The 50,722-nt window shown below is 35.7% G+C and overlaps 1 protein-coding gene across 1 annotated transcript; it reads right to left on the bottom strand.

The window, feature by feature from the left end:
• Positions 1-7,209: 7,209 nt before the first annotated feature.
• TMOD2 (tropomodulin 2) lies at positions 7,210-47,002 on the bottom strand (the record flags this gene model as incomplete). Its single annotated transcript, XM_051973788.1, has 9 exons — positions 7,210-14,849; positions 21,232-21,376; positions 27,381-27,524; positions 28,307-28,414; positions 34,035-34,165; positions 37,765-37,851; positions 41,149-41,271; positions 43,931-44,087; positions 46,874-47,002. Coding segments are annotated over 9 exons (1,059 nt in total), but the record flags the coding sequence as incomplete, so codon positions are not given.
• Positions 47,003-50,722: the final 3,720 nt, after the last annotated feature.

Genomic DNA, 50,722 nt, shown 5'->3' with positions numbered 1-50,722 from the left:
TTGTAAGTCAATAGTAGTGTCACACAGATCTTCAGGGAAGTCTTACACTATTTTCTATGAGTTCTATTTTCTTTGATTTTTAAATAACCCTTTTTTTTCTTTGAACTTTATAAAATGTGCTTACAAAGGGGTTTGGTGATAGTATATGCTATGTGGTATCATATAGTTAAATTCCCTGGTGTTCTAAGTAGAAGCAATAGGAGCCAGAGATCTGAGAAACCTTTCAAAGTGTGCCCAAGTCCTATGTGTCACATGAAAGCCCTTGACACAAAGGCTATACTCACTAACTTTTTGTTTGTATTCAGCTAATGGATCACAATTCTATTACATTCCAGGGACTATGTAAATCTCACTTTTTGTGGCCTGGGAGCCTATATCAGAAGGAGCCAGTGACATTTCACCTCCCTTTTGAGCTATTTGGAGAACACAATCTAATTTGAATAAGCTGGTCCACCTAGCCCAGGGAAATTAGGGTGCAGAGTAGTATGCTTCTAAAACCCAGTATGAAGTATTGATTTGTGGAGGAGAAGCACTGTCCAGATCCTGGAGGATAAAGAAAATAAAAACAATGTCACTGTGAGCCTACATAGAGACAGAGAGTGGCTTGTAATATGCACCATGTTACTCTAGTCCCTATAAAGCTAGGGTAAGGCTAGGGCTAAAGAGACTGTGTTTGTTTGTTTTTTTTAAACATAAGGTCTCAATAAAAGTAAGAGTAATACTGAAAATTAATAACTGTCCAGGAGATGGTCACCAATACATATAGATCTTATTTTTGTTTAATTATTTTATTTTGTTACAAAGAAAAAGGATATCCAGAAATGACTGTGATATAAAAATAAAAGTCAGCAATAGAACTTATTTTTACAAAAGAATCAAGGAGTTATGTCTTTGAACTATAAATATAATTCATGTTGTGTATATTTGAGTGTGTGTGTGTTTCCATATGGAGCATTGTTAGAGAGATGGTGCCCTGGAAAGGTAGAATCCATCATCTACAGGAGGCAAAAAGAATTTCAACAGATCACAAGCTCTTTAACAGCAAAATAACCACCACCTGGGGACTAAAGAAAGCTTCCAGAACAAGAGGGGAGGACTTTAGAAAGGAAAGTTGAGATTTCCAAGGAGACCTACAAGAACTGGCGTTTTACAAAACAAAATGCAGATCAACTACTGTTGATGGTTACAGAGGATAGATAACTTCAGGAAAGAAAACTGTAGAGGGGACCAAGAAGGAATAGGAGCAAAAACTACCTGCTGAGAAATGACAAGTGAGTGCTTTAAGTAGCAAGCATTACCTTGCAGATAGAGGGGAATACCAGTTTAGGGGAGCAAATCCTGATCTTCCCCCTTGGGGATGGGAACTTATGTTGTAAGTTGTAAAGTTCTTTAGAGAGAATGTTACTCAGTGATGAGAATTATTACTTTTTATAGGCTCAATTGAATTCTATCAGTTTCTATTAATTTATAAATGAAACTATTCATGTTCTAGCCTGAGTGATTGTAATTGGACTAAACTTGGAGGAGGGCCACTTACTAAAGTTCCAAGATAATCTGATGTGGGCAATGAGCCAGACAGAGAAATGAGAGGCCCTCTAAGTGCACCTGGGTCTTCATATCAGGACACAAGAGTTTCAATTACATTGGTCTCTTTTTCTGGGGTTTGGGGAACTAGTACTACAGTTTTGATAATTACTGGTTTATAAAGGTGCTTGAATGTTTGCCAAAGTAAGTACCTTTTCATTAGCCTTTTACTACATTATCCCACCCCCAGAATATCTCTTGATATTCTTGCTTGTTTGTATAAATGTTAATATTTTAACCAGGTACATAAAGTAGCTCATTAGTATTTCAACTGACATTGCATCAAATTTATTAAATAATTTGGAATATCAGGACCTTTTTACTATATTTGCCATCTCCCTGTGTAAAGGTTTTGGTTTAATAGCTTACTTTTTATTTATATCCTAATAGATTTATAATTATTTTTATAAAGGTCTATAAGTTAATGCCAAGTATCTGTTATTATTATGATGCTTCAATGGTACCATGATCCCATTGATATAGAAAGAAGTGTGGTGACCCACAAAGACGGCAGAGTAGCAGGAAGAGATACACATGAACTCTGCTCTTACAAGCCACAAAGGTATGGAAAACCAGACTAAATCTTAATTTAGAAATCTAAGGGAAAAAAAAATCACAATTGTATGGGTCGGATCATATTCAGTGAACCAGGAAGTAAACAAGCAATCAAGCTTGAGATCCCTGGAAGTGATTTCTGTGAATAAACAGGGACCAACTATTGGGGGGAACTCTGGCCACACTGAGATCACATCGTTAACGGGAGCCGTCTGCTTCTCTGATTGGCTGTGTGTGACCTCACAGACCCTATTTCAGTTGTAGGACAAGGAAGCAGGTCCTGGTGTTTATTTGGGAGTCAGCAGGTCAGCTGGGGCAGGATGTGAACATGTGAATAAAAGACCTTGAGCTTGCAAATGGCTGTTCCCGAGTGCTCTACCATGTATCTAAACCATCATTCCTGTGAAATGGTGGCCAGAGATCTCTGAAGACCTCGGGGAGGTGAGCTTGGTAAAATTAGTTTAAGCACCGCAAAAGACAGAGACCAGAGAGCTCTGGGGGCCTGGGAATTAGGAGAGACTGGTAGTGAATGCAGAGTGGAACAAGGGTGTTCACAAATGTAGTGAATGCCTGGAGTTAATATTTCCCACACAGTGAGTCATTTCTTTAGCCCAAGTGAGCCTAGGGAGCAGAGAGGTCTGCAGACACTGGGGACAAAGTTTATTCAGGAACAGGGAATAATCACAGGGAACAGATGTCACAAAAGACTCAGTTCTTACTAACTCCAGACCTGGTGCTCTATCTACCTTGCCATCAGTTGCCTGTGGTGGGAAAATACACAGGTTTATCACCAAGAATAATTTACCCAGGGGCAGCTAGATGGCTCAGTGGATAGAGCTCCAGCCCTGAAGTCAGGAGGACCTGAATTCTAATCTGCCTCAGATACTTAATACTTCCTAGCTGTGTGACCCTGGGCAAATCACTTAACCCTAATTGCGTCAGCAAAGAAAAATGGAGTTTAGGTGGGGAAAAGGTATAAAGATTACCCTATCCCACCTAGCCCAGTTACATCTACAACAAACAACAACAAACAAATCTACATCTATAATCTACAAATGAATAAGACGTGGAAACCCCAAGGGCAACAGGAACTTTATTTGGATTGACTGAGAAATTGGTCCCCACCTGGATCACTGCCCTGTCATGGTGGAGAGGAAAGTCCTCAAAGAGATGGGAGTAGTCGTCTTGTCTCCTAGACAACCTGTAGGCAGGCCAAGAACAAGAACTAAGAACCAAATTGATTGGAAAAGGAGTACAATAAGGCTATATCTCATCACGTTATTTATAGAACTTACATGCAGAATACATTATGCAAAATGCCAGGCTGTATGAATCAAAAGTTGAATTAAGGTTGCTGAGAGAAATAGCAATAATTTCAGATATACAGATAAAATCACTCTGATAGCAGAAAGTGAAGAATTAAGAAGCCTCTTGATGAGGGCGAAAAGGGAAAATGTAAGATTTTGGCAATTTTGCCCATCACTTCCTAGCAAATAGAGGGAAAAGAAAGCTCAGTGTCAGAGTTTATATTCTTGGGCTCAAAGGTCAGTGCATGCAGTTTCTTCAGAATGAGAATATACTAAGAAGCAGAGATTCCCTCGCCAACATTAGTTAAAGTTATGATCTTTTCAGTGGCAATGTATAACTATGAGAGTTGTACTATAAGGAAATTTGAGCACTCCAGAATCAATATTCTTGAATTGTGGTGCTGGAGAAGACTTTTGAGAGTTCCTTGGACAGCAAGAAATTAGAAAAGGTAATTCAAGCTATTCACTGGAAGGTCAAAAACTGAAGCTGAAGCTTAAATACTTTGGCCACATAAAAAGATGGGACTCATTGAAAAAGCCTCTGATGGTGGGGAAAGATTGAAAGCAAAAAGAAAAAAAAATTAGTAGAGGATGAGATGTATCATGGAAACAGTGAACATGGACTTGGATAGATTTCTTTTTTTTTTTTTTTTTTTATAATAACTTTTTATTGACAGAACCCATACCAGGGTAATTTTTTTACAACATTATCCCTTGCACTCGCTTCTGTTCTAATTTTTCCCCTCCCTCTCTCTACCCCCTCCCCTAGATGGCAAGCAGTCCTATATATGTTAAGTATGTTGCAGTATATCCTAGATACAATATATGTTTGCAGAGCCGAACAGTTGTCTAGTTGCACAGGGAGAATTGGATTCAGAAGGTAAAAATAACTCGGGAAGAAAAACAAAAATGCAAACAGTTTACATTCATTTCCCAGTGTTCTTTCTTTGGGTGTAGCTGCTTCTGTCCATCATTTATCAATTGAAACTGAGTTAGGTCTCTTTGTCAAAGAAATCCACGTCCATCAGAATATGTCCTCATACAGTATCATTGCTGAAGTGTATAATGATCTCCTGGTTCTGCTCATTTCACTTAGCATCAGTTCATGTAGGTCTCTCCAAGATTCTCTGAATCATCCTGCTGGTCATTTCTTACCAAACAATAATATTCCATAACATTCATACACCACAATTTACCCAGCCATTCTCTAATTGATGGGCATCCATTCAATTTAACTTGGATAGATTTCAGGAGATAAAGGAGAATAGAAAGTCTGGCATGTTGTGGTTCATGGGGTCATGAAGAATTTGAAATGGTTGAACAATGAACAACGACAATGTGGTCATGCTCTTTGGGGCCTTTAGGAAACCACAAATCTAGTTGGCACTGGAGATTTGAATGAGTGGCAAATAGCCAGGAAAAAGCAGTTTTGACCAAACCTCTGAGAAAGATCTTTTTGGAGAGAGGAGAAATCTTAGCCTTGGCTTCCTTCCGCCATCTTGGAGAACCCTAGCAGCATCAAATAGTATGGGGGAATTGGTACTTCCCACCTTCCTGTCAGCATTCCAGCATCATCAGCCCTGGGCAGTCATGGCCTGTAGCAATGTCTGCATCAGGAGCCAAGAACAGAACAGATGCAATATAGAAATGCAGCTTTCAGGCTCTGAAAGGAGCCCAGCAGAAGTTTTGTAACATACTTAAAGGTAATTTCATGAATTCTCCACAGAAGGCAAAAACAGACTTCCAGAAGCCAAGAATTGTAAATTAATTGGTCATTTACTCCAAGAAGTCTCTAAGTCTGAAACCACTTTCCTTTAATTTTTTTTTTACTTTCCCTTATTTACATGTAAAAACAATTTTTAATATTCGTTTTGAAAACTCTGAGTTCCAGATTCTCTCCCTTCCTTCCTCTCTAACCCATCTCATTGAGAAGACAACAATTCAACACACGTTATATATGGGTAGTCAAGTATAATAGTAGTGCTGTGAAAGAAGATATAGACCAAAAAAACAGACCATAAGAAAAACAAAATTAAAAAAAGTAAACTTCACTCTGTGTGAAGACATCATCAATACTTTCTCTGGGAATAGATAGCATTTTTCATTGTAAGTCTTTCAGAGTGTCTTGGATTACTGTATTGCTGAGAAGTGAATAATATGTACTTGGATGGATGGTTCATTAGACTTGATTCAGAATTGAACAGGAAGAATAGACCTGGCTGAATTGCATTTGGAAAACTGTGATGTACTTTGAATGACTCCCAAGTTTTTCCCTAAAAGAAAAACATTTTTCTAAGTAATACTATTTGTGAAGCATGGGACAGCACAATGATCTCTGAAAAATCAAAATTTTGAGTCATCCACAAGATGATAAAAGATTGTATAATGAAAATAAATTTGTTGTAGCATATTACCAATGGAATGGTAATGTTAAAAGTAGATGGAAAGATATACAAAAGATATGTAACCAGAGAAAGAAATGAACTAGTTGATGTCAAGAGCAAGGAATAAAATGGATATTCAACCTAAATATAAAAGTTCATATCATAAAAAAAAAATCAGAGAAAAGTAGAAAGAATTGTATTTTATAACTATTGGTAAGTGAAGCATTTTCAACTAATCAGGCATAGAAATAATCATGAAACATAAAAACTTTTGTACAATGTAGGTAAGATAAGAAAGGAAAACGCTGATTAGGAAGACTTTGTATCACATTTCTCTGACAGAAATATCTGAGATATACAGAGTATTTATAGAAACATAAAAGACCTAGAATCATTCCCCAGTCAAAAGATATGAATAAAGTTTCCCCCAAAATTGCAAACAATTTCCTCAGAAGATAGTACACCCCTTTTTTTGGTGAATTTCAGGCAAAGGCTAGAAAATCACATATGTGGTATATCTTATTTAGGGAAGTGTGAATTGGGTAAAGTAGCTATAAAAACAAATAAAAATATCTTTCATTTATATAACACTTAACAATTTACAAAGTACTTTTGTGTTAATTGTATGGAAGTGTCATGGTATCCCTTAGGACTCTGAATCCAACAATGTTTGTTTAAGGAAGATGTGATATAATAGGGAAAAATAGGCAATGACTCTGGAGTCAGCCTGTAATGCTCTTCCTCAGCTTCCTTTAATTCCCAACTTAAATCTCATTTTTCCACAGGAAGCCTTCTCTCTGTTAATTATTTCCTAACCCTTCTCTCTGTTAATTATTTCCTATTTGTCCTGTATAAGGCTTGCTTTGTATAGATTTACATATTGTCTTTCCCTTTCCCCTGAGAACAGGGACTGTCTTTTTCCTTTTTTTGTTATCTCCAACTACAGATACAGATTAGGTACTTAATAAATGTTTATTGAATTGAACTCAGATGTCAAGTTGGTGTCTATTGTTTACCATCTGTTTAACTTTGGGCAAACCACTTAACCTCTCTAGGTTCAGCTGTAAAATGAGGGCAAAAAATGCCCTTTGAGGTTCCTTACAACTGAAAGCTATGATCCTATTGGGTTCTGTGAGATACTAAAGGCAGAGAATTCCATTTCCACCTCTCTTCCACTCCACATACTTATTATTCAAATAAGAAAACTGAGGTTCATGAAAGAAAATGATACAAAGTCATCCAACTAGTATGTAATAGAATTCTGATCTCTTGTTCCAGTGCTTTGTCCACAGAAAACATTCCTCCCTCAAGGAACTTATAAGGACAATTAATTAACATACCACTTCACATTTTGTTATATACAAATACAAAGATAAGCCTTTATTCTTATATGGGCATTTTATTTGGGAAAAAAGAAGAAATAACATGAAATGATATATACAAAGATTATTGAGACACACCTGGACTTTTGTTTCATTTTTAAAGGACATTAGTAACTCCAAATTTTGTTTTAGTGTTTATTTGGAACAAATAAATACAATATTAAACTTTTGATTGCAGAAAGATTTGGACCAATAAGTATTCATATTCTGTTTAGCATTGCCTCTGGTTAATGCCCTAATGAGTCATAAAAGTGTTTACCTGTTATAATCAATTAGACTTTTTTTTTTCCAAGATAATTTGGTGTATGGATCAGTTATTTCAGTAGTATAGGCACTTTCTCCATGCCTCTTGTGTGGTTCTCATCCATTGTCTTTTCATAAACCCTCCACAGTTCAAACCAATGATTTATTTCATATTTTTAACACTATACATTTGCTCTCTAACCTTTGTTTAGCTTCAGGACTAATGGAAAAATGGCCTTTAACTCATTAATGACCAAAATCACTTGTTTATGTAAGATGGGACAATAGTATAAATGAAAAGGAAAAAGAGATCCCATGGATTTTCCAAGAGCAAGCCAGCCCAACAAGAATACAATCACACATCATTACTTATGTAACTCCAGACAGTTCACCACAGTACCATTCCTTTGTTCTGGTCAAAAAAATAATAGATTCACATTGCCATATATCACAAAGCAACCAAACCGATTATACTATTACAGAGCAGCATGCATATATTGGTGGCTTAAGATGTGTCACGTATGTTTCTCTTGTTCTGATGAAGCATGAAATATGACCGAAGGCTTTATTAAAAATAATTTCAGGAATAGTGTTACAGATTTTAAAGAAATTCATGCTGAAGAAAACAGTTATTTAAAGTTGGAATAAATATGTATATTTAAAATTAAAGATTGTCACTAGCAATATTTGGTTTGAAAATAAAGATTCCTTCTAAGTATGTTTCACACACATACCATTTTCACTATATAGTTTATCTAGGCTTTCTTCCTTTTTCCCTGCCCATCATCCCATAACCCCTACCATAGTCAATGTGTGCTTAGGACTTGTAAAATAATTGATATGGAAGAGAGATTACAGGATATCTTTAATTGTAATGAAAATTTTTCTTCTTACATATTTTTAAATCTTTTCATACTGCCATACTATCTTCTAACATGGAGAAAAATTACTTTTTTTTTTCCCCATGCACATGATTTCCCTCTTGGCAATGTGCTTGTTAGAAATCCCTTCAAAGACTTGGTAAAAGTCACAGAAGAGGGTTAAAAGATCCCTTTTCATTGAAAGAATGTCTCTTGGCCGCTTTTAAAATTTTGTTTTCTTATCAAACTTTCAGAGTTTCTAGTAAGAGGGAAATGATGCTGTATTAGTGGAGAAGCAAAGCAAGTAATTAGAAATAATCAAATAAAAGCTGGAAATAATTTTAATTCTATTTTAGTTCATTTAACAGGTAAGGGAAACTGAGACCAGGCAAAAGGCTGGTATGTGGTAATACTAGGATTAGAATTTGTGCCACCTTAATTATTAACCCTCTCTATATAGCAACAAACATTTCTCCTAGGAAAGGAATAAAGGGACCTATGCAAATAAACATGTTAGTGAGAATGGTAGATTTCTTACAAAAATATAACACATCATCTTAACTAAATACCATACCACCTTGCATTTGTATAGCATTATTTTAAAAAGTATTTTCACATTATTTAGTGATAAAATAGCTACTTAAAAGGGGAATTGTGTGAATAAGTAGGGTAATTAGGAAATTAGGCATCTTTGAAATAACCACGCAAGCCAGGTAATGTAAGCATTATTTTCTTCATTTTATAAGTATGGAAAGAATATGTGCATTACTTTATATTTTGTTATCCATGCTACTGCTTCTCCCCTATTAATGTGAATAGTTAATTATATATGCTGATAACACTAAGTATGAAAGCTTCCTCCTTTTATTATTGACTGCACTGATGTGAACCCCAACTCAGAAGTAACTTAGTTTTCTGACTTGCAAATAACCACTTGCTTTCCCATCTTTTTCATAGAATGGTGATGGAATACAGCCCTTAGGAGAGGGCTTTGGGTCATAAAGGTTCCTGTAGTCTTCATGGTGGTAGAATACTATCACAACCAATGCTTGCCTGCTGGTGATAATGAAGTGGCTGCTATGATAGGGGAAAACCTAATCTGATATAAAATGGTTAAATTTTTCCCCTTTAGCACCAGAACTAGCACCTGTAAAGAGGCTGCTGGGTAAGGAGAACTCCCTTGGAGCTTGATAACAAAAGGAGGTTAACAGTACCACATTACAGACTGTTTTATGATTCTCCCTTCTCCTCAGGCCCTTTCCGTTCCTCTCCTTAATCCTGAGCCCCGGAACCAAATTCCTGTTATGGCAGTTTTCTTCCTTCATCTATTAGAATGGGGCTCAATCTAGGCAGATTGATTTTAATAGCATAATGGAAACAAAACCAGATCAAGAATAGAAAAAGGAAGAAATGGAGGAAGTGAATATCTCCTTACCCCATTTACCCCTAGAAACCAATTATACTTGGGAGGAGTAGACAAAGCTGACAGGAAGATCAGGTGCACAATCACATGTAGGTCTTCTCTATTCAAAGTGACACAAATAATTATTCAAAAACCTTACAAAATATGTTTTATTTTTATTTTATTTATAATAAAACATATTACTGTATATATGTCTTAAAAGACTTCTTGCTCTTGAAAAACAATGAGATCTACTTATAGGCTTAATGTTAAATGACTAAAGTTACCAATTTCAACTTCCCAAACAAAATCTTGACCTCAGATGAATTTATCCTCATCTATCTTGACTTTATTTAGCCTCAAAAATGGACAAATTCAGGGATGAGGAAGAGGCCTAGCAGGTTATAGAATAAGATAACAGATTTGAAAGAGCCTAACAAGATCTCAGAGATTATCTGATTCATTCCTTATTCACATCATAAATCTAATCTGCATTCCCAAAGACTGAACTTTCAGTCCCCCGTTGAGACCTACCATGATGGGGAATTCTTTGTGACAGCTGATTCTGATTTTGGACAGCTTTAATTGTTGGAAAATGTTGGAAAGTGTTTCCTTATGTTTGAATTGAAATCAGCCTCCTTTGTAAATTCCCACCCATAGCAAAGTCTGTGTTTAGGAGCCTAGTCTAATTCTTTTTCCACATGACAATGTTTCAGATATTTGAACCCAATTATTTTGCTATGCCCTCTTCCTCCCTCCACCTTCCAAGTCTTAAATATTCCCAGTTTCTTTAAATAAATCATACCAGTTCCCTCTACTCTCACTTATTCAGGTCAACCATCCTCAATAAGCAGTTCACAGTGTTTGGGCTCAAAATGAAATGATGCTGGGATTCAGTTTTCCCTTTTTCTCAATGCCAATGAGTGAAAATGAGAAAAAGGAGCTTTTTGCATATCTTTGAAGGAGAAATGCTCGAGATCAGGTTGCAAATCTAAAGTTTGCTGTTCTTAGTCCCCTTTTTACTGATGGTGCAATAATAGCTGTTTGTACAGCAGGCAGGAAATAGCTCAGTGGGGAGTGGAGTTGAACTGCTATTAAGTTTTGCCATTAGGCAATTAACCTTCAGTTCCTCCTCCTTCCCTTCAAATACCCCCAATCAGTTTTTTAAATATACAAACCGCAAAAATAAAGAGGTTCAAGGTTGAAGAAAAGGAAAGGAATGGGGGTGGGAGTAGTAGCTAACACCTTTTATCTCCTGCAAATGGATTCAAAACATGTTTTTAGAGACTTGCCAATTCACTAGCAGGAGGCCTGACTTTTGTTAAGAATATGGTTCCTACATTTCCTTATCAAGTTTTGCTAAACTTCCTTTGGAAATGACACACCATTGTTTTTCCACTTCTGGCATCTTATGAACTTTAGGTGTTTTTATTTTTGTTTTATTTGTTTAGGAGTAAGCAACTGGAATATCTAAAGCAGGAAGAAATATGGGGAATTAAAGGATTATAATGGTTGTTTTATGGTAGAAGAACAGCTATTTTGACCTTCCCTTTTCCAGGCCCTAGATAATTATAGAAAAGGGAAAGGAAACTGTAGGCTTTGGAATTGCAAAGAGACTTCAGAAATTCTATAGAATTTTGATTATGTTCTCCTGTTTTATTGTTATGTAAGCTAGATGGCATAGTTATTAAGTATTTCTTTGCTATGTTCAACTTTTTTGCTTACTGGTTACTTATATTTTTCATGATGGTTTTCTAGATAAAGATCATTTTAATTATATTCTGAGTTGATATTTTTGCTACAAAGTGTGATAAGGAGAAGGGAAGTCTGAGGATAATTGACAATATAAAATTCAACTAGTTTAAACACCCCACTTTCAGATCAGTAATTGGAGGATTTCCTGGAGGCCCAGAGTTTTATGAATTTTATGAATAATTTGTATGTTTAACCTTTTTAACTTTGCAGAGGAAAAAACTATATATGGCTTATCATAGGCTACCCCACCTCATGAACTAATTGAGAGATTGTTCTTAACAAGGGGCCTTTGGGCTTTTCCATCACTACTTCTCTCCCCACCCTCTGCTCCTCCACACACTGGAGAGCGCCAAGGACTTCAAGTCAAGGTCACAACCTGAGCCAGTGCTCTGGGTGGAGATAGGTGTGGTTGGGAAGAGTAGTCCACAGCTAAACTATCATCTATAGCAACACTGCTGGGTATTAAGAATATAGCTAAATTTCAACTAAAATAAATTCAAAAAAGATATATTAAAAGCCAGTTGCATTATGGTGGGAACAATACAGAGTGTAGGTAAGGCACAATCCCTGTTCTCAGTCTGGTCGTTCTAAAGTGTTTCAACAAGTCCCCATTTCACTTTTCTCCTATTCCTACAACCAAAAGACTTACAAAGAAATACACAAGTTCTTTTAAGACTAAATTGCGAGTTACTTGTGGGTGATGCTGTGCATTTCTGACAATACTTAGAACATAGGAATTCAGACAGTTTATCTGAATTTTTTAATAAGATCATCTTGCTAAAAATGCATTAGCTCATTGATTATAACTTGTTTCACTTCTGGCTAGGGAATAAGTGTCTTTCTCAATTCTTCATTGATGATTTTTGTTGTTATTTGTTTTGATTTTTGTATGAGAATAGAACAATGTGTCAACAGATATGTGATCAATAGAAATAGACAGGGATACAATGCTTTTAAGGTTTATTTACCTTCTCACATTTGAGCCTCATACAAACCTGTAAAGTAGGTGATAGTATTAACATCACTCTTACAGATAAGGAAACAGAGGCTCCGAGAAGAGTCTGGATTTGCCTAGGTTCATATACCTAGTAAGTCTCTTGGGGCTAAATTTATACTTAGATCTTTCTTACAGATAAGGAAACAGAGGCTCAGAGAAGAGTCTGGATTTGCCTAGATTCATTCAGCTAATAAGGTTCTTGGGGCTAGATTTATACTTAGATCTTTCCTACTCCAAGCTCAGCACTCTAGTCCATTAGGTCATACTTCTTTTATTTTTAAAGATGGTGGTAAACTTAGACATTTGTTTAATAATCTCTATGCTGTGATATTTGATGGCTGGTGAAAATAGAGACTGCTATTTCAAGTAAGGGGTTCTATATATGAACTGGTCCTATGGAATTTTCTACAATGGGTTTTCTCTGCTTACTGGCTTGAGAAACTTTATGATGTCTTACAAAGTTGGAAAGGAAACATCAGGATGATTCTAAAAAGACCCACTAATTTGGAGTACATAATAAAATCTCATTTCATTCCGCAGCTATCAGATTTTTTTTTAAATCTTAAAGAAATGAAATACAATTGCCTATAGTGTCTATAGATTTCAGCACATATGTCAACTATAACCGTCACTATATAAATATTCTAGAAAAAATAATTTAGGCTGTTTTGAAGATCCAAATGTAGGTAAGGATAACAACACAAGACATAGTGATTAGAAATACTTCATTTTTAAAACAAAGACTGTACTAAATGTTGATCTAGTATTCTACAAATTAAGAGCTGTAACACAACATATATTCATTTTCTCATTAACTTATTTTAATGCTGCTGAGAAAAATTGGGTCTACATAGCAGAGATAATTGGCCATAGAATTTAAATTCTGAATTTGGTCTCTGTGTGTGCCAGCTGGTATACTCCAGGCTTAGTTGGGAAATAAGGAAAAATTAGGAAGGAAGGAATGAAGGAAAAGGAAAAGGAAGTTAAGGAGAAAAATAGGAGAAATGGGAGACAAGAAAAGATAAGAAGAAAAAAAAAGAAATATGCATAGAGAGGAGTTGCAGAATATCTCATATACCACTAGGTAGCACCAATGCCCAAGGCTGCCTACTGTTGTTGCTGTAGCATGCTTTTTTTCTTTCATTTAGTACTGAATGATTAGGTAAAAACTTGTGCAGATTCAATATCCAGTTAAGTCACTTGTATTCTCATAGGCTGTGTCTGCACTATGAGAAACATTTGATGACAAGTGAAAAATCCAGTCTGAACTGGTTTGCAAATGAGGAGACCTTCTGTAGGGGGGAGACAAAGCAGGTATACAGAACTGATCTGATTTTTTCACTTTTCATTCTGTTATTTTGGCACTATATAGACAAAGCCACAGAGGTTTAAAATTAGTTCAAACAATGCATTTCAAAAGTGCAGTTAAAAGAAAATCTTGATGAGCAGTAGTATGGTAAATTTAAAAGGAATTCAGAACTCCAAAAATCTTTTACTTTTTGTTAAAATGTTAAAAACGATGTTTGAAAAATGCTAAAACAGCCTTTCAACATTGTTTGATAGTAAGAAACAATTTATGCTGGACAAGTAGTGAAAGGAGCTTTAATTAATTTCACTACCTGTTGATCTCTTAGCTGGTTAATATTATATTTTGGGCTGGTCAATACTTTGCAGTTGTTTTCCTAAGGCTGTTAGAAAAAGTGATGCTCTTCCATATGTGATGATAATACTACTGGCCCACCACAAGTAGGGTGTGTTCTTCCAATAATTTTCCAGTCCCACGGAATCCATCTATACTGTCACCCAATAGAGGGTTGGCAATACTGGCACATTTCTTTTGTTATGTCAGCAGAATGTCTCTGTGACAATTAGCCTAACTCAAAGCAGTGTATGTAAACAGAGCTAGGGCTTGATAAAAACAATTATACCTAAAAACATTACCTGATGTGCTAAAATCCTCTTTGTGGTTAAAAGTGAGCTTCTGTGGGAAGTAAAACACAGGTTGTTTACACTGAATATATTGGGCAAGAAATCTCTACATGAAGGCAGTTAATGTCGCTCCTGATGGTTGCCACTCAACTAAAGTCTATATCAATCCACCATTCACTGTGCATGCCAGAATCACACATGATGAAAATAAAAATATGTGCACATTATTCATCAGAGGGAAATGATATCACACACAAACAAAATAAAGTTAACAGTATTAGTGGTGTGAATAAAGAGGGAGCAATTAACGGAAATGAATGACCTTTGTAAAAATGGTCTCGCTGGGGCAAGAGTTTAAGGTTGCAATCTTAACAGCTAGCTGCCTTAGGCAGAGCGGCACTTCTCCGATGGCTGGGTTATCGCCGGTCACCTTCTACTCGTTTCTTGCGAACTAGGCCAAAGAGAAATCAAAATAAATAAATAAATAATGAGATTAGGAAGACTAAATTTACTATTGGCAAAACATTTCAGACTTTAAATGCTCACACACAAAAAAGTAGTCCCATACATATCCTACATACATTTAGAACATAGTGATCAAAACTCTCAATCATCTGCATCTATGGATGGGAATAGTATCATCTGAACATTTTTTTTAAATGGTCTTGGGATACATTTTGGTATTTACGTTTGAATTCTGGTAATGCAGAATGTTTCATACTATATTTCCATTCAGGAGGGGCCAGAAGAAAGGACTAGCTTCTCTATACTCTCTCTCTTTTTTCATACACACACACATGTAAAGGGATGGCATATATATATATTTTTTTTATATTATTTTATATATTATATATATAATTTGTGTTAAAGTCTTTTTTTAACAAGTATTCCACCATCCAAAGAAATACCAGTTTTTTGTTTTTTTTTTGTTTGTTTGTTTGTTTCCTAACTTTTACTGGGCTACACTCATTATGTCAACTAAAGAATTGTAAACAAAGTGATTCAGCCCCAGGACCACAGATCAAGGCTAAAACACAATTTTGACACCCTAATACTATGTAACTGTCAACAGAATATCAGTAAAAGTAGCTTGTCTTGAGTTTCATGCTTATGACATCAGAATAAGTATCAAGTCAAATCAATAAATATCTATTAAGCATCTACTATATTTCAGGCACTGTGCTAAGTGCTAGAACAGGGTTCTTAACCAGGGATCTATGAACTAATTAAATATAATTGATTTTCTTTGTCATTCTATGTATTTTTGGTATTTAAAAACATTGTTTTGAGAAGAGGTCCATTTAAAGGCTTCATCAAGCTACCAAAGGGGTCCATCTCACACACACACACACACACACACACACACACACACACACACACACACACATACACGAAAGGCTTATGAATCTCTGATCTAGATGCAAATCTTACACAATTATCCTCATGAGTGCTTGTGGAAATTATAAAAGAGAAACTAGGATGATATTAACAACGCTCTCCCTTACTGTAATTACCTAGAGTAATTTTGGCACCAATTTTGACAGTTACATAATAAATTACTGTCATAGGGTCACTGAATATTTATTAATAATCTACTGAAAATTAAGCTTGATTAAAAAAACCATATTTGAATCAACAGAACAAAATATAGTTTTAAAGACTTTCTTATGATAAAGTATTTTATATGTATGTGTATTATCATACGAAGGTTTACTTAAGGGACATAATCACAGAGATAATTTAGTTTAATTATTCACTGATTATGTGTATTAAATAAAGTAAAAAAAAAAATCAGAGCATCTAATATGTCCGTTCTACCTATGATGTCAAATTCAAATAGAAATAGATTGGAGAGCAAAGTGACTTGGGAAATCAGGAATTAATATTATCTATGTTGTGTTATATTTTTATGTTGTTACTCATTGACCAATTATATTTTAATCTGGTTTGGTGGAACTTGGGAGTCAGATCAGGCCTGAGGTTGACCCCTCTCTTGTAGAGGGTTTTTTTTGTACCCAATTTACAAAAGGAACAAAGATTTCTTTGATGCTGAAGTCCAGCAGATGATCCTGCTTTCAGATAACATCAGTTGATTGCATTTAACTTTGGAACACTATGTGATTTTCACAGTGAAATCTGCAGCTGTTCAGAAGAGATGAGCCTAGTAATTCCCAAGGAAAAAGCAATCATGTAATACACTGTTTATACCATTGCAAGCAGATATATGGACAGTTCATTGAATTGGGAAATCAGGACATATATCTTGGATAGATCCTGAAGATTACTCATAACTTGGACTAGGATTGATTGAATAAGGGAAGGACTACATGGTGTTTGTAAAACTGAATAGTACTTTTGAAGACCCTAAGTTGCTGGGAGTTTACTGAAGGCATAAAAGGCTTTCTTTCTTTTCTATTGAAATCTATATTTGATGTATACTGTCCCTAGCAATTTCAGATTGTAGATAACCTGGCAAATTCAGACTGTTTGCTTTTTGAAGAGCCACTTGCCTCAGTAAGTTCATCATCTACTTTTCTGGGGAAAAATAGTAGAGCTCTTAAATAATTCTTCTTCTTCTTTTTTTTTTGCTGAGGCAATTGGGGTTAAGTGATTTGTCCAGAGTTATACAGCTAGAAAGTGTCTGAGACCACATTTGAACTCAGGTCTTCCTGACTTCAGGGCTGGTGCTCTATCCACTTAAATAATTCATAATAATAAAATTTTGGTGAGGCAGATCCATGCAGAGTAGATAACAAACCTATATGTTATCTGGTTTTTAAGATTTAGGATTGACAAGTTCTATGTAGGCTGGGCACATTATATTCAACAATCTTCAAAGTAGGGGTATACCTTTTGGTAAAAGAAAATTGCTACATCTTTGGTCTATTACTGATTAAACAAATTAATATGTCCCTTGCAGGGAGGAGACACTAGATTTGAAGTTAAGACCAGTCTGACCTGGGTTCCATTATGGAATGTCATTTCCACTCATAGCAATTTTTCTGACTCTATCATAGACTCAGGACTCTTGGAAGGACCTTTAAGAATCCAAGTACAGCCTCGCTCATTTTATTATAAAAACTGAGGTCTAGAGCTTAAATGACTTGCCCAGGTCCCCAGAATAAAGTAGACTAGCCATAATTTCAAGCTGGATCCTCTGGTTCCAGACTAACACTTTCTACTCTAGCAGGCTGCCTCCTTTAAGGGAGCCAGAGTCAGACCACATCAAGGGAGCCATTTCTTCTATTGCTTGTGATAAAGGGCAGGACACTAAAAATTAAATAAAAAAATTAAAGTCTTAAGTGCCATCCTTCCATGTCTTTTGAGAAACCATGCTATTCAGATTTGCCTCAACTTTTCTTTTTCTCTTTAAATTGTAGTTGGACAACTTGTGTTATCCTGGGGGTGTTTTCCAGCTACCATATTCTAGGGTATCTATAATGGGGACTCATTCAGATAGAAAACTTTTCATGCAAATTAAAACAACTCAGAGGTACCCTCTCAGACTGGCTAAGATGACAGGAAAAGATAATAATAAATGTTGGAGGGGATGTGAGAAAACTGGGACACGAATACATTATTGGTGGAGTTGTAAAATGATCCAACTATTCTGGAGAACCATCAAATTGTGCATACCCTTTAACCCAGCAGTGCCATTACTGGCTCTGTATCCCAAGGAAATCATAATGGAGGAAAAAGGACCCACATGTGCAAAAACGTTTGTAGCGACTTTTTTTGTGCTAGCAAAGAATTGGAAAAAGCAAAAAAATGGAAAGATATCTGGAATTTCATCAATGTGCGGACTCTCTCCAGTGGTGATGGCCCCATGCAGGACTTGCTCATGTCTCTATAAATCTTCTACAGGAGGTCACCTAACATGTTGGGCTGTTTTTTTAGATTCCTTGGCATTGCCTAAATACCAATGGAGAGAAAAGGAGGTGCAGTGGATGGAGTTCTGGGCCTAGACTCATAAAGACCTGAAGTCAAATCTAGCCTCAGCCATTTATTTACTAGCTATATGTGATTTCCTAAATTCTGTTTTGCCTTAGTTTCTGCAACTACAAAATACAGATAATAACAGCATCTACTTTTCAATACCTACCAAATCAAATGAAGATAATATTTGTAAAGCATTTCGCATAGTAACTAGCATATAATAGGCACTATATAAATGCTTATCTTTCCCTCCCCAACATGGAGGATGTCAGTTATCCATCAGTGACTCTTCCTACAGAATCCTAATTCTGTGATTGTGTGTAGGAATCTTGTATTACTTTCAAAGGAGTGCAAGATGCATTTAAGCCAATATTTTTACTCTAGCATAACAAATTCATCTTTAGAGTTAAATGGGGCTTCCTTGTATTCTTTATACTATTCAGATAATTGTGTGACTGTAGAGATGTGGTCTACTCTAGAATATTTTTACAAGAACCTGACTGCTCCCTTCTGGTGCCTTCATCAATGTTGCCATGGAGATTTCTGAAGAGATAGCAAAGCTACAGATAAGTTGATAATGATGGACAAGTGACTTGGAACAAGCAAGATTTTTATGGTTTCATTTTGTAACATCAATGGTCATGCATGTGTGCCATTATGAAAGTAGGCTGACTCAGAACTATGATCTTGGCCACATGAAACCTGATTGAACTGATTTTGTGGCTTTAAAAAATAGATATTAATCCAAGGAAAAATGAAGAAGTTACAGTTCTTAAAGAGCACACTTCAATGACTGCTAGAATCATTGTAGTGGCTGTTGGTGTGAAAGTCAAACATTTCACAGATCATTTCAAGTGCCCCAAAAAACAGGATCTTTTATACAGAACAAAGGAAAGTTCACTCTAAAATGAAGACCACCACCAAGAACTAACAAAATACTGCTAAAAAAAACAGTCAAATAAACCCTTAGAAAATAAGGACTTTCAGAGAAACCTGGCAATTGCAGGGATTATTACTGATTCATCTGTTGTGTTGTATAGGCTTCTTGAAGTTGGAAGAAGAAAAAAAATAGACTAGTCAGAAAAATCCAGTCCCTAACTTTTATAAACAAACAAAAAAAAATGCTCTTAGGCAAGACTGGAGAATAAAAATTGAGAAAGGACTGATGAAATTCAAAGCTATATTAAAACCGTTGTCAAAAAAAATTTGAGCCTGTAAGACAGATCTTACAGTCTTGGATGTTTTCCTCAAAATACAGAAAGAAAAAAAAAAAACTTGGCAGAGTTTTGAGTTCAGTGGACCCAGAAGTCTTGCCCCATTGAGAGAATGATGAACTCTGATAAATACATTTATATACCAAGAAGAAGAATTGTTCCGGATTTACTCAAGTCAGTTGCTAGTTCAGTAGCTAGACTGCTGGGTTTGTGTCAGGAAGATCTGAGTTTAAACCCAGCATTGGATGTTTGTTAACTGTGTAATCCTGAACAAGTTACTTACCCTCTGTCTGCCTCAGTATCCTTAACTGTAAAATGGGAATAATAAAAGTATCTACTTCACAGGGTTGTTATAAAGATAAAGTGAGATAATATTTGTAAAATTAATTAGCAAAGTGCCTGGTTCATAGTAGGTATTACTTCCCTTTTCCTTTCTTTATATTTTCATGTAAACACATCAGGGTATGTTTGCAAATTCCTGTTTTTACCTTTAAAAAATTTCAGTGAGAATGCAGGGAATTCTGGATCTTAAGGTTGATCTAAAATTGACTTTAACTTTGATGTTAGCAGCTTTTTGATTCTCTAAAATTTCATGGATCAGGAGCAAAAATTATAACCCAATGAACTCTCTTTTTCTTTACCATGATTTATACTATGCTTTCCTTTTTACTTCCTATGACATTACACACTGTTTTAAAAAAACTTTTTTGATTGCTAATCTATTCTAATTACATATCACAGACCATCAAGAGATAAGACCTAATTTTGAAGTTGCCTCTTTTTCAACAAAAAACTGATTAACCTTACCAATTTTATAAAAGATAAATTTCAGATAACCAATAAGATTAAAGGAAAAAAGAGAATAGAAATATTTCAGTGCTCATTAACATCAAAGTAGTACTATATATCTCCAGCATTAAATAGAGAACAGGCGATTGCTTGGAAGATCTTAGTAACATTTTAGATACTTCTAAGTTGAGCCTTGATAGTGACTTTATAGTTTTGTTTGATAATCTGTGAATTCCCCAGGTTAGACATACCTATATTCAAATGCAATAACAAATACGAATAGTAAAAGTCAAATTTTTTTTATAACTTCCTATTCCTCTCTTCTGACACAGATAGCAAAGGATTATGTAAAAATGTTAATGTTTATTTAAATTGATTCAATAAACATTTACTAAACATCTATGAGGTAAAATTAAATAAGATATTAAAAAATAAGTTAAGACAAAAAACAAAGACTTTTTGATAAAAGGAAATGAAATTCTCATTTTGATGGAATGGTTTAAGTTAGAAATTCTTAACTTTTAGACACTTTAGGGAAGCCTACAGACTCTTTCTCCAAATAATGTTTTGAAATGTATATAACACACTACAGGGAAAACAATAATATTGAAATAGTTCTCAAAATATTAGAAAAAAACCACAAGTTCATGAGAACACGAGTTAGATGAATCATAGGCATTGAGTACTGGGATAATTCTATTAGAAATGAATTTGAATTATTACTAGATGAATCTGAAGATAATAGAAATGGTTATCCATTAAATTACATGTAAATGTAATGTAAAGATGGAATTGGCCATCATGCTCTTATAGTTCTTAACAGCCTATCATCCAGTAAATGCAAACCATCTAAAAAGCAACACAATAACCATTGTTATAATTATGGTATTTTACCTAGATCGTTATTCTTTGTGATAGCAGCTGCTACCCTGGTTCTTGGACCTTGTTTTGTAAACTGGTAACCAAACTTGAGAATCACTGAGTTCTCCTCAAGCATCTGGGCAATTTCCATTTCCACAGCCGTTCCCAACTGCTGTCTCTAGTTTGTGAACCGACATGTACAAACATACATACATATATGAAGAAGACAAAACAAAAAAAGAAGGGGAAACATTTACTTTTGTAAGATATAATTCAAATCACTAATAAACTTAAGTATATTTTGGTTTTTAAAAGTTTATTCAAAACAAAAAATTAGTTAATTTGTAACTTAATCAATCAAACTGACAAAGATTCTGCTTTAGATAATATCATCTGGGTCATTCTCATCTGTAGCAAGTTTAAAAGTGAAGATCAGTTAATGTGCACTTGCCATCAGATCTCCTGATCTTTCCCGATTGAAGAAATTGAGCAAATTATGAAGAAGGAAAAAATGGGAAGAAAATTAAAACCAAGACTAATATTTGGTGCAGAGAGGTGAAGTGACTTACACAATGTCACATAACTAATTAGTATCTGAGGACAGATTTGAATTCAGATGTCACTGACTCTAGTCCAACATGCCAAACTGCCATTGATTCTCCTTCATAGCTACTGAGCTTTCCCTCAAATAATTTTGCACTTTTAGCTATTTGCTAATACAATGAAAACTTCTCAAAGGCAGGAATTAATTTTTATTTTGTCTTTATAGGATTTTTATGTGTCATACAAAGTAGTTACTTAATAAGTGCATTTGGTTTGGATAATACATAAACTGAAAGTCACAGTTATAATCTGATTATCTTCTGATTGCTTGTCATAATTGGTTGCAAGTCCAGATGAATTACCTAATTGGACATCACAGAAATCACTCAACTTTTAAAAAAGTTGTCAGCATTTTTGGACTGAATTAAGGGGAAACATTTTTAGTATCGAGGAGCAAGGTACTTAGTGATGGGTTTCAGGAAATTAAAAATAGGAATTTTTTAAAAACTAAGGGTAACAAGCTACCTTTAAAAAGCTATGAAACAAATAATGAAAGGCCTGCCTAGAGTCATGTGTGTGTATGTGTGTATTAAAAATATTGTAATTGTATTTTCTCCTCTAGCAACTAATGTTTAAATGTGTGAGTAGTTAAGTTTTCCCAATATTACTAGAAAGAGCTCTAGAAGCAGTTTTTGGAAACGCCACAAGATGGAGACAGTACTTTATGAAAAATGACTATTCACTGAAAATGAAAAGACCTTACAACTTTCTAAATCAATAGATTAATTCTGGTCTGAAGGGTCTCTTTCCACCACCCACAGTCCTCTAAACCCAACATTTCTGAGTATTCACCTTCGCTTTGTACTATTTTCTACCAACTTTTTTCAAAGCTTACTCATTTTCTTCACTTACAGAATTATAGTTTTTTGAGGAGCATAGTATTAAATAATTTGGGTCATGAACACTAGGATTGCACTGCTGCTATTCTAAGCAAATCCACTGCCAATGATCTGAATATTCCATTTGGACAATATGTCACTTATGTTTATACAGTACTATGCAGTTTAACAAACATTTTCACATCCATTGTATCATTTGATTTTTACCATAACCTTATGAGGTAGTCAGGGCAGGTATTATTCTTATTATAAGGAAACTAAATGTCACAGAGGGCGTGTGATCTGACTAAGATCAAACAACTAATAAGAGGCAAGGCTGAATCACACATCTAGATTTTCTGATTCCAACTTTAGGCTGGAGAATCATGCTGAGTCTCATTTACATAAAAATACTGTTACTTTCCTATTGAAAGTATTTTGTTCTGAAGTTTTTGCGGTTATTAAAACGAGATTTTATCATGGCACATAATCCTTTTACAAATCTCTAGGTTTCATATTCTTGGCTCTGCCATTTAATTGAACTTGGGAAATTAATTTAATCTGAGCTTCAATTTCCTCATCTATAAAATGGGGATGAGAATAATACTTGTATTATTTCATAGATTTCTTGGGAGTTAAGATTTTTTCTAAACAGAAAAATATAACTTAAAGGTAAATTTATTTTGTAGAAGGGTCCCACTTGCTATCCTTAAATGCAATTCATTTCATAGACTCATAGAATAGAACGATAGGCCTGGAATCAATAAGATATGAAATCAAATCCAGGCTGAGACACTCACGAGGTGGGTATTAGACTAGATAGGTCACTTATTCTCTGTCTCAATTTTCTCAGTTGTAAAATAAGGCTAATAACCTTCTTGGGCTATTGTGAAGATCAAATGAGATAATATTTGTGAAGTGCTTCATTAAATCAATCAATGAACCAATCAATCAATGTGTGTTTCTTTTTTTAAAAGATCATCTAGTCTAATACTCTTATTTTACAGGTGAAGAAATTGAGATCCTGCAAAGGCCAAAGACCTGTCATCTAAGTAGCAGCACTGGGATTCCAAGCCAGGTCCTCTGATTCCAAACCAGAGCTATTTCCATTTTATTACACTATCCGTTTGATTAATCTATTATGTGCTCCCTTGAATTTTCTATTTTTCATAAGTGATACGTGGTGGAATTATAATAAGTAGAGCCTTACTGATTCTAATTTATCTGGTGCATTATTTGTAAAGGGCTCTTGGCCACTGCCCAGTACTGTATTCTCAGTAGGTGTGTACTCTGGTACCTTTATCTACTATTTACCATGCTATATTAGTTTCAGTTCTTAATTATGCCTTTGGAACAAAGTTACAGTGCAGTCCAAGTTCTAATTCTGGATTTCTGTACCTATTCTGGACTTCTGTATCTTATTCTAGATTTCTGAGCTTCATTCTGGATTTCTGTACCCTATTCTGGATTTTTGCCCTCTGTTGACTTAGCCTAAGCTCTTCAGCTAAACCAATAATACCCTTTCCTTCTTGTCATAAGGAAAGAGAAGTACAACAGGGAAATCAACTGTAAGAATTTGGTAAATCCATTCCAGGGTTACTTAAAATGAACTATGAGCTTAGTGACTTGAGAGGGATTTGAAGTGGCAAGTATAGACTGTGTGTTCATCTTTTCAAAGATCAAAAATAATTGAAATTTTGAAAGGTCCAGATTATTAGGTAGATTTTAAGACAGGAGAACTTCAAAGTAGTGGAGTTTTTGGAGTATGGATTCTGGAATGGGGTTTTGAAATGACCTAAGGTACCTTAAATGCACGAATGTAAATATACTTTGAAATAAGCAGGTCTCAGATCTCTTAGCAATGTTTCTCTAGAGCTCTGAAAAACCTCTCCCTGAATTTTTCATTACTTCATAATTGCTCTTAGCTTGTTTCATTTAAATATCCAGCTAACCTATTTCTTCCTTATCTTCCTCTTTTAGTTCTCCTTTCTTCTACTGTTGTCCCAGGTAGCAGCAAAAACAAAATATGGCTATGTGTGGGCTAGTGTAGTAATTTATAGGAAATTACCCAAAGAAAATCCCTAGCTCATAGTCCTAAATTTGAGCAGACTGAGTCTGAGAAATTGGTTCCATGGGTATTCTAGGGAAGCAAATTGGAATTGGGCTAGAGGTGAGTGGGTCCAGTCTCAGTCCGAGAGATGTACAAGCACACAAAGGATGATTCTAATTTGCCTATTTTCTTTTCCACTTCTTCCTACACCTTGAATGAATTCTACACAGTTCAAGAGGAAGGCTGAAGAATAAAGATGTTTGAACTGAACTAGGCTCTCCTGAGCTGAGACAATACTGAGAATTGCTACAGAACCACACCATAGACATCCCTCCTCCCGTTCTTACCCTTCCCCCCCCCCCCCAGCTGGGGTAGAAGCTAGACCTAGCCCAAGGTATTCAGGACACTTCTGGATTAGACCTTGCTCCCAAGATGGCACCCCGGTCTCTCTAGCAGATTTTCCTCACTGTCATTCCCCACCTCTCACTAATCTTTATTCTCTCTTTGTTTACTGGACAAGTCCCCATCTCCCTCATCCTTATTTGCAGCGTCCATCCCTGTTCAGTATCCTCTGGTATGTCTCTTCCCTCCATCACTCCATAACAAGACCGTCTCTAGTTAGTCTTCTCTCACTCATTTCTCCACTTTATGCCTTCTGAGCTTTTCATCCAAGTGAAATTGCTCTCTTTGAAGTTACCCAAGTTCTCTTAGATGCCAACCTGATGGACTTTTCTTAGCCTTCATTCCTCTCCTGTCTGTAACCTTAGATATTCAATCAATCTCTTCCTTCTCCCGATTCTCCCCTTACTTTGTCTGACTGCTTTTTAGTCTCCTTTTTGGGAGGATATTCATTTATATGCTGCCCAGGAAGCATAGGTATCCATTAAAGCTCTGCTCTGAGCCTTTTTCTCTTCTTCTATATTAACTTGCTCGATAATTTCATCAGTTCTCCCTTCCTTCCTTGACACTGTCTTCTCTCTACATTTTGGGGACCTCACTCTTTGTTGGTTCCCCTCTTCCTTAACTGATCATTCCTTCTCAGTTTTAACTTTGCTGTAACTTCATCTAAAACATTCCCCCTAGCCAGAAGTGTCCCACAAGGTTCTGTTCTGGTCCCCCTCTTCTTCCTCTATACTACTTTATTTGCCATTTTATCTCTCTCCTGGATTCAATTACCATCTCTCTGATGGTGATTCTCAAATCTACCTTTCTTTCCCCCAATCTCTCTACTGACCTCCAGTCTCCCATCTCCAGCAACTTCTCAGCTATCTTGAATTAGATGTCCAGTAGACTCCTAGATGCAACATGTCCCAAACAGGACTCATTATTTTTCCTCTTCTACTCTCCTTCTCTCCTAACTTCCTTCTTACTGTTCATAGCAACATCATCCTGTCAAATTCTCAGACTTTCAAACCTAGGAATTATGTTCAACTTCTCACTATCTCTTACCCCTCTCCATAATGCAATCTACTGCCATGACTTATTGATTTTACCTTTGCAAAATCTCTCATGTATCCCTCCTTCTTTCCTCTGACACTGCTCTCACTCTAAGGCACACCCTTATCACCTTACACCTGGATAAATACTGGTGAGTCAGCTGCCTCAAGTCTCTTTCCACTCCAATCTATCTTCCATTCAGACACGAAAATATTCCTGAAGTGCTATCCCATCACTCCTCCTCCCTGAAATAAATTTTAATGATTCTCTATTGCCTCCAGAATCCAACAGAAAATCCTTTGTCATCGTTCAAAGCCTTTTATAACCTAGAACCCTCCAACCTTTTTAGTTGTCTTACACTTTACTTTCTGACCTATATTCTTCAATCTAGTGATACTGACCTTCTGCTTGTTCCTTAAAAAAGATACTTTACCTCTCATCTCTATTTTTTCTGGCTGTCCTCCATATTTGAAATGCTCTTCCTCCTCATCTTGAACTACTGGCTTCCTTCAGAGTTTCAACAAGAATCTCATCTGTAGAAAGCCCTACTCAATCCCTCTTTTTTTGTGTGCTGTACTTTTTTTCTTTCTTATAAAATTTAATCCCAATCCATCTTAATTCTAGGGCCTTTCTTCTGTTGATTATTTCCTACTTGGCATGTCTGAACATATATATTTGCTTGTGCTCTCCCCCATTAGATTGTAAATGGTAATTCTCTTTTGCCTCTTTTTGTAACACAAGAACTTAAATGTTCACTGACTGACTGTCTGAACTTAGAATAGGGATCTTAGGGTTTTTGTGACTCTGAATATCCTCTCCTCACAAAGTGGCAGCACTGATTATAGCCAGTCATATGAAGGAAAGGGAGAGATTAAACAGAGGAATTCATCAGGGAGTCAACTCATTAGGTCTGTTGGCTTGTACCTGCTCACCCTGGAACATCGTATATACACATTGGAGATATTAGCAATATTTTAGGAGAAAAAAGAAGCATTAAAAAAATAATATCTGAGTTCCTGGCTGTGAAAATTTTCTTTCTCTTTCTTGATTAGGGTAGGATTGTGGAAAGTTTAAAACAAAGTTGGACTGGGCTGCGTTGGGTCTGGGACCCTGCTTTTAGGAGAAAATAATAACAATGGTTGCCCATTATTCTAGTGCATCAACACTACTTGGCCTTGGCTTCTCAAAGGCTTCCCTAATGCTAGCCTAATGAGTATTTTCTCCCCACAGCATCATTCTCTGACAGCAGAAGCAGTTATAGGGTAGGAGCTTACCTGGTTGTCTATCTTGATTTCTGTCAGGGTCTCATTTTCTTTCAGGGCATCCACTAGGGCCAGAATCCCAGTTCCAGTGATAAAGTTGGACTCAATATTTAGACTTTTCAATGTTTTGTTTACTTTTAACATATCTGCAAAAGCCTGAACATGTAGAGAAGAAGACTCTGTGAGCATTTCTTAAGGTTTCTGTGCAAAGCACTTAGCATACTGAATACAGACATTTGGTAACCCCTTCATTGAGAAAAGTGTGGGGCTTCATAATCAATTCCCCAAATAGAGGAGTCTCCAGGGCCTCAAGAAATCTGGAAATGAGAGTTTCTTTACAGCAAGGAAGATAAATTCTAAATATTCCTTCGAGCTTGCCTACCTCTATGTTCCCTCCTCCTTTCAACTAACTTTCTTTCTTTCTTTCTTTCTTTCTTTCTTTCTTTCTTTCTTTCTTTCTTTCTTTCTTTCTTTCTTTCTTTCTTCTTTCTTTCTTTCTCTCTTTCTCTCTCTCTCTTCTCTCTCTCTCTCTCTCTCTCTTCTCTCTCTCTCTTTCTTTTTTTTCATTCTCTCTCTCTCTCTCTCTCTCTCTCTCTCTCTTTGCTGAGGCAATTGGGGTTAAGTGACTTGCCCAAGGTCACACAGCTAGGACGTGTTATGAGTCTGAGCCAAATATGAACTCAGGTCCTCCTGATTTCAGGGCTGGTGCTCTATCCACTGCCCCACCTAGCTGCCTCCTCCTTTCAATTTCTTTTATGTTTTGTTTTTTTTTTTTTTTGTCTATATTCTCTATTAGAAAATAGTCTCTCCTTGAGGACAGAGATTGTTTTCCTGCTTGTACCTGATCCCTAGTACTCAGCTCAGTACATGGCACATGATAAGCATTTGTTTCTAATGAGTTGAGTTTTTCAAGTTACATTTTGAAGAGTGTCACTTACAATTGCCACAGGGTCATTGCTGCGAGTGGCAGCCAGGCTGAACTTTTTCATATGGGTGTTGGTCTCCAGAGCCTTTGCAAACTCCTTCAGGGTTGGAATTGGAATATTCTATGATGAGAAGGTTTAAGATTATCAGACAGGCATCCTGAATCTCAGACTCCTGACTTACAAAAGATCCCATTATCTAAAGGGCTAATTTCCAATTGCCTATTTGCATTCTATTACTCTTCTCCGGAAAAGGACCAACTTGAGGACAGACTGTACCAACTCTTTGACCTAATGATTCTTCTTTTCTATCACATATCTCTTAAATATAGCCTATCATTTCCTTTCTCCTTAAATAGGCTGTTCCGACATCTACTACTTCCACTGCTTATAATCCAGTTAATTATAGAATGACTGATTTTAATGTTGGAATGGACCCTAATTGCCATCCAGTTCAAGCCATTTCTGAAAAATAATTTTCTTTAATATAGTACTTAATAAATGGGCATCTAGCCTTGACATCTGACCTTCTTCTATTATGGAGTAAACCATTCTGTTATTGAATAGCTCGAATTGTGAGTTTTTCCTTACATCAAGCTTAAATCTGCTTATTTATAACTTTCACAGATTATTCCTATTTCTGTTTTCTGATGTCAGAAAGAACAGGTCTCATCTCTTTCTCCATGTGACAGTCCTTTAAATACTTAATAGAATTTCCCTCTAAATCGTCTCTTCTTCAGGATATAGATATAGATAGACAGATATAGATATCCCAATTCCCTTAATCAATCAAGGAAGGAATTAGGACTAACTGAATCTCAAACTTAGGAAGAGGTAAGCCATAAAATTGGGAACTCATATAAATCCTAGTTGACTACTTGATACACTCCTGCTTATCATTATCTAGGCACTAAACTGTGGTGATTAAAAATAAGTGTAGAACTCTGGAGTCAGTCTTCCCAAGATCAGAGTATGGTAGGAGTATCACCTTCTCGTTCCTAGAAACTAGATGATTTATTTTTCTTTTTTAAACAATAGCTTTTTATTTTCAAAATATATACAAAGTTAGTTTTCAACATTCATCCTTGCAAAAATTTATGTTCCAAAATTTCCCCTTCTTTCCCTTCACCCTCTCCCCTAGACAGTAATACAATACATATTAAACATGTACAATTCTTCTATACATATTTCCATAATTATTATGCAGCACAAGAAAAATCAGATCAAAAAGGGAAAAAAATAAGAAAGAAAACAAAATGAAAGCAAACAACAAAAAATGAAAATATTATGCTGTGATCTATACTCAGTCCCCACAGTTCTCTCTCTGGGTGCAGATGGCTCTCTTCATCACAAGACCATTGGAACTGGTCTGAATCACCTCATTGTTGACGAGAGCCACATCCATCAGAATTGATCATCGTATAATCTTCTTGTTGCCATGTACAATGATCTCATTCTACTTACTTCACTCAGAATAGGTCATGTAAATCTTTCCAGACTGCTCTGAAATCATCCTGCTGATCATTTCTCATAGAACAATAATATTCCATAACATTCATATACCATAACTTACTTAGCCATTTCCCAATTGATGGGCATCCATTCAGTTTCCATTTTCTAGCCACTACAAAAAGGGTGGCCACAAACATTTTTGCACATGTGGGTCCCTTTCCCTCCTTTAAGATCTCTTTGGGATAGAAGCCCAATAGAAACACAGTTGGATCCAAGGGTATGCACACTTTGATATCTCTTTGGGCATAGTTCCAAATTGTTCTCCAGAATGGTTAGATTAGTTCCCAAATCTGCCAACAATATGTTAGTGTCCCAGTTTTTCCACATCCCCTCCAACATTAGATGATTTTCTTAATAAAGTCTTAGATGATATACTATTCTCTCAGAGGATCTATTTGTTACAAGTATTTTTTCTTTAATTTCTTCTTTCCTCACTTCCTAGTCATGCACATTTATTGCAAGGGAAAAGAATCTCTCTCCTTCAGACCCATTTTTTCTTTTTTTTCCTTTTCCTCATTCCATCTGTGAAGCACCAAATGATCTTAAACATAGTTACAAATGCAACATATATTATTAAATACCTATTATATCCATTGTGTATAAGGTACTATGATAGGTTCTGGAATTTAAACAAAAGTCTAAGTGTGGTCCTAATAATACATTTATATTAAAGAAAGAGGAAGCTATAATTTTTTTCCCATAACATTAAGCTTTATAAAGAACCAGTATCATCAATCTCTAAAATACTTGTAATTACCCAGAAATCCCTTTTAGAAAAGCCACAAGAATCTCACTCTTTGTCTTCCCATAATTAAGACTATTTCCCCTCAGGTAGTAGCTGTTAAGACAAATAAATCACTAAAGTTTACTGTTTTTCAGTTTTATCCAATGAGTTAACTTACTAATACTTCAACAATATTGTTCCCTGCTACTTTTCATTGCCAAAGTATAGTATTTTAGCTACATTATGTATTAAAATGTCTTTTATTATGTTAATAATCCATAATAACATTATTTCTATAGAGGAATGTATTCTACATTCCAAATAATCAAATAATGTACAAACTTCTGAAATATAATTCATTTATATGGAGGCCACCCAGTGATTATAACATATTAGGTGCTTAATATTTATTAATTGTCATACCATAAAAATTTGTATTGACAATTATATTTCCAGCTTCCATTTAATTAAAGTTTCATAGTGCAAGTCTGTCAGCTATGTTTTCAGCTTTCATTTGGCTAAAGCTTCACAATGCAAATTTATTTCTACTTGCCCTCAAGATGTCAAATCCCCACCGGTGTTATAGATGCAATTCTGAGCTCCATTGCCTAGAATGATTGAGCCTCCCAATATTGTCTCAATAGAAATATAGGTTGGTGGTTTTTTTCCCACTTATGGTCAAAAGGATATTTTAAAATCAGGAAAAAATTGAACAACCTCTTATAAAAGCAATGTATTTTACTGGGACATGATAATAAATGAAGATTGTAAAATCATAAATTTAGAGCTGAAAGGGTCTTTGAGCCCAATTATCTCATTTTTCAAATTGTGAAATTGAATCCCAATGAGGTTAAGTAATTAGTACAAGGTCACACAAAGCAGAAATGGGATTTGAATCTGAATTTTTGAAGAGGTTGGACAAGAGAGTCTTTGAGGTCCTTTCCAACTCTGCATCTAGAATCAAATATCATTCTTTGAGTTCAAATCCATCATTTTTTCACTGGACCACATTGTAGTTTGAAAAATATTTAATTATTAATATCATAATGTGCATCTATAGCCCTGCTAGGAGCTTTAGCTATTTACAATTTAATTTATCTCATAACTATTTCTTAGTCCTCAGCACAATGCTCTTATAACTAGCTACTATTTGGCCCCAAACAAGCTTTGGGTCAAATGTGGGAATCTGTTTTGCTTGACTACACATGTTTTTAACAAAGAAATTTGCTTTTCTTGCTTTCTGGGTAGAGGGTGGGGAAATAGGAAAGAGGAGGTGGATCTTAATATGAAAAAATATTTTTTAATTAAAAAAAAGCTTTTGGTTCTAGAAAAAATTTAAGGGAGGAACCTATATTAAATCTAAACTTATGAATGTAGAACCCTCTGACTTGAAATTGGCCTTACCATACTGGAAAAACAATGTATGAGGCTGAAGTTGGACTGACTATATTTGATGTTTTGGAACTAGCCTCGTAAAATGTAGAAAGATTCATTACCAGAAAGTTGGTCACCAGATGATTAATTTTTCAAACACTCATAAGATAATAAGGAACTTTGATCTGCACTGATGGAGGAAGTACTCTCACCAATCAAATTATGGAGTTTTGTTGAAGTAGCAAAGAAATGTGAAAGATGGAGATAGAAATGTTCAAATGAGGCTCTATTCATACAAAATTCTTTTATATGACCTTGATGTCATATATTTTATCCAGCATGCACATTCTTTGGACAATTTTATTTTAGAATTAAATAAAGAAATCTGAGAAAAGAAGATTTAGGGAAGCACATACTTAAGCAAAGACCAATAAATATAAAAGGAGAAGGAATCATAAATTTTATGAAGTCACATCAATTGATTTTGTACAGAAAAGGAAGCTAATTGTAAAATGTATAATGCCTGATGAAAGACAGGAACCATTAGTTAATGGTTTCCCTAAATGATAATGCAGATACTATAAAATGGGAAATCATAATGGATAGCTGTATTATTGTTATAGTACTGGCATCTCATGATATGAGGATATATTTCTGAATTACATCTAGAATCTTTCCCTTGGAGACTAACCACTCTCCTTGTATCCATATGGCAAAATCCATCAGCTACTGATTAATGGCTATGGACTCCTCCATCCCAAGGCTACATCCAAAGAACAGGAAGTATTCAAATAAACTTAAGCAAATATGCCAAATTTCAATTTAACGAGCTTTTATCAAGTACTTATTACTTGTAAAGCACTATTTTGGGTACAAAAATGAAATTACTCCTCCCCTCAAGGAGGTTACATTCTATTGGAGGAGAAATGTATACAAAGATAATTAAATAAATAAAAAATATTTACCAATATTGATAATGGCAAAGATGAAGAAAGCCCCCAAACTAAAGGGGACAAGATGGCACCTGAGGTATACTTTCCAAGATGCTAAGTAGGTAGAGGCAGAGGTGAGGAGGGATTTCTGCATTTCAAACATGGGGCATCACTAATAGGAAGGTATAGATGTTGATGATGGAAGGTACACACAGGGAACAGCTAAGAGGACAAGAAAATTAAAACAAAGACTGTGAAAAGGAATAATAGGAAATAAGAATAAAAAGGAAGGTAGGAGCCAGATTTAGCTAGTTTGATGATTTTGTATTTTATTCTATAGCCATCCTTCCTGATGGCGGTCAGATCTTTATTTTAGAAATATCTTTTGGCTGCTGTGTGGAAGGTAGATTAGAGCAGAATGACTGATAGCTTTTCAAACTAACTGCAATAGTCTTGGTGAAAAGTAATGAGGACCTGAACTAGAAAAAGGGCTGTAGGGTGGCAGAGGAAGAGGACTGAATAGCAAAGATGTGGAGACACAATCAACAAATCTTGGCAACCTATTAGATTTAGGCAGGGGCATGCTGGAGTAAATCTGTACAAGAGGTCCCCATACTCCAATTTTACCATTTAAAATCCTGCTCTTCCTTCAGGGCCCATGGGAACTTTGGATTTGGGGTAAGAGGGATAGATAATCCCCTCTGGTCCAGAGTACAATGCTTGAACTCTTCCTGGTCCAAACCTAAAACCGTGGGATTTGACTATCTCTAAGTAGGCTTCCCAAAGAGGAAGGACTGTCTTGCTATTGTTAATGAGAACACTCACACTGGCACACTTTGTGCTCTACTGGATTATGTTCTCTCACTCACTCAGTGGGGATGTTTAGCTTCCCTGGGGTCTATTTCATCCTTCAACTTTCATGCAAGGCTGAATAATTTAGGCTAAGAATGGAGTCACCATCTGAATAAACACACATTTTAAGTTCCTTCTGTATTTAACTCAAGGACTGAGACTTCTTTCAAGGAACCGTGGGGACCACATCCTCCTTTTTCTTCATTTTCCAAGTGCATCTCACAGCACAGGGAAAATAAGAGACATTTGAAATAGGTGTAAATTGATCAGCAAGCAGCTAACAGGTTATTTCCAGCACATTTCCAACCCTTACTGGTGCAGTCAAGTGACTGTTACTGTAATTAAATACCTTAATGTTGTTGAGGTTGACTTCCTGAAGGCTGGGATCATTGGCTTTCAGCTGCTGCAAACTTACTTCCACATTTGTGGGATTGGGTGGTTCCTCAAATATTGGCTTGACCTTTTCACCTTTGACAACATCTAAAACACAAGTTAATATTGTTGTAGAATTTAAGTTCTTTTCAATCATGTGTAATAGAATAATTTGCAGTCAAAGATAACTTCCCAAAATGTCATTTCATTTTTTTTTTGACTGTGTCAAAAAAAAAAAAACAACAACATTTTTTTTGCTTTATTTTGTATTTTGAGTCCTTCATCTATCAACAGATGGATAGCATTTTTCACCATTAGGTCGTTAAAATCTTATTTTGTCATCATACTGGTAAGAATTAATTATAATAGTATTCCATCACATTTCTATAACATAATTTGTTCATCATTCCACAATTTAGGGGCACCCTCTCAGGTTCCCATTCTTTACCACTGAAAAAGAGTTACAGATATTTCTGTACATCTTTACAGTTTATTTTGCTCTGAACTAAACATCCTCTTAATTATCTTTCCTCTAAACCCTCTTTCTCTCCTATTTCCTTATTGAGTAAAAGATATTTTTGAATTCCACGTTGTACTTTTTTGATCAGTTCATATAAGAGTGAGGTTCAAGCATTATTTTCCCCACTCCCTCTCCTTGTTTGCATAGATGTCTTTCTGTGTAGTTTTTGTGAGCTATTTTCTCTAATTTGCCTTTCCCTCTTCCCTTCTGACTCCAGTATATTTCTCTTCTGCTGCCTTTTTTTTTCTTAAAATGAAGATATAATTAAAATCACTTCTAGGTCTTTTATAATTGAACTTCATTAATGAACTCTAATGTTCCCAGAGACAAATGCACCATCTCCCTCCCAAAATGTCATTTCTATCATCAATTTCAGAAACCGTGAAATCTAATATAAAAAAAAAATCCAGTTTTATTGGACAAGCAAGTGAATTGTGTGGCTTTACTAATGATTAATTAATTCTGCCTGGAAATTATAACTTGGTGTTTCTCACCTAAAGGTGAGCTATGTTCAGATCCAAGTATAGGAAATAATCAGGTCCCTGGGCTCAACCACATCAGAACTGCTCAGAAATATTATGATGCAGAGACCAACTTGGGCGTAGGTTTTTTGTTTTATTTTATGACTAACTGCTTATAAAGAACCAAACTGTACAGAGGCCATTTGGCATAGTACCTTCTCCAAACAGCATTTGCATATGAAGATAACTGACACATTACCATGGAAAAACATATTAAATATATATACATATATATACATGTATACACACATATAGCAAGATATATAAGTATACATGCACATGTATAAACACGTGATTGTATGTGTATGTATGTATATATACAATATTAGGTTTTATATATATGTACATGCCGTTGATTCTCAACTTTCATGGGGGTGATGTTCCTAGAAAATGGAGCAATAGAAAAAACACAAATGTTGGTACATTGAACCTATGGGAAATAGGGAGTCAGCTTTCAATGATCAGCAAAAATCATAATCTTTTGTTAGAGATTGCTGAAAAACACTTTTTTGTACACAATTCTTCATAACAAAATGTTAATTAAAACTTTTTTCCTAACAGTAACTATGAAATAACCCATAAAATACAGTATACAAAATAAAGTTGATAATAAATTTTTTTTCTTCTAATTCTCTAGAATTCTGTGAACTTTTGTACTAACTTCTCAATAATTAAAAAAAAAATTTTCCAGACAATATTCACGTTTCATAATATTTGAAATCTTTGATACAGAAAATAAAAATTTTAAAACATTTTTTTAATGTTTTAAAACATTTTTGCCTTAGCTTCTTAAATTGTGGATCATGACCCCATATGGGGTTTTATAACTAAATGTGGACATAAATTGTGATTTATTAAAAGTAAATGTTTGATTTGTATATCTACTTTATATACCCATATACTTAGGGTCATGTAAAAATTTCTCAGGCAAAAAGGGATCATGAGTGGAAAAAATTTAAGCCCTACTGTAAGGGATAGGAAATAAGAAATATACAGAAACACCACAACAAGGATCAGAAATAGAATTTATTAGCAAAAAAAAGTAGGGCTAGTAATTGTTGATCTTAGACAAAGTCATACTTAAAGATTCAATCAAGGGAGAAATCTACATCATATGTCAACCATATTATTATTGTTTTAGATCCATATCTACATATGAGTAAATGCATATACACACATACATACATATATGTGTTTATCTGTATATATGTGAGTATATATGCATGTAGGTCTATGTGTGTGTGTATATATAAACATACACATATATATGTGGGTCTGTGAGTGGGTGTGAATATGTATGTATATATAAAATATATATTTACATATATATGTAGGTGCATATATATATATAAATACATCTGTGCTTAACTGTAGCCTTCTTGGGGGTCTTAGAGGAAAGGAATAAAAGGATAAAAAAAGAATAAAGTAAAAAGGCACAACAGAGAACAAAAAAAATCACCCACAAGGAAGCAAAGGACACTCATGAATATAATTTCTTCTACTATTATATATGCTTTTTTGAAATGAAAATTTATTGTTAAATATTTTGAATCCTTCCTGATTTGCAAGGCACATGATAATTTTTTTAAAAATTTCTTTCTACTCTTTCTTTTTTCTATTCTGTTTTTTTTTTTCTTATTTTATATTTAGTTCAATAAATAAATTGGGGGGAAAAAACAAGCTCTGCTGTATACTATAATGCTATAAACCTCTTTACGTTGGCTGCCCTTTGAAAACCAAAGGAGAAATTGCTGGAACTTCAGATGCAATGTAGGTTATTATTATTATTATCCCCATTTTACAGTTAGGGAAACTGAGGCAGACTGATCTTCTAGATCATGGGGCAACTGAGTGACAGAGTTGGATAGTGCCAGGCTTGAAATCAGAAAGACCTGAGTTCAAATCTATCCTAAGACACTTACTACATGAGTTTGGGCAAGTCAGTTCACCCTGTTTGCCTCAGTTTACTCATCTTTCAAATGAGCTGGAGAAGGAAATGGCAAACCACTCCTGGATCTTTGTGGAGAAATGGGGCCATGAAGATAAGACACGGTTGAACAACAAAATGAACTTCCAGGCTACACTGTAGCAGTCACTTTAAAAAAGATATAGAACTTTCTTCCTAATTAGTCCTTCCTCCCCCCACTCCTTTTCCTTCATCACTGACTTTTCTAAAAAAAACACATATCAACCTCTGGGTCTTATCCACAGTTCTTTTCAATCCACAGTCAGCAGCTTCCCCCAGGCTCTGCCTAGGTGTTCATTACTTTCTTATCTTTCCCGATAATGTTTCCCTTCATGATTGGATACTTTTGCTGTACTCTGAATGAGAGCTAGCTAAAAGAGTTGCATCTGCCCCAAGACCAGTTTCTTAAAATGTGGTAATTAAATGTGGCAATTAAAAAGAGAGCAAGACATTAGAATCTAAAAGTCTCTATTAGTGAAGGAAAACCTTATGTAAATGGGAATGGGGATCAGAAGTTTACAGGGAAAGGGCTTGGCAGGGTAACATATTGCAATTGCAACATAAAGGTTTTTGATAGCCATTTAATACTGAATATTCTGGTACACACTATGAACCAGCTGATTAAGAAATATGAATTTACCAGTAGCCAAGATATTTCACAACCTTTGCAACTCTCCCCTTTTCCCAACCCTTTACTTACTTCTAGGAGGGCTTTTGCCATTATCATTACTGGCTACTTCTTCAGTAAACCGTGGATTATTGACTAAATTGTGAACTCCAAGAACAGCTAAAAAACAAAGAGAAGCTGTTAGCATGATAGGTACTGTATTTAAATTCCAAATTTTTAGTCTATTTCTTGGAAAAATGAGTCTTCATGCACATGACTATCAGTCAGTCAATAAACATTTATTAAGTGCTTACTATTGTGCTATGCAATGGGGATACAAAGATAAAAATGAAACAATCACTCACTGTAGGAAGCTTATATCTTATTGTATTGTATATTGTATAATAATATTATATATTATATAATAACTCATACTATTCTCAGATACTTGGCAGATGTTACAATAATAACTGATATTTATCTAGCATTTTAATGTTATATATATCAAATCCTCTGATACTCATAGCAACCCTATGAAATTGTCAATTTTATCCCCATTTTACAGATGAATAAACTGAGGCTCAGAGACCTTAAGTGACTTTCAGGTCAGTATTTGAGGTGGGAAAACCTGAGTCTTCCTGACTTCCAACTCTAGAATTCTACCTACTACACCACAGTGCTTATCCCATTCTAATATCACACTCTCCATTCACCCCTACCTCTCAGAATTCCTAACTCTCTTCAAAGTTCATCTAAAGTATCATCTGCTATAGGAAAAAAGTCTTCTGGCCACCCTTACTTGTCAGTGTCTTTCCCCTTCTCAAATTACTGATTTGTGCATAAATTATATCTCTTCAGGAGAATATAAGTTCCTCAGGGACATACATTCCTCATTACATTACTACCCTTTAATTATCATCCCTATTCTTTTAAGAAATCAATTTAGGCTCAGGGGCAGAAACAGCAAACTCTTAATTATTTTTGTATCTGCATCTCTAAAGCCTGGAACAGTGTCTCTGGTGGAGTAGCTAGAAGCTATTAGATGGACCAAAATTTAAGAATACTTCAAAGGAACAGTCACATTTTTGTATCAGTTGACATATCTGGTCCTTCAAGTGTTCATAGTTGTTTGTTTAAATGAAAAGAACATATCTAATTTGAGGACCTCTTTTCCAAATAAAACAACATTTCTATAACTGATCATAATAGACTAGGCAGTCATAGGCCCATATTATTGAATACTTGTTTGAGACCCTTAATGTCTAGGGAGACCCCTGTAGCTCAAAAGAAACTCTTCACCAGAATAGGTTAATTGTGATCCATAAGACAGGATGTAGGAACCTTTAACATAATTTGGAAGCCTCGAGGAGTAGAAAAAAACCCTGGTTTCCAGACTCCCAAGTTCCCTGGAGTTGAGATGGATCAGAAGTCTTCCTCCTAATGGAGAATCTCAATGGCCACTTTTCTGTAATGGAGAATTTGATGTATACAAGTAATGAGACTTTATTCAATGCTTCAAGAGCTATATAAAAGGCTTTTCTTTTATTCCAGGGATCTGATGTTAAGAAATGGGGCCAGACTTGGTTATTCTCTCCCTTCCATGTTGCCTTTTCCTCAGAGAAAAAAGAAAAATTTACTGTTCTTTGGAATATGTCTAGAAAACTCACATGGACTCTTGGATAGAATTACAGCAGCCCTATCTCTTTGGTGTTTTTCCTGTGTGATACCCATATAGGGAGCATTCTACCTATGCAGGCCACAACCTCTCTAAATTTTAAGCAAGTGAATTTCTGTGGCTAAAAAAATCCATTGCTTGGAGAGCAAATTGCCGATGGTGATTCTCTGAGTTCAGCTAGACTGGTCTTTAGATGACAAACACATGATCTATCACTAAACCCATTTTCAATGATTTTCTAGTTGGGTAGGACCTGATAAAGATTGTACTCTCATAACATAGATTTCAAGAACTCCAGGCTACTTCTATAATGAGATTAAGATTTTGGTGTAATCAACACGGCATTCTCACTCTTTTTGTTGTTGTTTGCTTGCATTTAATTATCTTTCTCATTTTTTTTCCCTTTTTGATTTGATTTTTCTTGTGCAGCAAGATAATTGTATAAATATGTATGCTTACATTGGATTTAATATATATTTTTACTATGTTTAACATATATTGGATTACTTGCTATCTAGAGGAGAGGGTGGGGAGAAGGGAGGAAACACAAGGTTTTGCAAGGGTTAATGTTGAAAAACTATCCATGCATATCTTTTGAAAATTAAAAAGCTTTAATTAAAAAAGACTTTGGTGTAAGACTTTAGTTCAGGAAAATACACAGGAATAAAAATAATAATAGCTAGCATTTATATAGTACTTTTATGCTTGTAAAGTATTTAACAAATATCTCATATAACCTTGGGAATTGGTGCAATTATTATTCTTATTTTATAGATGAGAAAACTGAGGCAGACAGACATGAAGTCCAGGTTCATACAACTAGTAAGTGCCTGAAACTTCATTTGCATTCAGGTCTTTCTTCCTCCAAATCTAGCACCTTATTGTTAAGTTGTGTCCAACTCTTCCTGACCCCATTATGGATTTTTTGTGGGGTTTTTCCCCAAAGATTCTGGGGTGGTGTGCCATTTCCCTCTCCAGTGGATTAAGGCAAATAGAATTAGTGATTTATGCAAGATCACACAGCTACTAAGTACCTAAGACTGTATTTGATTTTCTAGACTCCAGGCCCAGCACTCTATCCACTGAGCCATCTAGCTGCCTCAGTATTGTAAAAACAATAATGAAAAAGAGAAAAATAATACCTGAAATACCTATCTACCTGGAGAGGCAATGTGGTAAACTGAATAGAGAGTCAAGATGACTTAGGGTTCCAGTATCACTTCTGATACACACTCCCCATAAAACCCTGGGCACATTAATAGGTGGTTCAGGGGAGAAAATGCTAAGTTTGAACCTGAGTTCAAATTCAACTTCAGATGTTACTTGCTATGTAATCCTGCATAAGTCAGCTATATTCTGACTCAGTTTCCTTATCTGTAAAATGAGAACGTCAGCTCCTAAGGTTCCTCTTAGCTCTTAACCTATTATACCACAATTAACTTAATCTCTGAGTACTCCAGATAATTTTTTCAGATCAGAAATTGAAGAATAGTCATTGATATGTATGGACAGAAGGGGTTTTCTCACTGGGGAACTTCCTACACTGATGAAATAAGTCTAGACCAAAAAATCAAAAAGTCCTTATGAACTCCCAGACTCACTGTTAGGCCCAAATGAGACAAATATGTAAATTACTTTGCAAGCTTTAAAGCATTCTATAAATGTTAGGTTGTTAAGGTACTACAAGGATATTGACATGTCACATTTTTTCATGGCTTATGGTCTAATATGAATAAATATTCATAATATGTAATATTTAATTTAATAATAAATTTATGAAAATAATCGAGCTAATTACCAACCTGCAAGATCATAGAGTTCAGTATCAGAGGCGCTAGCTAAAGCTTCTTCCAGTTCTGGGTCAAGAGTCACTTTTTCTTCTTTATGAGTTTCTTGTAGCTTTTCTTTGGGGATAAAGATCCTTCCTTTTAACAAACAAACAAAATTAACGTAAATTTCTGCTTTATTGACAAAGGAACTGATTGACATAGAGGATGTAGCTTCAACAATCATTTGCTGAAATCACTACTACATGTATCCAACGTATTTCCCTACTGGCTAGCTAAAGATCAAACTCCCTACTCCACAAGTCATCAGAAGGGGTTTTGTAGTGGAGCAAAATGTTAGTGTGGGGAGAAAAAGAAATCTTGTTTGTCTCTCTGTGCCTTACAGATACAATTAGAACTCCAAAAAAATATAGAGGGCTGCTTGGTTATTCAATAGGAAGCTGAGGAAATAAAGAATTGGAAACTTATTAGGAATCCTTGCGGAAGGATGAAATCTAGGATAAATTGTGTTTAAGACAAGATTCATTTATTCCTGTGATTTCTTTATTTTAAATGTAAATGGATGCTTTTTAAAAAAAATTTTTTTGATGCTGAATCTATCTTTTTTTCTTTCATGCTATTCTACTTGCTGATCTCATAGGCTCCCAAGGATCCAATGATTATCTCTATGCTAAAGATTCTCAAATCTACTTATTCAGCCCTTAACCTTTCTGTTGACTCCCCCATTCTTAAATCTCCAACTGCCTATTGGACATGTCAAAATAGATGTTCTGCAAATATCTCAAACTAAACACATCCAAAAATGGATCTATTATCTATCCGTCAAATAATCCCCCTTCCAAACTTCCCATCAAGGAGAGGGTGACACCCTATCAAGGGTGTCCAGGGCACCACTTTGTTGCCCAGACTTGCAAACTAGAGGGGTCATTCCCCCTCTCACTTCCCACATTCAGTTTGTTGCCCAAGCAGTCAGTTTCACCTTCTTCATGCTTCTTGAATGTGCCCTTTCTTTTTTGGGGCACTGTCACCACCCTGATGTAGGCCCTCATCGCTGACTCCTAGACTGTTGTTAGTCTGCTGGGGTTGGTTTTCCTGATACAAGTCTTTCCCCACTCCAGTCCATCCTACACTCAGCTTGTCAAAGTGATGTTCATAAATCACAGGACTTACAACGCCACCCCTACTCAGTAAACTCCAGTAGCCTTTTCATGTCACATCTCTCCTTAATACATAGCAATATATCCTCATTGACCTATTTATAGCCAGACTAACATTTTTATATCTGGATTCAAAATCCTTTACTAGTAACCCCAAAATATCTCTTACCATATTCCCTTGACTGATTTCTTTGTTTTTCTTGATAGATTTGCTCTTTTATTCCTTACAACATGCTACTTCTACCTCATTTTCCTCTCCTAAATTATGCTTCATGCTTGGAAAACCTTTCTACTCATGCCCTTCTGTTCCCCAGCTCCCCTATTCCACCAAGTTTTCTCTATCACTCAGGTAGCTCCTAAATTTCCAACTCCTCCCCAAAGCTTTACAGAATGGATCTGAAATGAAGCAAATGCTTGATATTTGATTTAAAACCCTTCCCTCTTTGATGTCTCCTAAAATTTTGCTCTACAATTAAGTAAGTCATAGCTACTATGGAAACCAACCAATTTTTCCATAGTAATCTCTGATTATCTGCTTAGTTCTTCACTTCTACTTAATTTTCTTAACAAAATGCCATTCTAAATATTGCTCACTGAAACCATCAGTTTGTGTGTGAACAATTCTGAGCAATTAAAGTCAGGAGACAGCTATCGATACAGGCATGGTAGTAGGTACTCTAATTAAGCCAGCCTGGAAACCTAGATGGTAGTGTCTTGGTAGACAGAAGCTGAGATTCTTCTAGCTGCAAGGCTGTTGAGTATCAGAGTAATACACTCTTGGTTCCAGTCATTCTTTGTCTAAAGAACTTCCACAGGCTGCTCTCAGCTCTGGGTGTGTGGGTGGGGAGATGGATTAGTGCTGGAAATAAGGGACTTACACTCAGGGGAGCTTATATATTCTGTGGATACGTGAACCAACCTATAATGTCACTAACTTTAGCTGGTTTGTCACTTAGAGCTGCTGTGTGTATATATATGTGTATACGTGTGTGTGTGTATGGGGGGGGGTTAACATGAAATGGGGATAAAGGAGAAAAGGCTTTATGAGAATTCTCCAGCCAAGAGCTAAGGGTCAGCATAAGCCTGAGTGACAAGATCAGAAAGAATTGGACCTTCTTCCACAACTACATTTATACTTTTCTGAGATCTCAGAACCTTAGGATCCAGGGTATGCTAGAAATGATTCAAATCAGGGAGTTGATTATTAAATTTTTCAATGGGAGCACTATACCTTGGAAATCAACAAATGCTACAAAACAGGGCTTGATTTATTGTCTTGATTGTTTAGAATTTAAAATATGATGGAAGAAATGTTAATAATGCAAATTAAACTTAAAAGCATGTCATGAATAAATTATCTTTTTTTGGGGGGGGGGAGTGTAGGGCAAGCTGCTTGTTGAGCATTAATGTATAAGAATACTCCCTACCAATCAAATCACAGGTCTGGTCCAAAAAGAAGAAATAGGAAAAGAAGGGGAGAAAAGTACATCTGATGAGCAAATAAAGATTTTTTTTTTTCCTGCTCCCACATCTTTTTTAGGTCAGACCCCATTCTCGGCCTGATTGAGTGAGGCAATAAGCAGCTGGTTCCCAGGTTGCACTGGCTGGCCATTCAAACCTAATTCAAGCTTGGACCTTACCTTTCTTTTCTCCAGTGAAGGGTACAAAGTCTTCCCTGTCTTTGTGTTCCAGTGCTTCTTTTTCCAAATATGAAAGGAGGTGCTCCCGGTCAAAGGGGCCCGTGGCTGCTTTCTGTGTCTGGTCTTTCTGCCGGAAACCTGCTGGCAGAAGCGCGCTCTGCCAAGTAATAGGTTTGTTCAGGTGTCAGTGACAAGATAGGTCGTCTGCCTGAGGTTTTGTTTGTTGTCCCTGTCCCCATTTGCTACCATATCAGGTAAGCATAAGCTTTCTATCCAGTTAATTAAGGTTCTGTTCTCTCTTAGTGAGCGCAGCGGGAGAACATCTGCCCACCCTGGCAATCCCCATGTATCCTTCTGAAGCTTGCTATGGGATGGTGATGGGAACTAGTCTGAAGGACCCAAAGAAAAGTGCTGCTATAGCAGGACTCTTGTCCCAACATCCCCAAACAGGAAGAGTAGGTGGTCTATCTGGAATGCTAGGAGATTTTTCCTATAGATAAAGAAAGGCAGCAGGGCAACTCCTGGTGGGCTCTCAGGCAATGGCATAGAGTGGGGACTCCCCAGCATATAGCACAGATCCTTCTTGTCTATGCTCATTCCAGAAACCTTCCAGGGTACTCCAGGTCAGGATGACAGCTAAACTTATTTCCCTTCCTCAAATACTCCCTCCAGGGACTCCTACTTATCTCTAGACTCTTAGAATCCTTCATAATCCTGTTCTAAGCAGTGCTTCTAGGCTTGGGATGCCTTACTCCTCCTTTGTGCCAAATTGACTACTTGCTATTCCTCATATAAACATTTAACTTAGCTTCATTTTCCCCTCACTTACCTCCATATTCCCCATGCCCAGAATTCATTCTCTCTTTACTTCTAGGGCTTCCTTGATATCTAAGCTCACATATTTTGCTCCTATATGAGGTCCTCCATTGATTCTCTCAACTAACAGCTGTATTTTTTTGTTTATTTTGTTTACATATTTACAACTATGCATATATGTTGCTTCCCCTGGTAAATATAAGTTTCTTGAGGGAGGAGCTGTTCATTTAGTACTATGCCTGTTTGTCGATTGACAGCAGAGTTTCCTGAACTTTTGAATTGCAGGAGCAGTTCAAGGTTTTCTAACTCTCTTGTGGTCTGGTGGGACAGTGCCAGGAGCCTTTCAAAGTCTCCTGCCATAGGTCAGGGCTCAAATTTTGAACATTGTCCAGAGTGCTCCCACAGCCATTAAAGACAGACATTCAGAGTTGCAGAAGAAAATAACTACATCCTTATTTCATTTCATATTTAACAATTCTACCTTTGGTCAGATGTGGATATTTGTGGTTGTTCAGTCTTGTCCTAGTGTTTGTGACCCTGTTTGGGGTTTTCTTGGCAAAGATACTGGAGTGGTTTGCCATTTCCTTCTCCAGCTCATTTTTCAGATTAGGAACTAAGGCAAACAGGATTAAGTGATTTGCAAAGGCTCACACAGCTAGTAAGTATCCAAAGCTGGATTTGAACTCAGGAAGAAAGGAGTCTTCCTGATTCCAGGAATCACTACCTAAATCACTACCTAACTGTCCCATGCAGATATTAGGTAAACATTAAAGTAAGGCAGGAGAACCTCATATATTTTTAGTTAATCAAAGGATTAGGGAATTTTAGAACCACAAGGAATATCTTACCCCAAATTTTCACTTTGTTTTACTTTGTTCCAGACATTTGTTTTCAGTTAATTTTTAATTAAAGATTTTCTTGCAAAGTAGCTTTGCATTTCTAGTAGTCACCAAACCCTGTATTCCCTATTCCTACTCATCCTTCTAAAAACTGAAAAAATAGTGAGTATATCTCTTTAACTTTAGAAAGGCCTTTATCATTGGCTATTTTATAATTTTTATGGTTGTTAGTTTTTCTTTTTTTTTTAAGTTAGAATAGTAGAGACAATATCTGCAATTTACAGATGAAGAAATGGATTTCTAGAAAAGTTAAGGGATTTTTCTACAGTCACCCAGAAAGAGGTGGGCCAAATCTCCTGACTCCAAGCTCATTATATAATCATATGCTACTTTACTGAACACTCTTTATTAAAAAAATAAAAAGTAAATGAAGCAAAGTATCAGTTGTGCTAAAATAATTTATAAAACATCTTAGACTATAACAAAATCATTAGTTTAGCTCCATCTAGTTATAAAATTGTGTTGATTTAATCAGGGACTATTTTAAAGTCCAACTTTGCACGAAGAAAGGCTTCACTGAATAAATTAAGAGTGTCAATAAAATTTCAAGGAGAATATTCAAGCTATCTAATAGCATAAACTTTTAAAGAATCCTCGGAAAAGTTAACAGGAACTATTTTCTTTATCATTCTACAAACATTTAATGTTTGCCACAACAAATAAGCATTTGCTGACTAATCTTTATAATATCTTCCCTATAGATCTCTGTGAGGTAGCTCTTTGTTATCTAACTCAAATTATTTTATGTACTTGAAAGTAACAAAAGCATTAACATTGATCAAATATCTGATCACCCCCAATTTGATACAAATTCTTGAGATGTTATTGTGTTTATACTTCATGGGCTGCCGACAGTTATAGCTTCCATATCCTTAAATTAGCCATTCATCAAAAGTGAGCTCTGCAGAGGCATAAAAAGCCCCATACAACACAATTGTCATGGGGTTGCGTAAAAATCTATCCTTGAGTTCAGGTCATCCTGAGAAGGAATGTGGAATCATATGAGATTCTTGGAATGCGCTCTGGGTTGATTCAGGATTCAAGAAAAATTCCTTTTATCTGAGGACTGGAGAAATTATATGACTTTCTAATGTCACAGAGCTACTCAGGAGGACACTCCTGACTTGGAATTTGGAGCTAGTTGGTGTAGTTGGTGGCTCATCCATGAAAGCAACATTATTACATGGTTCTCTCACTAAACCCTTTGCTCCATTTCTCCCTCACTCACCTCAGGATCTAGGTCATCAAGAACATTTTCCAACTGCTTTAGTTCCTCTTCTGAGAGTTTACCAAGAAGTTCATCTTCATCAATATTCTTGTATTTCTCCAGCTCTTTTTGGAAAGGCAGGCCATGATTTCACGTTCAGGGTCTGGACACTTACATAAGCCACCTTTCTGATCTTCAAAAGCCTATTAATGAGAAAGAAACAAATAGTATCCCACCCCCTTTGACACATCAGGCTTCCAAAAAGTGCTTAGTTAATGGTAATGTTCTAGTTGACTCTTGTTCATTTGTTTTCTTGGCAAAATACTGGAGTGGCTTGCCATTTCCTTCAGCTCATTTTACAAATAAATAAATTGAGGCAAATGAGATTACGTGATTTGCCCCAGCAGACACAGCTAATAAATATCTGAAGCACAAATCCTACTGACTCCAGACTCTAACCACTATACCACCTACCTGCACCAGTAAACTTTATTTATTGTAAATTGTTCTAGAAAACAATGATTTGATTCTAATCAACTGAGATTGTAAGCTCCTTGAGAGTAGAGATTGGTTTATGATTTCATCTTTTGTTTCCTCCAGGATCCACAGAGTCTCCTGTACAAAGAAAATGTTTAATATATGTTTGCTGAGTTTGTTATTGAATTTAGTCAAAAGCTGAGACTAGAAACTACAAGATGGGTCTTGGATAATATGTACTTGTAATAGAAAATCATTTAAAGACCAATGAAGCAATTTAAATATTGTTGAAAAAGACTGTTATTCATGGAGGGAAAGATGAAAAGAATAAAAAATAAGATTTATTAAGAATGACAGATTAGGATAAAGCTTCTTAAACTGTGCATTTTGACCCACAAGTAACTGAATGCGGGGGACCATGAAAAATTTGATAATAATAGGCATCAAATATTCTCCCAAAATTTAATTCTTTATGTATAAAGAAATAAATATATTCATCTTGTTAATATGCAAATTTGCTTTTGTCTTTAATAAATGCTAAAATTATATATATTAAGTAGCCCTGGGTTAGGAGAACTTCAGTGGGGGACGTGGGAAATAAGGTAAAAAAGGATAACATAAGAATGAGGAAAAAAGTAAAGAAAGAGTGAAGAAAAAGAAGAAAACCTAAAAATTTTATAATTGCTTAAGTTTCTCTGCAGAGCAATCCCCAAGCAACTCTTTTTTCCACAGGTTCAGATATTTAAAAGAAAAGCTCTTCTTCTGACATCAGCATCTCAACTATTAAAGTCACCTGGGGTATGCCTGTGGTTAGAGGTGAAATATCTAAGAATAGAGGTGAGATAAAGAAAAATCAAGTGAAAGAAAGAAACCCAGGTGTGCCCTTTTTTCTCAAGAACCAATATGCAAAGATCTCAACTTACCAAATAGAAAGAGGATCTGAAAAAGTATTTAATGATTATCTAATCCAATTCCCTTATCTTATAGATATATCAAGAAGTAATTTCATTTCATCCAAAGAGAACATAAATCTTTGTGCCATAAAAGTATTCACCTTAGTGTTCTTTTAAGAAAACAAATTCCTTCTGTTAAAAATGCTATTATGTTTTTTAAATTCTACTACAAAAAACTTTTCAGGAATATATCTAGTGTGTAACTTGATCCACTTTAAAGCATGTAGTCCAGGAATTATTAGGTTTAACTTCTGCAAAGTTAGATTGGAATGGCAGCTGTTGTGTTATTATGCCTACCACTGGCCATATAATGGATAAAATTTGTATCTCCAGGCAGAATCTGCAGGACATATGAACATCATTCAACTCTCTTTTTTGACAGATTTTATGTCTAAGCTCTGGACACATCACACATCTGGACACCTGACTTCAGACCCACAGGTAGATACCTATAGGAACAAATATACTGTGGGAGTCCCTGGTTGCCTATCCCAGGGCCGAGACCATACAAATTACTCATAAAAGTAAGAAGTACTAGACCATCCCAGCTGAACATCTATAAACATCCTAGAGCCTTACCTTGTTTTTAATGCTGTACTCTCTCCCACACCTAACTGTGAACCTCACAAAAGATGGATGACTTAACAATCATATACCAGCATTGAAACCCACCTAAGCACTTGCTTTAATACTTTCTCTTCTTGAAACCAGACATGGTTCAAGTCTTTAGAATTCATTTCCTGTTTGGTTCTGACTCCCTCCCACCCTAGAGGCTAATTCTTGTCTCTTTTATTTGAATGAGACACTTTACTAATCTGAAAAAGATATTCCAAATGAATTAATAAAACACCTAAAATATAGCAAAGCTAAATAAATATTCAGGTTGTAGAAAACTTAAAGGTTAGAGGCAAGTTAGTGGATACAGCCTGGAGTCAGGAAACCCTGAGTTCAAATGTGACCTTACACATGTATTTCAGTTGTCTGGACCTGGGCAAGTCACATAATCCCCCGGATAAGGAAATGGCAAATCATTCCAGAATTCACACAACTGAACAAATGATTTTCAGGGAGTTTTAGAGGGTAGCTAGGGGTCTTCTAGATATAGCTCTGGACTTAGAGTGGGGTAGATTCATGTTCATAAGTTCAAATACTGCCTCTGACGCTTACAAGCTGTATGACTGTGGGGAAAACCCTATTTATCTCAGTTTCCGTATCTGTAAAATGAGCTAGAGAAGGAAATGGCAAACCACTTCAGTATCTTTGCCAAGAAAACCCCAAATGAGGTCATGAAGAGTTAGACATAACTGGGGGTGGGAAGGGGGGCGACACCGAACAGCAAACACATGCAGGATTTAGAGTCAGATGACTTAGGCTAAAATGCCAGCTGGGATACTCATTACTTGAGGAAAAGTGTTTAATCTTTCTGGAGTCTCAGTTTCCTTATCTATAGAATGAGGAGGTTAGAGTAGGTTGATTCTAAGGTTTCTTGCAATTCTAAATTCTATGATTTCTGTCATTTTTTAAGAAATGATAGACTGGTGGATTTTAAGTCAACAAGAACTGAATAAATGTTTTTCAATTGACTGATTCAGCATGGCCACATACAAGCTCATTTCACCAGAGCCCTTCTCCCTCACCAATTATATCTAATCAGTTAGTCCATCCTGTGGATTATATTTCTACACTTCTTGATTCCACTCCCTTCTCAGTTCCCATAACCATCACTCTGGTCCAGGCCACAGGCCCTTGTTGCCACTTGGTGATATAATATCCTCTTTATAGGTCTTCCTACATACTGGTATCAGATTAATCTTTCTTTAGTCTTTCATGCCATTCCTCTATTCAAAAAAATATTTAATGTTTTCTGCACTAACAAGTAGAGATTTAAAGCTTTTCCTTCTGTTGTTTAGAGCCCTCCATAATCTGGTACCACCTTACCTTTCTAGCTTTATGCCATGTTATTTGCTTCTCCAAACTCTGTGCTACAATCACAATGGACTATTTGTGTTTTCTCCTCTCCCTAGCCGACATACATTGTGTTCTCAGTCCTTTATGTCTTTGTTCACTCTTTTCCCTATTCCTAGAATGCTTTTTTTCCTTTACCTGTCTTTGCATGCTGAATTTCTAGTCATTCTTGAGAGCCCCAACTCACATCTTACTTATTTCATGAAGCCTTCCCTTATTTTCTTTATGTAGTTCCAGCCTTCTGCCACAAATACTGGTATTTCCCCACATCATAGAGCACTTTGTTTTGTAATCCTCTATGGATTTATCAAACAAATGAAGGTATTTTAAAATCTTGTTAATACCATATTATAGCTATTAAAAATAGCAAGCTTGTGTATAATACTAGACATAGGAAAAGTGGCCACGAAAAAAATGTTAAGTCAGAAAAAGGGCACAAAATGGTAGGTATACACTGATTCCAATTTCACATGTG

This window comes from Antechinus flavipes, chromosome 2 (assembly GCF_016432865.1).
Source record: "Antechinus flavipes isolate AdamAnt ecotype Samford, QLD, Australia chromosome 2, AdamAnt_v2, whole genome shotgun sequence".
NCBI lineage: Eukaryota > Metazoa > Chordata > Mammalia > Dasyuromorphia > Dasyuridae > Antechinus > Antechinus flavipes.
Note: the sequence above shows the minus strand (reverse complement) of the source record. Positions and strands in the feature narration are given on the sequence as shown.